Here is a 72089-nt window from a genome sequence, read left to right as displayed (position 1 = left end):
TGTGTTAACCCTTTGAATGCAGTTCTAGTAAAAAAAAAAATGCTGGTTGTATATAATATGCTGTAAATTATCTATTAGAGCAAAGTAGAAATGCTGGGTTTCATTCCACTTTACGTATGTGATGACTCCAAATCAAAACAGCAGAAAACGTTTTTGAAAGTTTTGAATGCAGGATTAGCATCTTTATCACTTAATACACTCAGACTAGTTGCTGTTGAAATTTGATTTTTATGGTGACAATCTCACTTTAAGAGTGGACGAAAGTCTTAGGTTTTTACCTTCTGGAGAAGTGACTGGGTCACGGAACGCGTGAGGGGGCACGGGCGGGCAGTGGTACCAGGGAAGTTGCAGGACTGGGTAAGACTAATGTTATATCTCTTTTCCATATGTTTGGCGGCTATATTCAGGTGATTATAGAAGGTGCATTGCAGTCATTATCTCTGCCTATACATTTGGTTACACCCGTGTTTGCAGTATAATTTGGCTATTGTGCCGGTACCTACTATTGCTTAAGGTTAACACTGACCTGCCTGTGCACTGTATAGTTTTAATTGTTTTTATGCTTACTGGGACACGTCCTTATTAAACTTTACTGAATTATTATATTTTGTTTTTGGTGGCTTGATAATAATTAAATATGGTTGCCTAGATGGACTCTTTCTTGCACTTAATAAGAGTTAACAGGTCCATGGCCTTTGCCCTCTTTGGGGGCATACTGCTCTAAATTTTTTGTTTAATATTAAAAATATCTGAACCGAGTTTGTATGTTTTCCCCATGTCAGCGTGGGTTTATTCCGGTGCTATATAAATACTAAATAATAATAATAATAGACTAGTTTAATACCTGACACCTACACTCGGATGGTGATTATTGGGAATTCTCATCATTTAAAATGATTACCGTAATTGCTTTTGCATCACAATTTCTCTATCTAATATTATAGAAGTCAAATTGAAGATACTGGACTCAAGCCAATTAGTCAAACACATTTTCTCTATATAGTCTTTATATTAATAGTAGAATAGGAGACAGACTCTGAAATGCCTGTGCGGCAAACTATGTATTCAAAAGTTATTAAAGAGATGGTGTCTGACAAATGCTTATAAATGCTTTATGACTTCATCACAAAAGATTCTTTAATTCCAATGCCATATTTAAGTCACTGCTTGAACCACTCAAATATCTGAAGCCAGGTGGGAAGCTCAAATCATGTTTGGTTTTAGTAACCACCTCTTCCAGTTATGCTGGCAATTCATCTGAAATCTGAGTATGCAAGTGACCAAATCTGAAAATCCCCAAACAGCTGCTTCAGCTTTGAGGTGTGCTGCCAGTCAGCAGTCCAGTCCACCAACAAAGCACAGTGAAACTTTATGGCCTGAATAGAAAGGTCAAAGCAATAAAATGCCTACAAGGATTAATGAACAAAAAACAGTAACACGCAGTTAGAGGAGCTGTAATGACATATAGTAGAATGCAAAACATTATTCAGGATACCCAATTTTGCATTAATTATCCTAGATTCAGCATGATAAACACTTCCTACATCTATGTATTATTATATTGATGTATATTGGTATGCAACCCCACCCTCCAAGTGATTCTTAACCTAGGCTATGATGTCACACAGCCTACTGCCACAGAGCACTCTGGGAGACTATGGGCTCGATTCACAAAGCGGTGATAACCCAGTTATCACGCCTAAAAGACTTTAGGCGTGATAACCATTGCACCACGCTGGTGAAAAGCCCCTTATCACGGCTAAACTAAGTTTAGGCGTGATAAGTTTAGGCATGATAAGTTTAGATAAGTTTAGATCGCGCGCAAAGTCCTGCGCGCAAAGCAGCGCCATTAAACTCTATGCGACGTTTTGCGCACACCAGACTTTGCTAGCGTAAAACTTTTGATCAGCTATGCACTGCGGTGCTAACCCAGTTGGTGCTATAGTTATCACGCCTAAACTTATCATGCCTAAACTTATCACGCCTAAACTTATCACACCTAAACTGAGTTTAGGTGTGATAAGGGGCTTTTCTCCAGCGTGCTAACTGTTAGCACCGCTTTGTGAATCAAGCCCTAAGTGTTGTTACTGCTCACTTCACAACAAACAACCATCCCACAGTGATGCACTTTGCCAGCAGTACATATGTCGCCATTTGTTTTCAATTGAAGAAGGTAAATCAGGGTAAGGAATGATGTTACAATAGGCAGATAATGAAGTTTTAAAAGTAATACTGTAAAAAATAAGCACCTTTACTTACACTTTAAGGGCTTGATTCACAAAGCGGTGCTAACCTACTTAGCACGTCTAAAGTCTTTAGACGTGCTAACCAGGGTGCTAAGTAGATTAGCACCAGATTTCTCAATCAGATCGCGTACAAAGTTTTGTGCGCAAAGTTTTGCGCGCGCAAAGTACTATGCGCGCGCTAAGTCCCATAGGCTTTAATTTCTCTATCTGGAGAACATGGCTAATTAAATTATATATTTAGGGTGCACTTGGATTAGTGATAGAAAACAGGACAAAGAGGGAACAAGACGTAACTCCAAAAAAGCAACTTCAGCAATATCCCGGGCCAAAAAACACAGGCTACCATCACACATGTACGCGAGAAAGGATGCTAATTTTAGAGGGGAAGGGGGCTCTGATGGGGGAAGGGGGGGGGGGGCATTTTCAGTATTTCCCATAGGCTCTATATTACCCAAGTATGCCCCTGCTGATTGCAAGCCACAACAGTTTGTATATAGTCCTAGGTTAAGAAGTCATAGATGATGTGTGGAGCTGGATAACATTATTTCTAGAGTTGCTTGTGTACAGCAGAGCTTGTGGAGAAGCAAGAAAGATTTGAAAGGTTCTGGTTTTCTGGTCACAATTGTGTCAAATGTTCTCTGATATACCAGAGAGAAGTGCAGTGTTGCTATAAGGGGGGAAGGAGGGACGACAATGCAGCATACGATGGAGTGGCTTCTGAGGGCAGGATAAGGAGAGGAACAATACCCTCGTTCATAACTGATGTGCTGGATCTTTAAATGATACATTGGGGCAGCTGTACACATGCTAGATCTCAGCCGAGATGACCCCGAATGGCTGCCTCTGCAGAGTTTAGTTCAGTGTATGTATGAGGCTTTATATTGCCATGGTCAGCGCCACGGAAAATGTCAGTGCCACGGAATATGTTGGCGCTTTATAAATCAATAATATTAATAGTAATATGGAAGTGCTTGCTCAGCCTCTGGTGACTTGGCAGTGATGATGACTGCATGAGTGATCCAAATTCCATTCAATAGTGAAACTGGCTCAGCTCAGAACCACCGGGGCTGCTTCAAACTTGTTAAAATAATTAAGTGTAATATATAGATAAAGGAATAAGTGTTTCTGTAGTGTTGCGGTTAGATGCTAGCTACTAGAACAATGGTTCAGGGAGTGAACAAACGCATACTAATGTGCCACCTAGTGTTAATCTGTGAGAGAAAGGACTAGTGTAAGCCTAGACGGAGCAATCCGGCGGCTCGATTAGCCGTCGGAGCGACTCTTCCGCATCCCTCGCGCGTGCCCGCCGTGTCCCCGCTTGTCCGCGCGTGCCTCGGATTCGATATCCGCTCGTCCCCGCCAGCGCCGCTTATCTTCCGCTCGATTCCCCGCTATTGTCCGCTCGCGGAGAACAAGCAGGGAATCGGCCACGCGAGATCGGACCTGTCGGATCTTATCAATTGAGCCGCATCAGTGGCTCGATTGATAAGACAAATCGGCACATGTAGACTGGGCTTAAGGCTTCATCCTTCAATATCTGGTGGTGAGGGAGAGGATGTGGAGCTGCTAAGACACAAAGGGCTGCGCTTGAACTAGTCAGTGCTAGCCTAGATACGAGGTTTTACAGTTGACTTCAAATGTGCTCAACTGGTTCTTTATATGTTACCAAATTGGTTTGGAAATGAGCAAGTTTCAAATGAAACTTGGTTCATCTTTTCTTAGCCATAATTTGTCAGTCAGTCTCCTGTGTTGTGGCAGTGGTCCACTCGAATACCTGTGAAATGGCTGTAGTCTATTAGTTACCTGTCAGATGAAGGGGTGGTTACTGTATTCAGAGAGTGGACCCAGGTTTAGACAGTGGCACTAATGCACAAATCAGTATTTCAATGTTACCGTGTGAGAGCTGGCACATTGCCTTCTTTGATATGACAGCAGTTTGCCAGCCACACAGCTTTCAAAGTCAGAAACAATTAAGTACCAAGTAATAACACACTATAGTAAGTCTCTGCGTATGTAGAAAGTTATAACAAAAAGTTGCCCTATATCTCTCAATAATCAGCAATCAAGGTGGTGTGTAACAGTGGTTTAATGTCTTTGAAAGAGTCCCTTTTATAAATGGCAGAAGTGTATCACACAGCTCTTTTCATTCTCTCTCCCCAAGTTGAAACACTCCCTCTTGTGGCTAATTTCATACACCTCCTTAGCCAGAGTGGCAAACCCCCTCCCCCTAGTGCCTAGGTTCTCAACGTGTGGTACGCATACCCCAGTTGGTACTTCTGATTATTCCAGGGGGTACTCGGGCTTGATTTACTTAACCAAATATAACAAATTTAGAGTTTTAGATAATGATAAAATCTTATTTAAACAACACCAAATTTGTATTTTAGCTAATTAAAAGCAATAGTAAATGCTTGGAAATTGTGTAGAACCAATTATGTACTACAATTTAAATATATATTTGTCAAGGGGTACTTGTGATAATGTTTACTATGCTAGGGGGTACTTGGTGAGTACAGGGTTTTAAAAGGAATACACACCGATAAAATGTTGAGAAACACTGCCCCCTAGTGCACTCACTCGCTGTGTCACCCTCACCCTTAGTGCTGGAACCCACTAGATTTTGTGAGCGTTTAGGGAGCGATTGAAACCACTAGCGATTTCCCTAAACGCTCAGCTAATGTTAATGAATGGGCAAATTTCCACTAGAGGGATTGCCAAAATCGCAAACAGAAGACATGCAGCATTTTTAGAGTTTAGCGATTAGCGTTTCTGCATTGTAAAGTATATAAACGCTGGCATAATCGCTCATCAAAACCTACACAGAGCGATTTTGCTAGCGTTTTTATATTACTGCACACTGTAACAAAATTAAAATGAATTGAAAGGCCCAATCAGAATTTAAAAAGCTAATTGCTAATCGCTACACAACCGCTGCCAAATTGAATACTTTTTAAAAGCGCTCATGAAATCACTTACAAACCGCTCATACAAAACGCTAGCAATTGCAATTATTGATAGCGTTTTGTAGTGTGTTCCAGCCCTTACACTGGTCACAAAGCGCTTGTGGTGCACACAAGGGAGGGTGTCCTGCTGGTTTTGCTGATGGGCTGTGCCATCTTAACCAGCCTGGCGGTATGGACGAGCTCAGCTCGTCCATTACCGCCGAAGGCTGCCGCTCAGGCCCTGCTGGGCCGATTATCATCAAATAAAAAGGTGCACACGCAGCCGGCACTTTGCCAGCCGCGTGTGCTACCTGATCGCCGCTGCAGCGCGTGCAGTGGCGAAAGAGGGTCCCCCCAGCCGCCCGAGCCCAGCGTAGCAGGACCAAACAGTTCCGGCCAGCGCTTAGGGCTGGATCGGAGTCGGCTGACGTCAGGACGTCGACTGACGTCCATGACGTCACTCCGCTCGTCGCCATGGCGACGAAGAAAGCAAAACAAGAAAGGCTGCTCATCGCGGCCTTTCTTGTTACTTCTGATCACCGGAGGCGATCAGAAGTACGCATCAGGAGCGCCCTCTAGTGGGCTTTCATGCAGCCAACTTTCAGTTGGCTGCATGCAATAGTTTCTTTTTAATAAAAAAAAAAACGTCCGGTCGCCAGCCTGGTGATCTTAATAGAACGCCAGGCTGGGTGTTATTAAGCAAAAGACGTATTCAGATAAAGGTGAAATCCCTGCTGAAAGTTTCAGAAATGTATTTTCCAAATGCATAGCTCCCAACTGTTCCTCTTTTGGAGGGACTGTCCCTCTTTGGGAGCCCTATCCCTCTTTCCTCCTCATTTGTCCCTCTTTCAGGACTTTGTCCCTCTTTCTATGTAAATATGTGTATTTCTCTACTAAAAAATGTGTTTGACTCTAAACTTTATTCCCATCCTTTAAATTGATATATTACTAATTTTAAAATGTTAATATGAAGGAAAATGAACCAGGATGGAAAGGACCAGTGTGGTTTGAATTATAAAACAACATATTTTTCTTATGAAATCTTTATGGTATGTGTGACTAGGTGTGTGACGGGGGCGTGATCAGGGTTGTGGAAGGGGCATGGCTTAAGTGTCCCTCTTTCTCATCTCAAAAAGTTGGAAGGTATGCAAATGAAACATGGCCAATCTCTGCTTAGCTATAATTTCTCAGTCAGACTCCTGTTCTGTGGCAGTGGTCACTCAATTTCCTGTGAAATGTAGTCTATTAGTTTCCTGTGACATGAAAGGGTGTCACAGGACTAAACTAAAAGCTGGGCCATGTGTAAATACCGCTGCATACTGTGAGGCAAGGATGGCGTGATCAATTTGGTCTGATCACATTTTGATATGAACATTAAAGAGAACCAGTGGTGAGTCATAACAGAACATAAAAAATTATTCAAACAGCAAAAAGGGATCAGCACTTCCAGATGTGTAAATAATACCAACATAGCTCTTTATTGAATCATATTAAAATGAGAGTAAAAATGAGGGGGCTGCTGTACAGGGACAGTCCTGCTGTTTCAGGCGATGACAGCCTTTCATCAGGCTGAGCAGGAGTACTCCTCAGCCTGATGAAAGGCTGTTATCACCTGAAACAGCAGGGCTGTCGCTGTACAGCAGCCCCCTCATTTTTACTCTCATTTTAATATGGTTCAATAAAGAGCTATGCTTTAGAGCTATAATTTACACATCTGGAGGTGCTGATCCCTTTTTGCTGTTTGGACTTCTTGTCTGAGAGGTACTGAAGGGCAGTCCGATCCTGGCACTCCACTGCCTTATTACATTACATGTGTCTGATCTCCTTCCATTTGCCATAACAAAATATTCAACATGAAAATAGAATCAAAATTACAAGTCGTTTGTGGTAAGATTTGACTTCAAAATGATTGTTTTAAACAACTGTTTTAAACATGGCCCGCCACACCTGTAGTCACGTTCCCGGAATCCCGGCACACCTCTTGTCATGACCCTGCCACACTTCTAATCATGACCTCGGCCCATTTCTAGTCATGACCCTGCCACACCTCTAGTCATGCTACTGCACGAGGGAACCACGAGGCAGAAGGGCAGCGAAATGTGACAGTCTTCCTTCCTCCTATGAGCAGTGCATCAATGGGCGCATGTGTGAATCTACTCAGTGCAGTGCTGAAAGTAGCAATTTGACAGGGGCGGGGAGCGAAAAGTGACACTAGACGATGGACACCCCCGGAGACAGCAGAGACACACCGCACATGATCTTTGTACCGGAGAGCAGCTATAAATGCATTCGGTGTGCAGAGCGACACAGGGGTGGGTTGGGACGGCTGCAAACAGACTTGGTGTCAATAGATCATTGTGGGGAATGGCGAGGACGGTAGCCCAGCAATTCCCATTGGGAGTCAGGGCATTGTTTGGCAGATTCACTGTTTGTGTGTTAACCCGCCCCTTCCATAGCTCCGCCCTAGGAACGGGCCTATTGTGCCTTCCCACAAATCCGGCCCTGGTAGCAGCTTCGAGGTCTGATACTGCTGCCTTCCTATTGCAGTGTGCCCTCCTCTTCCCCCACCTCGTATAACAAAGTCACGGAGAGAAGAGAGCTGCAAGACCACTCATCCCATCCGAAAACATCGCCCCTGTGTTGTGGGGGATGGGAGCAGGAACACTGTGCAGAGATCTAGCCTAATGCAGCCCAGTCCTCAGCTCCTCACTGTTCTGGAACTACCAAACACGGTACTCATCCCTTTGTCCCTTGTTTATTTGAAGTGTACAGTATTGTGAATGCAAAACATTTATTAGAGTGTGAACTGTATGCCCAGCTTATAATGTTGTGTTAATATATAGGGATCCATCTGAGTGATTGCTTTCTGATCAATGCTGTTTTGTGCTCAGTTTTAAAAAACAGAGAGCTATTTTAAGATTGTAAACTGGCAGTATTTTATCTTTACAGTACAGAGAAGTGCTGTGATTATTGTAAGTAGAAATGTTCTGTGCATCCACTACATTTATCAGCACTAAACTGTTCAAAAAGGCAAAAAATGGATCCACAATTATATTAGAAAATCTCTATAAGCATCCATATTCAATTACAATGGGCACAAAGAGCCAAAGTTGTCATGCTTCTTGCTGGGGATACACGGTACGTTTCTGTACCGTTGGCCTGATCAAGCCGCTCGACTCCCGCCCGCTCGATCCCCGCCGGCGGACAATGGCAGGGAATCAAGCGTTGAGTAGGAAGTGCCGGCGGGGACAAGCGGCAATCGATCCGCGTGGACGAGCGGCGGGGACGCGGCTGGGGTCGATCCGGCGGCTAATCGGCCGCCGGATCGACCCATGTATTCACAGCATAAGACCTTAAAATGTACCTGAGGTACAACCTGCAAGAAAAAAACCAAATACTTACCTAGGTCTCTGGATAGTGAAGAGTCTTCCTGTGCCTTCTTCATCCTCACCGTTGTTGTCGTGGCTGCACTCTCCACTGTGTACGACCAGGGCCATACTGTGCCTGCATAGGTACGGACACGCCTGCGAGGTAAGCTGGAACTGCTTGTCCACGAGCAACTCCTTGCTACTGAAAAGGTGCGGCCATACTCACGCAGGCAGTACAACCGTCCTCATGTAAGAAGAACGCTGCAGAGGGTCCTAGGCTGCAGGCGAGGACAAGGAGGACACACAAAGCCTCTGGAGGATGCCTAGGTAAGTATCTGTATTTTGCTGCAGCTTTCAACTCGGGTTCTCCTTAAAGAGACACTGTAAACTCAAAAAGTTCCCCTGGGGGTACTCACTTCGTGTGGGGGAAGTCTCAGGATCCTAATGAGGCTTCCCACGCTGTCCTCTCTCCCACGGGGGTCTCACTGAAGCCCTCCGAACAGTCGCCCGACAGACCTGACTGTTAGTTCAATATTTACCTTTGCAGGCTCCAGCGGGGGCGCTGTGGCAGCTTTCGGCTCTGTAGTAGACGGAAATACCCGATATCAGTCGGGTCCGCTCTACTGCGCAGGCGCCGGAGATTTGCGCCTGCGCAGTAGAGCAGACCCGACAGCGATCGGGTATTTCTGCCTATTTCGGAGCCGAAAGCCGCCACAGCGCCTGCGCAGGAGCCGGGAAGTTAAATATTTACATTGCCGCTGTTCGGAGGGCTTCAGTGAGACCCCCGTGGGAGAGAGGACAGCGTGGGAAGCCTCATTAGGATCCTGAGGCTTCCCCCTCCCGAGGTGAGTACCCCCCAGGGGAATTTTTGATGTTACAGATTTTCTTTAAGTAAGGACCGCTAGGTCTGAAACTTGTCAGCTCATGGTTTTGGCTCTTTATTCTATAATTGTATACATATGTCAATAAAGTGTGTGTGTGTGTGTGTGTACAGTGTGTGTACAGTGTGTGTGTGTGTATGTGTGTGTGTGTGTAGTGTGCGTGTGTGTGTGTGTACAGTGTGTGTACAGTGTGTGTGTGTATGTGTGTGTATGTGTGTGTATGTGTGTGTACAGTGTGTGTGTGTGTGTGTGCAGTGTGTGTGTGTGTGTGTGTGTGTGTGTGTGTGTGTGTGTGTGTGTACAGTGTGTGTGTGTGTGTGTACAGTGTGTGTACAGTGTGTGTACAGTGTGTGTGTGTATGTGTGTGTGTGTAGTGTGCGTGTGTGTGTGTGTACAGTGTGTGTACAGTGTGTGTGTGTGTATGTGTGTGTATGTGTGTGTATGTGTGTGTACATGTGTGTGTGTGCAGTGTGTGTGTGTGTGCAGTGTGTGTACAGTGTGTGTGTGTGTGTGTGTGTGTGTGTGTGTGTACAGTGTATGTGTGTGTGTGTGTGTGTGTGTGTGTACAGTGTATGTGTGTGTGTGTGTAGTGTGTGTGTGTGTGTGTGTGTGTGTGTGTGTGTGTGTGTGTGTGTGTGTGTGTGTGTGTGTGATCTGATTATAAAATCTTATCCTACCTCAGCTATACAAGACAAGGGCCTGGGCAATACATCCTATATGCTAGCTCCTATTACATAGATGTTGAACAGAATACTTATTTAAGTCATGATACTGTAAACTAGAACCACTAGGATTTTTTTTAACACACTAAAAGGAGCCTAAAACCACTTTACATAGATGTTGGTAAGATTGGGCAACATTGTACAGACTAGCTTTCTAACAGCATGTCTGTACAGTAGTCATTCTGAAACTGCCTGCACTGGCTTCACTATCATGGTGTGGACCACAAGCGATATTGCCATCTGAGGGGGCTGCACCCAGAGGACTAATGCAGCCTTGCTAGCCAACTCACCTGTCTTTCCAATACGTTCCTACTTGTACCTTAATGCATCTAACTTCCCCACAGCTGTGTTTCTGAACTGTGACCTTGCAGCGCTGGGTCAAATCCCACAGTGGGCACTATGCATGGAGTTTGTTCTCCCCATGCCTGCGTCCTCCAGGCGTACCAGTTTGCTCCCACATCCCAAAAACGGGTACATACAGATAATTTAATTGGTTTCCCCCTAAATTAGCCCTAGACTATGATGGCCATATGAGTGTGTAGGGATTAGATTATGAGCCCCTCTGAGTACTGTCAGTGACATGACTATGAACTCTGTAAAGCACTGCAGAAGATGTCAGTGTTATATCGAAACATAATAATAGTATGGTTGGACATTAGACTATGACTATGGTAGGATTAATAATCTAAACATTTGTATAGCGCTTTTCTCCTGTCTGACTTAAAGCGCTCAAGAGCTGCAGCCACTGGGACGCGCTCAAGAGGCCACCCTGCATGGAGTCTTGCCTTGAACTCCTTACGGAACCGGAACTGACCCTAGCCAGGGATCAAACCCTGTTCTCCCATGTCAAAGGCAGTGCCCTTAATCACTACACTATCCAGCCACTGTCAGTGACATTACTGTGTACTCTGTAAAGTGCTGAAGAAGATGTCAGTGCTATATAAATACATAATTATTAAGACAACTGCCTCCAAAAATACAGTATGATCCATCTTATACAGAATCCCTGTGTGAAATCTTGCTCACTGCTAAAAACTTTTTTTTAAAGTGTGTGTGTGTGAGTGTGAGGGGGGAGGGGGGGGGGGGCGGCTGCTGATAGTGGGCCTTGGGCGGTAAATGGTACAAATCCGGCCCTGATAAACACATGTATTTACACACACTTGTAAATCAGACAGACAAAAGAGGAATAAAGAGGGACAGGACTTGGCTAGGAAATGACTGGCACTGAAAAATGACATTTGTCAGCTAATGTATGTCACTGCTAATACATGAGTACGTTTCTGTAGCTTTATAAGGAATTCATGTAAGCTATATGGATGCATTTGTAAAACACTGAACGTGGTACTACTACACCACCTAGTGTGTCATTTCATAATAACACTAACTGAAAAGACCAGAAGAGTAGAACAGACACCACTGTACAGAAAGGCAAATAAGGTTACAGTTCTGTTTAATTTTCCTTTAATAAATACAGATAAATATAGGATTTGTAGAAAGTATATATCAACCCAACGTCAGATCAGGTTAATTAATAAGTTGTGCTGCTCTGTAAACGTTTTGATGTACAGGAATTATGACTGTCTAGGATAATCGGTGGCAGCTGATGTTAGCCCTTTTTTGTTGTTATGCTTACTTTTCTTGAAAAATTGCAATAAAGGTATTCTGTAAAATAATCACACACAGTCTTGTTTTATCCCTTAATGTAGACCTGAACTGAGAGGTATTTGCCATACTTATTTCCTTTTAAACGATACCAGTTTCCTGGCAGTCATGCTGATCTCTTTGGCTGCAGTAATGTCTGAATCCCACACCTGAAGCAGGTATGGGCTTAATTCAGTCAGACTTCAGTCAGAAACATCTGATTGACATTCTTGTTCAGGGTCTGTGGCTAAAAATATCAGAGGCAGAGGTTACGCAGGACAGCCAAGCAATGTGCATTGTTTAAAGGGAAATAAATATGGCAGCCTCCATATTCCTTTCAGTTCAGGTGTCCTTTAAAGCTAACCACTGAAATCAAGCCACAGATAAAAATGGGGATTCAGAGGAAGAATTTCTAAGTCTTCTTAGGAGTAGGGACATAAAACCATAGGGCTCGTCACCAGTTCCCATAGCTGAGGGCAGGGGTAGAATAGCATCAGGGCAAATATCTGTCACCATATTTAGCACCTTGAAAAATAGAAAGGCTGCAACTGCATTTGATTGGTCCACTTTCAGGCCCCTTTTACACTAGGGCACTTTTTCTGCGTTGCGTTACCCTTTTTGCACATAGGGTAACGCAACAGCAAAGAAAGTGTATGGAGCCCAGTACACTAACCACGTCGCATAGCTTTGCATTAAAGTCAATGCGCGACACAGAAATTTTTCGTTTGTTGATGGCAGTGGTGTGGTGAGCATATACGTGGAACAATGCAATTACCACAAGGAAGCTGGGAATCCCAGTGATATACTTCCTGTCCAGCGGGGGGTACATCACAGGGCGAGGGGAAGTGAAGGGTATGTGAGCGGCGTGCGGTATGAATCTGTGGGTGCACTCTGCTGCAGGGTCATATGAATTGAGTTTTTTGCGTTGCGGTGTGATGTGTGGGGACAGAGCATCGCACCGCAATGCTCTGGCCAGGGATAAAACCGTCCTCAAGCCGTAACAGTTAGCATAAAATGTGCTCCATCTCAGAATGATTAGCTTCCCATTGACCACCCCTACTGGAAGTGGAAAACCTCCCTTACTGTGATAGTGAAGAAAGAATGCCTACCTAGCTGCAGTACATTGCGAGTGGTGTCACGGCATTTTATAATAAGTTATGCTGATGAAAGCATCAAGCATGGCAGCCAGTGGTACCATATTACCTCAAATAAGCCAACTTTTTTTTACAACAAAATTTTGGGTGTAAATTGTGTATTGGGGGTGGTGGGGGAGTAGGCTTATCTGCGTGTAATAAACTATGTGCAACCCCCCCTGTGCAGAGTGCATGTTGGGAATGCGCCGGAAAACATAGCTACCTCTCCTCACTCCAGCTTGCATCTTAACTTCTCCCCAGCAGCTTCTGAAATAGTTGCTAGATCTCCAGGCTCATTGTGGTCACATGGAAGTGAGACTGGGGCTTTAGCAGGCAGTTCAGAAGCTGCTGGGAAGAAGTGGTGATGCAAGCGGAGAAGTAGCTATGTCTAAATTGGGACGTTCCATCATGCCCTCTGTTTACACTGGCACGCTCCAATGTGCACTCTGCACTAAGGGCTATGGCAGCACATTGGGGTACGGCTAATTGGCAGATAACAGCATTTGCCCCAGGGGTCTAGTCCTGGGAAAAGAGGTGAGTGGACTTACCCCAACCCCAGCTGCCCCACCCCCCGAAAAAAAAGAAGATAATGTGGGATGCGAAAGTTTGGGCAACCTTGTTAATCGTCATCATTTTCCAATAATGGGCCATATGCAATTCCCTTTTTCTCCTGAGTTTTCTACTCGGAGATAAGTTTTCATCTTCAATTTAAAATAACTTTCCAGCACTTTTCAACTAAAAAAGTACCAAAAAGAGGTTAAAAAGTACTATCAAGATTATTTTGAGTATTTTCTTGCTTGCTGACAGCTTAAAAGGCATTTTATTGACAAGTTTAAAAATTTCACCTAGGAGAAAACGTAGGTGAAAAATGTAATTGCATATGCCCCAATTAGTTCTAAAGGTTTTGGAATCAATAAAATGACAACAGTGCCCAATATATCTGGCACTGGCAAGCAGTCTAGAGGTCAATATCTGGCAGTGGCACAGGCAGACTAGAAACCAATTATCAGGCAATATATCTGGCAGACTAGAGATCAATATCAGGCAATATATCTGGCAGTGGCGCAGACGGACTAGAGGTCAATTATCAGGCAATATCTGGCACTGGCAGGCAGAATGGCAGACTAGACTGTCAGTGTCACTGACTAAAATGCAGCCAGCAACTTGCTACCAACAAGCACAGTAGGTGCTGAGCTCTGCTGTGCCTGAGAGGCGAAAAAGTACGAGTCCTGCTAAGGCGGACGGCGTCCACGCTCAAGAAAAAGTAAGTGGATGTCATCCACCCGCGTTCGCGTAGGACTCAACCCGATTTGCCCTATTTTAAGGACAGAAGTGGGGGGATGGACTTATCCACAGTGATATACAGTAATTTATTCACTGGTTATTGCTGCCTTACTGCATCAGAACCATAGACTAAGTCCGGTTTTATACCTGGCATGTGCATTAGCATTGCGATGCTCCGCCCCCATCATATCGCAACGCACAAATAGTCATTCATATGACTCTGCAGCAGAGTGCACTGACAGGGTCATATGCATAGCGCCACCCCCTTGCACGCCCTTGGCTGCCCGTCGCCCAGTGAAGTACTCTCTGCTGGGCAGGAAGTATGTCATTGGGATTCCCGGGTTTCCTTTTATATTTACGTAATGTCGCGCAGGCCCACCGCCAACTTGTTAAAGATGTATGTGTCGCCCATTGACTTGCATTACTACCGCCGCCACTGCATTGCCGCAGAAGTCCACTAATAACACGCTGTTGGCTTTGCGATAGCTCGGTGGCAAATCGGGCACTTCCGGGGCAATGCGATGGAGTAAATTTGCTAGGCCCCATAGACTTTTATTGTTGTTGTGTTACCCTGTGTGCAGAAAGGATAACGCAATGAAACAGGACTAGTGTTAAAGGGGCCTAAATAATATACAATTAAATTGTTGTCATTATGTTTGACAGGACTCTTTCACATTTTTGCACATAAGTAAAAGAATAAACTAAAATGTGTATAATACAGTAGCTTTTTCTTGGCAGGGCTGCACTTCACAGGTCAAAGCAGCCTCTCTTTGCCTAGGCAGCGATAAGCTGTGTGGGAACTGCACATCTCTATTCCCATATTTATTCTAGTGAACAACCATTTTGCTCTGTCACATCAGCAATCCCATTATTTTATTATTTTGCTGCCCATTGCATTTTCCATAAAACACTATCCTGATGTGCATGTTATCCTGGTAGCAATACATAAACATTTAGCTGTTTTTCTAGACTGGATGTCTGTGCAGAATTTTAGCTGAGAGTGGTAAAAAAAAAGAAAAGAAAAGAAAAAAAGCAAATATATTTAAAAATAATTTAATGACAATTGTTTAAGCGTAGAAGCATCACCTACAGAGCCAGGCGGGAGGGTGGCATAGACATGGTCAACCCAATTGTTTTCTTTAATCTGATTTTTATTAAACACAATCTTGGTAATATGTTTGCAGAGAACCCACCTGACTGGGTAGGCATCTTTCGGACCTGGTTTGGGACTTACCTCAAGAGTTGGGAAAGTGGTGGTTCAGTGAAGAGACTGGCATCACATCGTGACTATCTTCCGACCTATGTTGTTATGTGCTTGAGAAAATTAAGGCAGTGGGGATTGACTGTGGAGGATATCAAATCGGTTGAGAGGCGTGTCCTTACGATCCGGGTGGTAGACTCATACTTTCATGAGCCACTGTACCTGAGAGATTGCCCAAGCGTAAAATTGGAGGAGGGTTTGCGACTTCTTAATTCACCGCGGATTCCAAATAAATTGTGGGATATTGCTTGGCTCTCTTTTCATGGCAAGCTTTACGTTAGAAGTAATGTTAAGTGCTTGAAGGTGGAAGCACATGGATGTCCTCGTGAGGAGTGTGGTGGTGTTGAGGAATCCATGGACCACTTTCTACTTCATTGTCCTTTTAACGTTGAAGTGTATAAACAGGTGGGAGGAAGCCTAGGTATTCCCTTTCTGGAGCGTCTAAGTTACGCAGAGTGGGCGTATGGAGCATTCAGACACCACCAGGGTTTTGATTTATGCACCTTATACTTAGTCAGCTTAGTTGTTAGGCAGCACACATGGTTGGCACGGTGTCAGGTACCACTTAGGCATAAAACCATTCCTGTTCAGGTGGTGGTAGGCAATATTCTGGGTGAGGTATCTAGGATCCGGGACTTGGAGAGGCGTAGTTTGGGCAGAGGTGCCTGGGTTCTTGCGTGGCAGAACATCAGGCCTCCTTAGCCTATCTCCGTCTCTTATGGGTGAGCTTTCTGTTTCTTATCACCCTTTTCAGTTTTTTGGGGTTTTTTTTCATACCTTTTTTGATGATTGGCCGCAGACATAATTAGTGGAGTTATCCCTCCAACTAACTTATGGGTGTCTTTGTTTGTCCTGTGTTGATTTTGATATTTTTGTCTTTGTTTACCCCTCCTGCATAAATGGCAGAATGAGTGGTTGTTGTTTCTGGTGATTGTCACTTGTTGGGTGTAGGTGATGGATTCATGTTTCCTGTTGTCCTGTCTGGTTTTGAATGTAGATTGAATGAGTATTCTTCTGCTCAGGGAGTTTGTGATGTGGATAATTCATCAGCTTGTGTAAATAGTATTGTTGCTAATGCATTATGTATAAGATATACAATGTATATATCGATTAAGTATGCTTTGCTTTTGTGATCCTTGATCACGAATATCATTATTATTTATTGTATTGTATATTTTGTATATATTTTTTCAATAAAAATCAATAAACAAAGTGTATTATCTGAAACATACATATGAAAGTTGACCAGGGTGGGGTTTGGACAGATTCATCAAGACTGATTTATCAAGATGAAAACAGACAAAAAATATTTGCTCTGGGTAACTGCACTTCTTTTGCTTCATGTTTCTTTCCACGTGTCATGATTGAATCCCATTTATAAAATGCCTGTGAGTGCATACAAGCTCTTGGAAATGGCCTACAATAAGGGAAATATACATTTAATCTTTTACTGAGAAAGAGTAGGTCCACGCTTGTTTTAAAAACGTATTCGTGGCTCCGTTTTTTTGGCCTGGATCAAAAACGGACCCATGGATAGCAATGTTAAAAATAGCAGCCTTCTTTACTCAGTTTCAAAACAGATCCATCTGCGTTCAGGGGGATCCATTTTGAAAAACTGAACGAACGGTCCAGCTTTGCATGATTTTCGGATACACAGAGGGGTAGTGAAAATCAATAGTAAAACTGATCCCCCTCTACACAGGCAGCTTTGGACACAGAAACGGATCCCAGCCTGTGGGTGAGAAGGGGGCCGCCATGCTGGAGGGGGTAGTAGCCAGGAGAGGGTTGACAGCAGTTGCGGGGTCCCCCCTCACCTGGGTCCCCCGTCCCTGCTCCCCCTCCAGCTATTTGTGCAAAAGATGTTAAAATGTAATGTCAGCGAGTGGGGAAGCCCACCTTCTCTCCTTACTTCCTCTGCTCGCCGTGTCACTTCCTGCAATGCTGCCCTCCTAAGTATAGAGGGCGTCATTGCAGGAAGTCAAGCGGTGAGCGGTGGAACGCAAGGAGAGAAGGTAAGTGTCCCCGCTCGCTGCCGACATTACATTTTAACAAGTTTTGCGCAAATAGCTGGAGGGGAGCGGGGACAGGGGACCCAGGTGAGGGAGGGGGGAAACCCCCCTCCCAGCCGACTGCTGTCACCCCCATCCTGGCTGCTTCCCCCTCCAATTCGCCCCCCCCGGCATACTTTTCCACGTACTGGAAACGTATGCTGCAAACATATTCCAAAAGTTAAAAACGGAGGAAAAATAATTTACCAAAAGGGATCATCTGTAAACGGACAAGTGTGAACCTAGCCAAGGGCCAGCACACACTGGATTCATTGAAGTCTATCAATAGAGCACACCAGGTCTCGTTCATCCTTAACAAAACTGTGGCTTCAACTTCTGAACCTTCAGAAATGTGAATCCTATACCACATACATTACCAACACCCTACATTATTAGCCTATAATGACTATTAATAGCAAGGGAAGGTGTAACCTCAAAGATGGAAAAGTCTAGCGTTACTGCATCCACTTGGGAATAGAGGCTTTCTGAGCTTCTGTACGCAAATAATTGTTGCCTGTTTAAAATCTTTACAAACCATGACACATTACTAAGTTGCAGTAAAGTCTGTAGCCATTTCACAGTAGGCTTTGATATTCAATTTAGCAGACTGCCAGGTTCCTTCAGGCACTCTCCAGAAGCCCAGCAGTCTGCTGAAGAAGTCCAGAAGGCCCTGCAGGAAGGAGGTACAGTGTAGCCTGAGTCATGCCTCCCTTCCAGAAAGAGATGCAGAAAATTAAGGAATGCCACCATAATGCAGTGCCTTACCTCCAGCATGGACTTCAGAAAGACTTTCCCTGCCAGTGGTCAACTGCAACATTTTCTGAGCTGATGCATATATGGTTGTAGTTTGTATGCCAATTGAAGATGCAGCTGATTTACACTGGTTCTGTTTATATCTTCATCCAAATTGCAACCAAATTTACATCAACTTGGAACAATTTACATTTCATTTATCTAAAGGACTCTAAATGCAAATTAATGCTATCTCTATAACAATACTATTTAAGTACTGTTTATTGTTCGGGGGAATGAGCTGCAATTCTGTAGAAATCCTGAGATCTGCTTTAAAATAGATTGTAATTAAAATGTGTAATGCTGGGAATACACTATGAGTTTTTTCAGTAGATTTACTGTCCGTCTTATTTTTCTGAACTATTTCCAATCACTTCTATGAGAATATCCATAGGAAAAACAAAGTAAATCAGATCAGACCTGTCGGAAATTATATATTGAGCTATCAACTCATGGTGTATTTCCAGCATAACTAGCAAGTAAAAAGCTCAGTTTCTGGATGTCTGTGTAGGATTACTTTATATACCAAACCTACTTTATCTGAGATTTGTAAAAGGCTAAGGACAAAACGCGAACATATTTAAAAATAATTTAATGAAAATTGTTTAAGCAATAAACAAAAATTACTGTTTCGGGTTTGAGGGTAGCGAGCAGCAATTCTGTAAGAATCCTGAGAACTGCTATAAAGTAGATTGTAATTATAATGTATAACTCCGCAGCAAGTAAAAAAGTTCAGTTTCTGACCTGATAAAATACCGGTAGTTACATAGTTACTTGGGTTGAAAAAAGACACACGTCTATCGAGTTCAACCAGAAAATAAAATAAATTAGGGCAATTTAAATAAAATAAAAACATTGTATTGGATTTTTTATTAAAAGTGTAGATTTCACTTTCTGAGACAAAGTAATATTTAAAATTAAAGAAAAGAAAAGAAGAAACTTCTACATTGTCATTTTGTGCCCCAGAGTATGACTGAGCAGGGTGCAGAGGTCTATGAAGAAGCACTGTGTTTCTCACTCTCTCCTCCTTACACTTGACTCCTACTCAAAGGACCTATCACTGACACAGCTGATGAGGCAGAGAAAGTTTTTCAGAGAAAACATAACATGCTAATAGTTTATCTGTCAGCGCTGAACTTTTTTTTTAAAGGCTGGTACACACCATGCAATTTTTCCTTTAGATTCTATTTCAGATTGACAGAAAGATTGTATCAGAAAATAAATATATACAGCCTACTGATTGCCATCAACTGATTCCAAGCTCACATTCTCTTTCTTGGTAAGAAGCACATCGGACATATTGGAAATTATTGATCAATAATTCGTTTTGTGTGCACGTCCTTTTGATCCATTTTTGATCGCTATCCAATTGAAAATACGATCAGAAATTTTATTGAAATTTGAAAAAAAAAAAAAAATCACATACTTGTGTATGCTAGCAAACTACTTTATCCCATCAATGTCAGATCTAAATATTGATTTGGTCAGTAAAATAAGATCTAAGGTAATGGTATCGTATGGTGTGTACCAGCCTCAAAGGTTTGAACACACTTGCAATAATGTCTGTCACTCTTGATCATTTTGCATTACTTTTCCTGTACAAACATCAATGTGGCTGAGCCAGGATACATTAGCTGGATAACACCTATACTTGTATTAAAAAAATCATTATTTATGTTCTGTTTTGGCTTGGGCCTATGTACTCCATATAATTGAATGAAATATGTCAATGAATGTATATCTGTTTGATCTTATCATGTAACGGCAATATTTACTGTAATTAGTATAATTTCGAGGCTCAGATGCAGGTATCAGAAAAATATGTGTTAAAGTTGAGTTTGCATTAAAAGAGATCATTTTCAAAGTCATTGGCCTGGTGACTGTGTTTGTTGTAAGTGTTGTCGGACTCCACAGCACCCATTTCATCGAGCTCCTCATCTGCATCTCTGGGGCTTTGTGTGGCTCCACTTGTTATATTTTCCAGTGCAGTGGAATCTAAGGTTTCAGTTGGAGTTGCAGCCATAGCTTCTTCTCCATCATCAGGTGTGAATGCCCCTTCCCTTCTGAATTGAGACTGGCTTGGTAAGGCAGTCATTGGCCTTTCACGTAGTCTCTTCTTCAGTTCTTCCTCTTTTGTCTGCAATATTAAAGGATTACAACCAGTATCAGTCAAACAATTCACACACACAAACCAACATTATCTTATTTCCTTTCATTTACTCAATTAAAGCTTATATCCTGAGTGCTCATTTTGCAACCATAACACATTCAGTTCAAATTACAGTCACTGCAGCTTGAACTGCTTATAAAACAGAGGGCAGATCTCATCAGCAAATGGGTAATTAGTATGTACTGGGCATAGCCGGATCCTCTACAGGTTAAGGAGATGCTGCATGCAACACACCATCAGAATATTTTATGTATTTTTCAGCAGATCCCCATAAACTTTTCATGCCTATCCCTAATGTTTTCACTATCGGTAAGACTGGATTGCAAAATACTATGGATGGTGACTAGAGCCATAACAGGAAGTTGAGACACAGTATAATGGAAGCCAGTTTGTGGGAATGTTGAGTTATGTGTTGGTTGTGGAATCTTAGCACAGCATTTGATCTGAAGGGAGTGCTTATGTTATGCAGACTTGAGTGATCCTCCTGTTGGCAGATAATCAGCAGAGTGGGTAGAGTGTATAACACTGTCAAAGTAATCTACTAGTCAGATAGATGCAGGTTGTCCATCCTTTGGCTGCTATCAAGGAGTGTCTCCAGTTACAGAAAGCGATTATCTGCCAGGACATCTTGTATTTACTTTTCCTTTGCTTGTATGAAATTGCCAAACAAGTCTCTGCATGTTGCTTCTATGGCTGACTTCTGCTGTAGCACAAGCCTCAGGTACACCCTTACCCTACCCCCCTTCCTCCTTTCCCCTACCCCACCTGTCGCTTGTTGATGGTAAGTATTGGTTAAGCTGTGGCACCTCGAAGGACGTGCAGATCATGGCACTTGCTGTGCACTGCACGTCAGACAAGGGGCCACGGAGAAAGGAAGCATGAGCCGGCAGGGGCATGCGAGAAGGACGGCTAAAGGCACTTTGCCCACGGTCGTCCTTGTGCATCTCCCTCCCGGTAGATACTTAGCCCATGAACCCAGTTGGCAACAACTGAGGCAGGGGGGCCCTCTCATGCCTTCGGGAAATGAGAGACCCCAAGTGGTCCCCGAGCGTGTGGCGAGGGGATAAGGGTTCCACTCCTCTCCGAACCTCGGTTTGGGGGGAAGGGAACCCTTGGGTCCTTGTGTTACGGGGAAAGGGGACAGGAGATGAGGGAACATATCAATATAGTAAAGCATCACCTTTCCGATTGGAAAAGGGTCCTGAACCGCATTGTGACAACAAAATTGTGGAAAAAAGGTTCCTAAGGACACACCGGTGTATGCAAAATGAAAAATTCTTTATTAGCTAAACATGAAAACGAGACCACTATTGCATCAAACAGCGAAGCTAAAAAGCAACAGCGCTGTTGTCATTAAAACCAAGGCTCACCACCAACCATACTGACACACCTCCCCATACACACAAATCAGGCTTGGGGTACCCCGCATAGAGCACAAACTACAGTCCATCCGCAAAGGGCCAAGCATAGGAGGGAAGCAGCGTGGAAAAAGAGGCAATTGCTAAGCAAGCATGTCCAGCAACAAACGAACAGACGTGATTAAGTCTCATTCAAGGGAACCGGTATGCCTAATAACATTGCATTGACCACATGAGTGTTAATACTCACGACCTCCAACAGTCCGTCGGGAGCAATGCACTTCAGCTTCACCTGGCTATATTATGCTAGCCGCCCAGGCAGGCTGCAGATATTGTATTCCAGAGGGGCCCCCCGCCTTGAGATGTAGTCCGGCGTGTGATTTGAAGGCACTGGCAGTTTGAACTTCTCCTGCTGTGGAGCTGGTAATATACACTTGCATGCAGGCGTCTAGTGTGGGAGAAGGACCCAGAGGGCGCCGCATGCCTGGTTTTGTGGCAGTGTTATAAAGGCACTGTCATTTTTCCCGGGTATGCGGCTTTAAGCCCTAGCATTCAGGGCCCCTGCCGAAAGGCGGGAGCCAAGGAAGCACAAAAAAAAAAACAAAAAAAAACTTGTTGACCTAATTTAACATTATTCGTGTTAGAATTCACTTTACTTCCCTCCATCTCAACCCATTTATTCACAGTAATACAATAATACAAAGTACTGTATATTCTGGCATATAAGACTACCTTTTAACCCTTGACAATCTTCTTAAAAGTCTGGGGTCGTCTTATACGCCAGGTGTCACTGACGCCAGGTGATACGCCCTATCCTGTTACCACCTCTCAGATCTCGCTGCTGAAGACTGTAGTAAAGCGGCGCAGGCACACATGTGCGAGATATGAGAGGCAGAGAAGGCGGTAAGTAGGATACAAGGGTGGGCCAGAAGGGTGAAAGAGGCGTGTTTTATGGGCACAGTGTGATCAATTCTTCCATACCGCTCTGATAAACAGGTAGACAAGGAGAGCTGACCAATCCACTTAGGGGGAGGGAAAGTTGACCAATCCAACCAGTCTATTGCCTATATATTGTTATATACTGGGTACCACATACATAGCACCAGTATATAATGTTTTTTAATTTTTATTTGGTGTGCATTGGAAGAGGGGTAGTCTTATACAGCGAGTATATCCCAAACTCTATATTTTAACTGGAAAAATTTTTTTTGGGGGGGGGAGTCATCTTATACACCGGAATATATGGTAATACAGTATTACAAAGTGATGTGGTTGTAGAGAAAGTAGAGAGAACCAAGGAATATATCAGAAGGTATACTTCTCACTTGCCCTAACGTGTATTAATACTGTACACCCAGTTGTGCTCATAAGTTTACATACGCTGGTAGAATTTCTTTCACTCATGGTTAGGGGTTGGCTGAAGCCATTTATTGTAAAACTAATGTGTTTACATGTTTTAAAACACTACACAAAGTACCCAAATGACCCTGATCAAAAGTTTACAAAACCTGGTTATTTGACCTGATAACATGCACACAACTTAACACAAATTAATTTGAATGGCTATTAAAGGTAATCGCCATCACCTGTGATCTGTTCGCTTGAAATTATGTATAAAAGGTCAATGAGTTTATGGACTCCTGACATACCCTTGCATCTTTCAGATCTCTGGTGTTTTTTTGGATTCTAAGTCATGGGGAAAGCAAAAGAAAAGTCAAAAGATCGACAGGATTTTCCAGTTCCGTGGAAACGGTAGTTGAACTCTATAAAACAGGAAAAGCATATAAGAAAATATCCAGAGGATTAAGAATGCCAATCACCAGTGTTCAAACTCTAATTAAGAAGTAGAAAATTATGGGTTCTGTTGACCAAACCATGGTAGGGTAAACCAACTACAATTTTAGCCACAACTGCCATAAAAATACAGGACTCTGAAAAAATGTGGTGTGGAAGTTATAAGATACACAATAAGGAAGCACTTGAAGAAGGATGCGCTGCATCGTCAAGTTGCCAGAAGAAAGTCATTACTGTGCAAAAGCCAGAAAGTACTCCAATGACAATATGCCAAACAGCACAAAGACAAGCCTCAAACCTTCTGGCACAAAGTCATTTGGAGTGATGAGACTAAAATTGAACTTTTTGACCACAACTATAAACCCTACATTTGGAGAGGAGTCAACAAGGGCTATGATGGAAGGTACACCATTCAAACATGGTGGTTGATCGCTTATGTTTTGGGGATGTGTGAGCTACAAATGCACAGGAAATTTGGTCAGAATTGATGGCAATATGAATACAGCAAGTTATAAAAAAATAAAATTAGTAAAATGTTCACTCATCAGCCAGGAAGATGAGCATGGGACATACAGGGAGTGCAGAATTATTAGGCAAGTGGTATTTTTGAGGAGTAATTTTATTATTGAACAACAACCATGTTCTTAATGAACCCCAAAAACTCATTAATATCAAAGCTAAATATTTTTGAAAGTAGTTTTTAGTTTGTTTTTAGTTTTAGCTATTTTAGGGGGATATCTGTGTGTGTAGATGACTATTACTGTGCATAATTATTAGGCAACTTAACAAAAAACAAATATACACCCATTTCAATTATTTATTTTTACCAGTGAAACCTATATAACATCTCAACATTCACAAATATACATTTCTGACATTCAAAAACAAAACAAAAACAAATCTGTGACCAATATAGCCACCTTTCTTTGCAAAGGCCACTCAAAAGCCTGCCATCCATGGATTCTGTCAGTGTTTTGATCTGTTCACCATCAACATTGCGTGCAGCAGCAACCACAGCCTCCCAGACACTGTTCAGAGAGGTGTACTGTTTTCCCTCCTTGTAAATCTCACATTTTATGATGGACCACAGGTTCTCAATGTGGTTCAGATCAGGTGAGCAAGGAGGCCATGTCATTAGTTTTTCTTCTTTTATACCCTTTCTCGCCAGCCACGCTGTGGAGTACTTGGACGCGTGTGATGGAGCATTGTCCTGCATGAAAATCATGTTTTTCTTGAAGGATGCAGAGTTCTTCCTGTACCACTGCTTGAAGAAGGTGTCTTCCAGAAACTGGCAGTAGGACTGGGAGTTGAGCTTGACTCCATCCTCAACCCGAAAAGGCCTCACAAGCTCATCTTTGATGATACCAGCCCAAACCAGTACTCCACCTCCACCTTGCTGGCGTCTGAGTCGGACTGGAGCTCTCTGCCCTTTACCAATCCAGCCACGGGCCCATCCATCTGGCCCATCAAGACTCACTCTCATTTCATCAGTCCATAAAACCTTAGAAAAATCAGTCTTGAGATATTTCTTGGCCCAGTCTTGACGTTTCAGCTTGTGTTTCTTGTTCAGTGGTAGTCGTCTTTCAGCCTTTCTTACCTTGGCCATGTCTCTGAGTATTGCACACCTTGTGCTTTTGGGCACTCCAGCGATGTTGCAGCTCTGAAATATGGCCAAACTGGTGGCAAGTGGCATCTTGGCAGCTGCACGCTTGACTTTTCTCAGTTCATGGGCAGTTATTTTGCGCCTTGGTTTTTCCACGCGCTTCTTGCGACCCTGTTGACTATTTTGAATGAAACGCTTGATCGTTCGATGATCACGCTTCAGAAGCTTTGCAATTTTAAGAGTGCTGCATCCCTTTGCAAGATATCTCACTATTTTTGACTTTTGTGAGCCTGTCAAGTCCTTCTTTTGACCCATTTTGCCAAAAGAAAGGAAGTTGCCTAATTATGCACACCTGATATAGGGTGTTGATGTCATTAGACCACACCCCTTCTCATTACAGAGATGCACATCACCTAATATGCTTAATTGGTAGTAGGCGTTCGAGCCTATACAGCTTGGAGTAAGACAACATGCATAAAGAGGATGATGTGGTCAAAATACTCATTTGCCTAATAATTCTGCACTCCCTGTACATGGACATTTCAGTGTGACAATGATCCAAAATACAAGGTCAAGTCGTCCTGTCATTGGGTATAGCAAAATAAAGTGAAGGTTCTGTAGTGGCCATCTCAGTCTCCTGACCTATGTATCATTGAGCCAATATGGGGAGACCTCAAACGTGGAGTTCATGCAACAAAGCCAAAGAATTTCCTGTAAGGCTTTTTGCCAGGAAGAATGGGCAGCTTTACTGTCTGAGAAAATAAAAAATACTTTAGGTTGTCATTGATGTTAAAGTGGTCTAACACCCAGCATTTCAACTTTGCTTTAAAAGATTGCTTACAGCTTATAAACTATTATGCCAGATTTTTTTTTTAGCAGAAATTCACTGAATGGATTAAACATGACATTTTAGTGCTGCATTTAGCTAGAAATCCTCCTCCGTGCTTGCTTGTTTAGTTACAAATGTATCTATCTACAATGTAACAAACAAACACTGCTCTGAGAGAACAAAGAGGGCTTCCCCAGCAGGCTTTTCAAAGGTCTATTTGTATTCCAAATAAAGATACATTTGTAACTAAAAGATAAGAACGGATGCGGATTCCTAGTTGAATCCAACACTAAAGTGTCATGTTTAACCCATTCAGTGAATTTCTGCTTAAAAAAAATCTGGCATAATAGTTTGTAAGCTGTAAGCAATCTTTTAAAGCAAAGTTGTAATGCTGGGTGTTAAACCGTTTTAAAGGAGGCAATACACTGTATTAAGAACTGAGGTATGTAATATTTTGATCATGGTCATTTGGGTAGTTTGGTGATTATTATTTTAAAAAAAGTAAAAGTATTCGTTTTGGAGTCGCACTCACTTGGCAGGAGCCCGAAACAGTGGACTGTCCTGCCCTATAATTCTTTTTAAAACTTTTGTATGTCTTTATTCCAATAAAAAAAGATTAAGCTTTGAAGGTGGTGCGGACCATTCTCTTCATTTAAAAAAAGTCAACACAGTTGTTTGACAATAAATGGCTTTAGCCAGCCACTATGACTGAAAAAAAGTTTTTTGTGTTATCATTCATATTCTCTGAAAAATCCTAGTATGTACATTTATGAGCACAACAATACTTGAAGATGAGCCATGCAGCATGAATACAGGTCTTAAAATGGGGGTCAGAACATTGTTACCTTTCTTCTCTCTTCAGCAGCTTTCATTTTAGCTTCAATGTCCTCTTTCGTTAAATTTTTATTTTTCTTCTTTTTGGTTTTGAGCTTTTCCAGTTTTGCAGGAGGCCTTTTTAGAGGCTTCCCTGGTGTTTCCATCTAAAGGTATATAAGAGTGACTTAATTTAGTAATTAAACTGAACACTTGCACAACAAATGCTTGTTTCAATAGTAAAAATATAGATATTTAGCAGATTTGTTTTTATTAGAGGAAACCTGCAAAAAGTAGCTCAAACGTAATAATCAATTTTTTACAGACAAATTGTTCTCTGCACTGCCTTGTCTGTCTCAGAGGCCCTTGCTTTGCTAATTGTAACGATTGGTGTCAGCACACAGAGAGAATCTGATTATTGATGATCTGCAGAATCATCAATAATACAGATGTATACTCGATTATGGATGATCTGCAGAATCACCAATAATACAAGTATGACTAACCTCTGGACACCTAATAAGTGTAAGTGTTTGGTGTAACTGTAGGATATCTCCCGGGAGACACAGATAGCTCGGCCAGGAACCCCCTGAGGGGCAGGTGGTCCTCGGCTGTGCAGGAACTATCCTCTCGAGAGAGGAAATAGAGAGAACCTGACCACCCGTGATACTTGGTGATCAGATGTTGACTGTACTGCAGCCAGGGGCTCCAAGGAGCAGAGGCCACTGGCTGTGAGCAGGCCGGACTCTCTGAGGAGCAGGAGTCCTAATAGCTAACTGACACTTGGTGCAGTAATGTCACAGCTAGTACAGACAGACTGAGCACTCAAGGGATGAGTGACAGCCTGGAGGGTCGGGCAGGCCAGGTCGGCAACACACGAGCAGATAAGGTACAGAGACAGAAGGCTGATTCGGTAACCGGGTACAGGCAGGGTTTGGCAACAGGTAGGCAGATATGCAGTGGTACCAAATCAGTAAGCAAGAGAGAGGTCGACAGAGCAAATAGTCATAACAGAAATAGAACAAAGCCCTAGCCTGGGGTGTGAGGTCCTTGGTCTCGACACCCGGGAACTAGTCTAGAGTATAACACAGTAATGACACAGTATTCCTAAGCTTGGGTGTGAGGTCCTTGGTCACAACACCCCGGAACTGGTCTAAAGTATAACACAGCAATGACACATTATTCCTAAGCTTGGGTGTGAGGTCCTTGGTCACAACACCCTGGAACTGGTCTAAAGTATAACACAGCAATGACACAGTATTCCTAAGCTTGGGTGTGAGGTCCTTGGTCACAACACCCTGGAACTGGTCTAAAGTATAACACAAGCATAATCTGGCTAAATGTGAATTCCCAGGTCCTCCTGATTCTAACACACTGTGGGATCTGACTGGTCTGAGTGCTCACGCGTAAGTATTCGCAACGGCAGACAACCAGCAACTGACAGGCAAGATGTATATATAGTGCAGCGCTCCTCAGCGCCGCCCAGCACCACTCAGCCAAGCACCCACTGCGCTGGGATCAGCTGATCGTCCTGATCAGCTGATCCCTCTCCTACTGGCATAAAGGTCCTGCCTCCCAGCGCACGCGCGCTTAGCTCTCCATCTGTGTGCACTAGAAGGCTCAGACAAACCAGACGCATGCTGCTGTGCGGAAACCGCCGGTCTGAACGCGGAGACAGCCGTCCCGCTGCCAGACCGCGCGGCGGTGTCTCCGCAATCCATTACATTAATACTAGCATTAATAACACTTCAGTTATTAGTAATAGCTTATTAGCTAAATCGTTCATGATCAAAAACCATGCTCGATGCTCTCATGTGGTTTCCTAATTCTGATTGCACTTTTTGATGCTTTCCTCAGCAACACAATAGTATAGCCTTACTTACACAAAAGCACATACTGATTTTCCTAGTCTTCAGTCTTTATGATTTGTAGATAAGTTGCTGCTCCTCTTTGCCAAGCTCTCCACTCGCTGTCAATTAACCAAAGGATTTTCTACAAACTTTTAACTTACAAAGTTCTCTATAATCTTTCTCCCTTGTACATCTCCTTACTAGTCTTGCCCAAGTAAAATCGCTGCATCCCCATGGCAGATGAATGATTTATTACAGAGGAATCGACCTGCAAATTTCTACGACTTCGCAGGTCACAGATTCTGCTGTCCTCGAGAGGCAGAGCTCTCTTCGCAATCAATTTCCACTGGTCTCCGCCCCCTCCCACCCCTCCCAGTGAAAGAAGACTGAGAGGGGCGGTGAGAGGCGGCAATCAGCAGAGATTTACTGCGGAGGAGGCAGAGCTACAACGTAAAGCTCTGCCTCTTCAAGGAAGTAAAGCCCTGCAAGCCCGGGAGCTTTGCAGGGCTATTCCTCTGTAATAAATTAGTCATCTGCCATGGGGATGCTGCGATTCTACTTGGGCAATCCTGCTGAAGAGGATTATATAACAAAAGCAGGTAAAAAATGAGACTTCAGAGTCTCTTCAAGGGACAACTGTAGGGAAAGGTATGTGGAGGCTGCCATATTTTTTCCTTTTAAGCAATACCAGTTGCCTGGCAGTCCTGCTGATCCTTTGCCTTTAATATTTTTAACCATAGACCCCGAACAAGCATGTAGCATATCAGGTGTTTCTGACATTATTGTCAGATCTGACAAGATTAGCTGCATGCTTGTGTCTGGGGTGATGCAGACACTACTGCAGCCATATAGATCAGCAGGTCTGCCAGGCAACTGGCATTGTTTAACAGGAAATAAATATGGCAGCCTCCATATTCTTCTTCCTTCAGTCCTTTAACACAAACAAGGAAGCTAGGAAGCGTGCATGTTGTGGCAGTTTTAAACAATGGATCTCTGCTATTTTACTATAATCATTTATGTCTAATATATTTGCATTAGAGATCAAGAACTATGAACAATTACTGCTGTACAAATGTAATCTGTTTACATCTTGCTCATATTACTTAATGAATTATGTGACACTTGAGATTTCCAAGAGCCTTTTGTTTTTCTTTTGCTGTTTCACCCTAACCTAGTTTCACAAGACTAGCTACAGTTAGTTATATAAAGATTCCTCCTACATAGGGAACACATCCCGGAGCTGTGCTGCTGTTTATTGATTAGACACCAAAGCAGTAAGGAACATTAAATGACCAAGATCGATAAAAATTGTAAAATTTAAAATACAGAAAAACACACGAATAAAAAGTACATTTCTCCCTGAGTAAAATGTGTTATGAATTACTTTTCTCCTATGTTGCTGTCACTTACAGTAGGTAGTAGAAATCTGACAGAAGGGACAGGTTTTGGAGTAGCCCATCTGCTCATGGGGGATTCTTGGGGGACCATGGCTACTCAATTTGTGTGTTTAGGGGCATTTTAAACTCTGGTATTTGGGTAACCCAGCTGCTTCATTCTTGTATCTAGGAACAACACATTTGTGTTAAAACAGTAATGCAGCCTGCAGATAAAAGCTAAGCTGCTGGCATTATTGAATTGTAGTCTCCCATTTCTTGTTGGACTGAGATCTTCTAACTTTCCTGAGCACTTTTAACCAATAAACAGAGAGCAGGTGAAAATGAGTGGGCAAAGAGTAATTGGTCTACCTGGGAACCTGTATGGTCTTAACCCATATCTGGTGCTCAAACTAATTAGCTGTAATGGTGATGGGAAAGGTTAATGTTAGAAGTGGAGAGATGGAGGTTAGTGTTAGGATAGGAGAGTGTTAAGAGTCAAGAGGGAAAGGTTAGGCCTGGAGTGGGAGATTAATGTTAGGTGTTAAAATGGGGGAAAGTTAGTGTTTGAATAGAGTACAGCGAGGGTCAAGAATTCCCGGAAAAATATCCTGCGCCCCCAAAAAACACAGAGGACAATAAGAAATGTACACGAGAAAGGATGCTGTTTTTAGCGGGTGGGGGCACAATTTCAGTGTTTGTCATAGGCGCCATATTACCCAGATACACCACTGTCTCCTTATGCATGCAAGTACAGTTATCGGTTTTCCTCCCAAAGTACGTAAAAAAAATACCTTAGCTCCAAGAGTTTCCATGTAGAGAAGCATAGTGATATGAAGGAGAAGAGCCTTGTCTGTAGGGCTCTCTGCAGCACCAGTTTGGAGAATGTTGCAGGCAAGTTTGTAAGGTCTTATTGTCACTATACACACTGCTGTACTTGGTAACCTTATATTATATGGATGCCAAAAGCGTCTAATGCATTTCAACAGCCCCATTCATATCACATGCAATGTTAAACATGCACTATTGAAAGACAGTGCAGGAATGATTTTCATGTGTTGTAACATACCATTCTCTGCAGTAAATTGGCTCTGTGTTATATTGCACACCAGCCTAGGCCACCAATGCTTTGCCAGTATGATGTAGTTACGCATGGCTACCAAATTCCTTTAACCACTTAGTGCACCAGGTGCAGTATAATCACGTCCTGGGAAACTTCATTTGAAGTCCCAGGGCCGCGAAAGTTAACCAATGGGAATCTGAAATAATGACTGAGGACATCTTGTGGCCAAATAGTAAAACTACATCACAACACATTTTATTTAATAAAAATACCTACACTTACATCTAAAATAAACTATTTCCCTCCCACACTCCCCCATAGTACTCAAACATTATATATATATATATATATATATATATATATATATGTGAAATTTACATTAAGAAATACATAAATAGTTGCCTTAGGGACTGAACTTTTTAATAATTCTGTCAAGAGGGTATATTACTGTTATTTTTCAATTTGCGGACTTATAAATAGTGATGGATAGAAAACTGAAAAAATGCACCTTTATTTCTAGATAAAATATTGGCGCCATACATTGTACTAGGGAAAAATTTTACACATTGCAATAACCGGGACAAATGGGCAAATAAAATGTGTGGGTTTTATCCACAGTAGAACGTTTTATTTTAACACTATAATGGCCAAAAACTGAGAAATAATTAATTTTTTCCATTTTTTTTCTTATTATTCCAATTAAAATGTGTTTAGAATAAAATAATTCTTCACATAATGTACCTCCCAAAGAAAGCCTAATTGATGGCGAAAAAAAAAAGATATAGATCATGTCGTTGTATTTAGTTGTGATTAAGTTATTGGAGGAGTGCTGACAGGTGAAAATTGCTCTGGTCATAAAGGGGAAAAAACCCTCAGTGGTCAAGTGGTTAAACTCAAATCATTTCAGGTTCACTTTAAAGAGAAATTCAGAAATAAAACAGGCCTCTGTACTCACCATGACATCATACGCTTCCCCATTCCTAACAACCTTGCTCTGGCCCTGTATAATCCCTTGAGACATAAGCTCTTCCAGGATATCTGAGGAAGTTTGTCTCTCTCTGATCTCTGATTGTCTGTTCAGTACAGGTAACTCTACAACACAGATCACAACATAAATTAGGCATAAATGAAATACATTCAGTATAAAAAGCAAGCGTACCAATTAAAATTTGTTAACATAATGATCCCAAATAATTGCCATAGCTTGTCTGTAAACAGGCAACTGCTGGCCTGCCAGTACAATACTGCAAGAAAAGCTTAGGATATTTATGGGTTTTTATAGATTGTCCCTGGAATGTTAGCAACAACATGAATTACTTTAACAGGGAGGCTAACCTTTTGTTTTAACACAGTACAAGAGGATTAAGGTGCGTATAAACATACAATTACTGCATCTGTATGTATCAGGATCAGGGTCGAGTTCTGTACAGGCTAGTGACACGTTATACACGTGACACGACATATAGAAGACAGGTCCGGGTACTTATACAAGCTTTTTTTTTTTTTTTAAAGAGTTAAAATTGTGCTACATTTTGAGTCCAGATTAGATTCTTCTTGTATAACAAAAGGAATTGTTGGCTGCACTTGTATGGCATTAGTATATCTCCTGTTGTCTTTAGAGGTCTAAGGTCATTTAAAGGAAGTTAAATGTTGGTGTGCTGCTAGGATACTGAAGTCCATGTTGTGTCTAATTACATCTTTTACTATACAAACATGAATAATAGAAAAAATGCACATTGTGTTGTTTGGCTGTCATTCTTTAATGTACCTGGGTGACCACATAGTTATGTAGTTGTCACACATTACAGAGCCTTCAGTCTTTTCAGAGGCAGATATACTGGCTAGACTACCTTTAGTTGTCTCAGGAACCAGTGGGGTGGGATAGATGAAGGGTTTCCTTTTTACTATCTGAGATCCTCTGCAAAAATATCAGATTCAAAATATCTTATCTGGTCACAAACCTCAACAAGCATATGAGTCCTTAGCAGCTTATGGTGGCACAAAGGACCAGACAATGGCACTGGGAATGTCAGTAAGACCCTAGTCAGATGGCACCATGAATTATGCATGGATTTGGCACAGTTTGAGTATGAACACTCAGTAAGCATTCTATTTGCAAAAACCTATCAAATGCTTTATTTCACAATTCTGTTTTTGTCAGCATTACATGCATTTCCCCCATAGATTACCTAAACCTCAACCGATACCCATTTAATCACCTCCTCAGCAACCATAACCTGTTAAATCTAACCTTCCCTTTCTAACTGTCCACTCACTCTAACTCTCCTAATTGTTGTCTAATGTGGGCAGCATAGTGGTTAGCACTCTTGCCTTGCAGAGCTGGGTCCCCGGTTCGAATCCCAGCCTAACTCATGTTATTCTTTAAAGCTGGTTACAAAATGGCAAACTAATGTTTTATTGATTATTAGGGGGAAACTGAATCAGGAAATGTTAAGGGCGCGGGATCCCTTACCATAGGCACCTATTATAAAAGCAGCGATTTGTGGCAAAGAAGGGAAATTCGGGGGCACGGTGGCGGCCCCTATCGGGCTCCGAAACTTCCCTTCCCTCTGCTGCAAATGATGCCTCAGTGCCCACTAATGGGTGCCTCTGGGTAGTAAAATGTACCTTCTTTGACGCCATCTGCGACTTTTATATTGGGTGCGATTTGCAGTAAAGAAGGTACATTTCGAAGCCAGGCCTGCTATGCATTGCCACAATTTGAATAAACGCATGACTATCAGACACCGTTTATTAACAATTTAAGCTGCACGGACACAAGTCTCATGTCCGTGGCTGGTGCTGCTGCAGCCGCAAAGATGTGAGACTCACGTTCATGCAGTTTGCGGGGCTGCTCGCGCTATCGTGATAGTCCCGGCGACAGGAGTGATTGGTGGCAGGGGACAGTAGTCCCCTGAGCCAATCCGTATTTGTCCGGCGAGAATGATCACTGTTTTTGTTCAAAAACAGTGATCATTCTCAAATGGTGCCGCCACGCTCCCTCCCGCTTGCCTGTTCCTGCCGCTGATCATTAGATTAATGAATGGGAACTTTTCTCCCATTCATCTCCCATCTAGGTCCCCATGATCACCAGCATCAATGAGATACCTGTGTCACTTCCGAAGTAACGCAACCACGCATTACTTCCTATTCGTGTACTTATTGTATGCAATAGAAAATAATGCGTGAGGACATCTTGTGGCCAAATGGTAAAATTAAACCTACAGACATTAGTAATATATTCTTTCGACATACATTTTAAAAAAATGTGTTCCCTATTAAATGATGTGCTTAAAATTAGTGATGGATGTAAAACAGAAAAAATTACGTTTATTTCCTAATAAAATATTGTCACCATACATTGTACTAGGGATATAATTTAAACATTGCAATAATCAGGCCAAATGGGCAAATAAAATGTGTAGCTTTTATCTACAGTTTTACATTTTATTTTAAAACTATAATGACCGAAAACTGAGAAATAATTATTTTTTTTCAATTTTTTTCTTATTATTCCCATTAACATGCATTTAGAATAAAATAATACTTAGCACAATGTACCACCCAAAGAAAGTCTAATTGGTGGTGAACAAAACAAGGTATAGATAATTTTGTTGTGAAAAGTAGTGATAAAATTAATGGGGCATGAAAGGGAAAGCACTGAAATGTGAAAATTCCTCTCGCCCATAAGGTGAAAACAACCCTGAAGTGGTTAAAAGTGTTGTTGCTGTTCACTACATTCATCTTTTCTAAACAATCCAGCTTAAAACTTTGTTGACATGTAACTATACCATGGTGGAGTCTGCAGCTCTGCTGAGTTTGTCTGCAAAATCCCTCCTCAACCCCTTGTTTCTGATGAGTCATGCTGTCTGCTTTCTGTGCAGTTCTCTGCTCTTCTAAAGCGTCCTACACATGTACAAGGACTGTCCTTTGCAGGTAACAGAACTCGATCCCTCAGGTGACACTTCAGGGCCAAGTTCTGTACAGATACTTCACTAGCTAGGGATGGATTTCTGATGCTATGGAAGGGAAGGAGGGCTGACCGTGTGCAAGTTGAAGTGATATGAAACAGGTGGGGTGAGTAGGAGAACAATGGAACTCTCACCAAGGCATTAGGCTAGCACACGCTAGATTCTTGGCAAAGGTGATTCCAACAGACCACCACAGCAGAGAACAATCTAGCATGTGTAGAAGACTTGAGTCCTGGGGCAGCATGGTGGTGTAGTGGTTAGCGCTCTTGCCTTGCAATGCTGGGTGCCCGGTTCTAAACCCAGTAAGGTCAGCATCTGCAAGGAGTTTGTATGTTCTCCCTGTGTCTGTGTGGGTTTTCTTCAGGTACTCCAGTTTCCTCCCCCCCCCCCAAAACAAATACAGATAAGTTAATTGGCTTTCCCTTAACCACTTGAGGGCCGCGGGCTTTACCCCCTTTAAGGACCAGACCCTTTTTTTCCATCCAGACCACTGCAGCTTTCACGGTTTATTGCTCGCTCATACAACCTACCACTTAAATGAATTTTGGCTCCTTTTCTTGTCACTAATAAAGCTTTCTTTTGGTGCTATTTGATTGCTGCTGCAATTTTTACTTTTTATTATATTCATCAAAAAAGACATGAATTTTGGCAAAAAACTGATTTTTTTAACTTTCTGTGCTGACATTTTTCAAATAAAGTAAAATTTCTGTATACATGCAGCACGAAAAATGTGGACAAACATGTTTTTGATAAAAAAAAAAACCCATTCAGCCTATATTTATTGGTTTGGGTAAAAGTTATAGCGTTTACAAACTATGGTGCAAAAAGTGAATTTTTCCATTTTGTAGCATCTATGACTTTTCTGACCACCTGTCATGTTTCATGAGGGGCTAGAATTCCAGGATAGTATAAATACCCCCCAAATGACCCCATTTTGGAAAGAAGACATCCCAAAGTATTCACTGAGAGGCATAGTGAGTTCATAGAAGATATTATTTTTTGTCACAAGTTAGCGGAAAATGACAGTTTGTGACAAGAAAAAAAAAAAAGTTTCCATTTCTAACTTGTGACCAAAAAAAAAAATTAAATCTGCCACGGACTCACCATGCCCCTCTCTGAATACCTTGAAGTGTCTACTTTCCAAAATTTAGTCATTTGTGGGGTGTGTTTACTGTCCTGGCATTTTGGGGGGTGCTAATTTGTAAGCACCCCTGTAAAGCCTAAAGGTGCTCATTGGACTTTGGGCCCCTTAGCGCAGTTAGGCTGCAAAAAAGTGCCATACATGTGGTATTGCCGTACTCAGGAGAAGTAGTATAATGTGTTTTGGGGTGTATTTTTACATATACCCATGCTGGGTGGGAGAAAGATCTCTGTAAATGACAATTGCTTGATTTTTTTTTACACACAATTGTCCATTTACAGAGATATTTCTCCCACTCAGCATGGGTATGTGTAAAAATACACCCCAAAACACAATATACTACTTCTCCTGAGTACGGCGATACCACATGTGTGGCACTTTTTTGCACCCTAACTGCGCTAAGGGGTTCAAAGTCCAATAAGTACCTTTAGGATTTCACAGGTCATTTTTGTTTCAAGACTACTCCTCACGGTTTAGGGCCCCTAAAATGCCAGGGCAGTATAGGAACCCCACTAATGACCCCATTTTAGAAAGAAGACACCCCAAGGTATTCCGTTAGGAGTATGGAGAGTTCATAGAAGATTTTATTTTTTGTCGCATCCTCATATGCGTTTACACTGTGAGTGTGTCCTGCACAAGCGCAGTAAGAGGTTCTCTCTTACTGCAGCTGCTCAGGACACGCTCGACGACATAAATGCATACGAGTATGTGCACGGCCAGGGCCGTGCAGGCGCAATGGACCACCGACCGATCAGTTGGCAGAATCGAAACTAAGCCATGGCGGGGGAACGGAGGATCAGTTCGGCACGCCACGGGCACAGGACAGCTGCGGGGGGCTGGTCAAAGCCCCAGGTAAGTGAAACTTTTTATTTTTTTCCAGGTAAGGTTCACTTTAAAGTCAATTGAAACTATTAATTGGACAGAACATTTTTATCAATCGGGAGTGGGGCAGGAGTCCTCTTAGTCGATAGGTTTCCTTTAATGCTATTGTGACCTGAGATCACTCAAGTCTCAGGATTTATACTTACCTGGGGCTTCCTCCAGCCCCATTGAGGCCGTTTGGTCGCTTTCTGACTCCCAGGACCGCTCTGCTCCCCGCTGGAAGGCCCAGTACACTGGCAGAGTCGCACATGCTTGGCCACTGTCTCCAGGGGCACGGTGAAGTGCAACTCTGCCATTGTACCAGGCTGTCCAGCGGGGGACTGGAGCAGCCTGGGGAGACGACGAAGGACCAAACAGCCTCAAAGGGGGCTGGAGGAAACCCCAGGTAATTATAAATCCTGAGACTTGATTCATCTCAGATACATTTTAAGTTTTCAATGCTCTTAAACCACCTGGGACCCCTACCCCCTTAAGCTACACTCCAATGGGGTGCAAGTAGCCCCCCAAGTGCCCTCACTGCCAGGGAGACCACCACCCTCTAAAATACAAAACACTAAGAGGAGAATAGAGACTGGCTGCACGCACCGACCCACGTAATTGCATTATTATGTGAAACTGAAGTCTCTCTCCAGGACAGGTGAGAGTCAGTTCAGCCCTTTCTAGATCTGGTACTGGACGTGTAGGTACACTTCCTTTGCCTTTAGATTGCTGATAGGCTTATCCTGCAGATCATTTAAATAACCTAAACCAGGTGCTGTCTGGGAGTGAGTACATGCCATTCTTTGAGGTCTTATCGTCAGTGGCGTAACAATAGGCCCTGCAGCCCCTGCACCCTGGGGCCCGCTCGGGGCCGTTTTTTGGGGGCTGAAGGGGTGGCAACATGAGGGGAAAGCCTTGGCTACAGTCGGCGGGGAGAGGGGAAGTTCCCCCCTCTCCCTCACCTCGGGGCTCCCCCTCTGCGCTCCCCTCCAGCTAGTTACAGTGTGCGGGCTGCGGGCAGATGCATACCTTCTTCCGTGCGTTCCATCGCAGACTTCTCGCTCTGGCGGCTGACGTCACTTCCGGTAGTGACGTCCTTTCCGGAAGTGTCGTCAGCCGCTAGAGCGAGAAGTCTGCGATGGAACGCACGGAAGAAGGTATGTATCTGCCCGCCTCTGCCCGCTGTCCGCACACTGTAACTAGCTAGAGGGGAGCGCAGAGGGGAGAGCCCTGAGGTGAGGGAGAGGGGGGGAACTTCCCCTCTCCCCGCCGACTGTGGCCAAGGCTTTCCCCTGATGCTGCCACCCCTCCAGACCCCACAAAACGGCCACGAGTGGGCGCCAGGGAAGCGGGGGGGGGGGCCCGCTCTAAAATTCTGCAGGGGGGCCCGGTGGGGCCTAGTTACGCCCCTGCTTATCGACCTTACAATCAATCACATAGTTGCTACAGCTGAATAATATATTGTTGTACTTACCATTATTTAAAACATTTGCTCTTCTAGGAGATGCTCCTGTCACTATTCCTGGCAGATTGTTGCCAGTTCCCTCATCATCAATACCCAAGCCACTATCCAAAGTCCCTTTTGATAGTGCTGATCCATCTCTGATATTGGTGCCAACTGTTCTTGGAGAGTTAAGTTCATTCTGTGAATACAATGGCATATATATAGGTCAGAAAGACAACAATTTTTATTTATTTATTGTATTTATAAAGCGCCAACATTAGTTTAGGGTAGAGACAATATTTAGGGGTGACATACTGCAAATGCATAGCATGGGTGCACAGTAATGGAGGTGCATTATCAGGTAGGACACAAAAGGAGGAGGACCCTGCCCAAAGGCTTACAATCTAGAGGGAGAGGTAAGGACACAAAAGGTAGAGGAGTTCAGCTGTGGGTTTAGAGAACTTGTGAGGGGTATGTAGGAACCTGAGTTAATGGGCTTATTCACAACTAAAGGTACACACACACACACACACAAATCCTGTCGCCCGCAGGAATCGGGATTCAATCACTTGGGTGAGAGTTCGGGGACAGGTGCTGTACAGACACATCGCAAGCCTTCAGGCTATGGAGGGAGGTGGAAGGAAAACACATGGTGCAAGAGGGAGCGGCTACAAGCAGGAGGTGTGAGGAGGGGACCAAGAGGCTCGGCCTGCACTCAGCCAAGACAACTCAGCACTCCAGATATCTTGCCAACACATCAGAGCTGCTGCTGAACACACACTAGATTTTCAGCAAAGGTGTGCCCTGACGTAGCATGTGTATGAGGCTTAAAGAGGTACTCCTGTGAAAATAATGCAATAAAAATGGGCTTCATTTTTACAATAATTATGTATAAATGATTAGTCAGTGTTTGCCCGTTGTAAAATCTTTCCTCTCCCTGATTTACATTCAGACATTTATTACATGGTGACATTTTTACTGTTGGCAGGTGATGTCACTGGAAGGAGATGCTGCTTGCATTTTTGGTAGTTGGAAACAGCTGTTATTTCCCACAATGCAACAAGGCTTCCACAGTGTGATGTCAGTACCTCAGTGTTGTGAGGAGCTGACATCACACTGTTGGAGGAGTTTCACCACAATATCAGCCATACAGAACCTCCTGATGATCCGTTTGTGAAAAGGAAAAGATTTCTCATGGGAAAGGGGTATCAGCTACTGATTAGGATGAAGTTTAATTCTTGGTTACGGTTACTCTTTAAGTCTTGGTGTTATTTATGGGAACTCTGCACTGCCTATGCTAAATTAGAACACATAATTCTTCTTGCAAATCAACATGCAATGAGTGAAGTACCTAAACAAAAGCATTACTACAATTAAACAAAGACACTCTCCCTTACCCTGTGCGTACAACTCTACATGGAAATGTACAGTAACTGTCATGCAACCTGAGGACACGGAGGAAAATAGATCCCTTTCCCAGTGTGGCTGTTACCACTACAGCAGGCGTTTAATTGTTTGTTTTTTTTCACCAGCACAGCCATGCTTACAGATGTGGAGAAAGAAGGAAAAAGGTGTGCTGGATACACACTATGCAACTTCCCGCCCAATCAGACAGGATTGAAGCGACTATTTCTCACGTCCAATATGCTCATGATTGATAACCGGATCGATTTTGTGAAGTAATGATCGTAAAATCAATGCTGTTATCTATTGGGAGCAGTTTGGACATGTACACCCTACACAACCTCCTGTCCAAACATTTTACTCAGTCTTATATTAGAACAATGACACATAGCTGATTCAAGAAAGGTGAAGTCAAACTAAACGGAAAGGTCTTGTTTCACAATTCTAAAGGCTGTTCATTATATGTGAAATGGTGACAGGGCTACTGTAGAGAGGAAGTTGTATAAACAAGGCATTCCTCATTGGTAAATATTCGTATAACATCACCCCTTTTCTGATATAACCCTATAGTGGCCCATACATTGGTCGATTTCTGCCACCAATCGACGGCCGATTCGACCGCTTGATCAAATCGGATAGAAATCGATGTAGCATGAAGCATGATCGATCAGCTGATCGATTTCCGACTGATTTCAATCGATTTGCTCAATCTGTCCGGATGGAAAATCTAGGTCGATCTGCTGTTGCATTGGATCAAATGCTGCAATAATGCATTTCAATCGATTTTTAATAGATTATTGGAAATCTGTTCCTTGTGTGTGGCACACATCAGATAGATTCCTGTCAGATTCGACCGGACAGGCATGTGGCAGGAATCTGATGTTCGAATCTGCTGCAAATATATAAGTGTATGGCCACCTTATATCCTGACAACCAAGCTAACCTTCTCCTACCCTATCAATGAACCCCCTAATCAATGCCTATCCCTATCTGATAACTCTGATATTCACCTTCTGACATCCATTAATCTTCAGGGCCAGGCCCAGGACCAATAGTAGCTGCATGCAAATAATTCACCATCCAAACAATGCAATACATAATAAAGTTGAGAGCAGGACACCCAGTGTTATGGTTTATGTGATATGAATGCATCTACTCTGTACTACTCAAAAGTACCCCCAATTAGGGATGCTCACCGCATTCCGCAGAATTCATTTTTCCGCGATTCCGGACGGAATTTGGTGGTTCCGTTCCGTCCCATTGGAACGGAATTGCCATAGCGCTATAGCGGAAATTCCGTGGAACGATGCGTAATTCCGGTGGAATGCGGATTTTTGTACGCCAATCATAAGGAAGCCCCTAGAAGAAGCTTAAAGTGAGAACAACAGGATTTCTTCATGAAAATAGGAATTTCTGCACCAATTACAGTCTTAAAGAGACTCCGTAACAAAAATTGCATCCTGTTTTTTATCATCCTACAAGTTCCAAAAGCTATTCTAATGTGTTCTGGCTTACTGCAGCACTTTGTACTATCACAGTCTCTGTAATAAATCAATGTATCTTTCCCTTGTCAGACTTGTCAGCCTGTGTCTGGAAGGCTGCCAAGTTCTTCAGTGTTGTGGTTCTGCTATGCACTCCCCCCTCAGGGGGGAAAGAAACACACAAATGATCTCTTGAGATTCAAAAGGAAGGCTGTATACAGCCTGCTTGTGTATGGATGTATTTTCTATGTGTGGACATACTGTACATCAACCTACTTCCTGTTTTGGTGGCCATTTTGTTTGTTTATAAACAAACTTTTTAAAACTGTTTTTAACCACTTTTAGTGCGGCGGGGAGCGGCGAAATTGTGACAGAGGGTAATAGGAGATGTCCCTTAACGCACTGGTATGTTTACTTTTGTGAGATTTTAACAATACAGATTCTCTTTAAAGAAAACCAATCAATCCTATGTTAGCAACCAGCTCCCTAGCTATCTCACCTATTGTAACCATTTTGTATAGGTCCCATAGCTTTTGCGACACCTCCTGCAGCGCCAAAACCACTGCCATGGGACCACCGCCAGGTCCCAAAGCTTACAAGACACCTCCTGCGGTGCCAAAACCACCGCCATGGGACCAGCGCCAGGTCCCAAAGCTTACGCGACACCTCCTGCGGCACCTCCTGGGACCACCGCCAGGTCCCAAAGCTTACGCGACACCTCCTGTGGTGTTAACCCAGTTGGTGCTATAGTTATCACGCCTAAACTTATCACGCCTAAACTGAGTTTAGGCGTGATAAAGGGCTTTTCACCAGCATGCTAACTGTTAGCACCGCTTTGTGAATCAAGCTCAATGTGTAGGCAAACTTTCACACTACATGGAAGTGGTAAAATTGACCAATACAGATTGGATGTGTGTACTTAGCTTGAAGCTATGGTTGTTAAAACACTACAAAGCTAGGACAAACTACAGAGGCAAAGCTGGAATACATTTGGGGACTATAAACCTGGAAAAGATTTTGAGGATGCTGGGACTGGGTAACAAGGCAGTGTCACTAGAAAGAGAGGAAGAATGAGTTTGTTTGTTCTCCTCGTGTTTGTATGGGTTTTCTCCCACGTCCTAAGAACATACAGAAAAGTTAATTGGCTAGTTGAGCGAGCTGAGGGGGCTCCCCCTCACCTCCCCCTTTTTTTTGGGGGGGGGGGGGTGGGGGAGGCCTCCGCTATAACTTCTCAATTGGCGGCTGCTGGGCCCTCTCGAACTAGCACATTTAGGCATATCTTTTTTCTTGACCGAACTTCTTTTCCTTATTGTCTTCTTTCTTTTCTACTTCTGAATGTCTCTGTCTATTTGATTGTCTTGTGCTTACCTAAGATTATTAGCATCCTGGAGGATGCAAGGTTACTAAGGTACACAGCCGGATACTTGATACGGTTTAATATATCTATGGTGGGGGTCTCAGGTGTATGATCCCTACGGGCCCTGAGCCCCCCTACCCTATCACATCTATTGCCCCTCGGTGTGCTGGGGGGGGGGGAGGCTGGAGAGCACGTGGGGGCAGCCACGTGTACATTATGATAAATTAATGCCATAAGAAATATCCTCTTGGAGGAATGTACTGCCATTCATGATATCCTTATATCCTGTTGTGATTATTAACCATTGCTGGTGACACTGGCCGTCACCGGCTGCATAATTTTTTATTTTTTCTCTCACTGTTTAAAATAGGATATGGAATGTTTTGTAAGACACTTGTCTTTTTTCTGTTCCTGTTTGTTTTTTCTGTAATGTGAAAAACTTCTAAAATAAAGAATCTTTAAAAAAGAAAAGTTAATTGGCTTCCACCAAAACTGGCCCTATAAACAGCAACAAGACTATGTACTCTGTAAAGTGCTGCGGAACATGGCAGCACTATATATAGCGCTTATACACAGACAATCCCCTACCTAAAAATGACTCGTTACAATGTTTCAGGCAGGGGTCACACTTGTCTATCAGTTTTCTACACTTTGCAGAAAACTGAAAGACAAGTGTGACCCCTGCCTTACAGCAGCTAATGTAATTTATAGAGAAAACTGACAAATTGCGCAAGATGCCAGTTTTTTTTTCTGCGTGCGAAATCTGCATTAAAGTGTGGCCTTGCTTATTGATTAACATGAGTTCTCAGTTGAAGTCAGTTTTTCTGTGCAGAAAATGCGTACGAAAGCCGATAAGTGTGACCCCTGCCAAAGAGATACAAAGTTTTCTTCATGTACAATAGATACAATTCTGTTTTTTTATTACATATTTTTGTTGTGAAATGTTACATATTCTACAAACTGTTTAAGTAGTTTAAAACACTTTAAAAGCACATTCAAAACAACAACAAAACACAGTTTATGTCATATGTCCAAATCCAGAGTTGTCCGACAGTAAATCATTTATTCCTGCGCTTCCTCTTACAAAATCAATCTCAGATTTCTTAATCAATAAAACTTACAGTAGGCTAAAAAAAAAAAGCAAGAAAACAGCTCAATGAACACAGACATTGGGCTTGATTCAGTAAACCAGGATAACTCAGATCACGGCCGTTTTATGCGCATTTGCGCGATTGCAAGCGATTGTGAATTTGCGTGTGCAATCGTGAAGTTTCACGCAAAACAATATACTTTTTGCGCAAAAATTTGCAATTGCTTGCGCAAATTCGCGATCGCGTACAAACATGAAAACGTCTGTGATATGAGTTATCACGGTTTGGTGAATCAAGCCCATTGTGTCTGTGTTCATTTAGGTGTTTTTTAAAGCATATTGTATGTTTTGATGATTGAATCTGAGATTGATTTTAGGAGCAGGAGTTGTTTGTTTGTACCTGATTTGTTAGTTATTGTGAGTTCTCACAATATTCTCCTTGTTGCATTAAATATTTAGGTGTTGGAGAATTAGTGCTACAAACCATTTATTCATTCATCCACATTTCACCATGTTAACACAGGACCCCACTTATAAACAAATTCATCCTACAATCTCCTAGAAAAAGCGGAACCTGTTTATAAGCAGGGGACTATATATATAGATATATTTATTTCATATGTAGAGAATAGGGAAAGGAGCCCCTCGAAAGATGCAGACGTTTACTCAGACTGCCGGTGTAATGTATCAATGTTTTAGCAATGATTTCCCAGGTGCATTTCTTTGCTGCCAGACACCATACTGATGCAGCTACTCCACTAGAAGCAGACGTAATGTGCACTTGTATGCCCAGGATCACAGGTCTCCCTCCCATTCCCCAGGAAAGCAAGGAACAACATTGTAGAGGCAGCACATACTCTGACCTTGGCTATCGGCTTGCCTTGCTCTCCCCAGCCGCTCTTCCTCCCATCAGAGGGCTGCACCACTCGCACTTTGGAGCTCTGGCATCCCATGACAATGTGCTGCAGAAGAGGAATGTGTGCCGCCCGCCAAACTCCGCATTCCTTTATAGCACCGAATGGTTGCTGTGGACTCTGAAGTATCCATAGCAGGTTGCTACAATAAGCGACGTCACTAGACAAATCCTCTTTCCCCTGTCTGTGCCACTCACCAAGGTGTGCGCGCTTGAGCACTACAGTGCATGTGAATTGAAATGCCCAAGCCACCTACTCAGAGATTTCCTCTGACTCCGCCCAACGCGTCTCTCCAGCACAGCACAGAAAGCTATAGCCTGAGAGGCAAACCTCTCCTTTTTTATTTTTACTGCAGCTGTGAACTAGATGCAGAACTGTCTGCGGCCAGCAGTGCAGGCAGCTAAATATTTTCATTGCCATTCCATTCATTAACCCCCTTCCCAGTGTGTAATAAGGCATATAACTTTTCCATACCTTCTTGGTGTGCTTGTAAAAGCCAAAAGGACCGTTAGGGCTCGTTCACACTAGGGACGTTTTCGGACTTTTTTCAAGCGCATTGCACAAAAAGCATTTGTGCAATGAATCTCTATGAGAAGGTTCATATCAGTGCAGTTTGTGCACTGTGTGTTCAGCAAAACGGTGCCTGTACTAATTTTCGGGCATTTTTGCTATAATGTAAGGTATAGGAAGAGTGCTAAAAGCTCACAAAACGCTTTATGCAGCGATTGCATTCACGTTTTTTAGAATAAATACATTGGCCTCAATTCACCCGTGGTTACCCACCTATTTATTTCATGGGAGGTAATTTACCTCCTGTGATATCTCCAAATAGCAATTCTCCAGAAGTATAGGGTGAAATATCAACAGAGAGAAATCCATGCGATAAATGTGCGATCAATAGGCGATAGTTAGTCGTTATTTTTTCTCAAAATCAAAATTCACCAGAGAAAAAGGGGGTGTGGTCATTCATTATGTTTTCATCTATTTATCTCCTGCATGTACCTGGAGGTATCTGGTTTTTCTTACAGCTGCTGCAGCTCACTCTGCAGCCAGTTTACTAGCACCACACAGTAACAGCTTATACTGTACATATTTCAGGCACCAGAGAGCAGCCCATTTACACTATTTAGCATATTAGGCAATATTAAGCATTTACAATACTAAGTGGACGGGTGAAACGAAGGAGGAATCTGGATACATTTTTCATTGGGAGTGAGGCCTCTTGCACACTGCACACGATTCCGATTCAGATTCCGCTTTTTAATCAGTTTTTACATCCGATTCAGATTCCGATTTGCAGTGTGCAAGGAGAAAACTGCAAATCAGAATCTGAATCGGATGTAAAAACTGATTAAAAAGCGGAATCTGAATCGGAATCGCATGCAGTGTGCAAGAGGCCTAAGTGTGAAAATGTATCCAAATACCTCCTCCGTTTCACCCATTAACTTAATATTGTAAATGCTTAAAGAGAATCTGTATTGTTAAAATCACACAAAAGTAAACATACCAGTGCGTTAGGGGACATCTCCTATTCCCCTCTGTCACAATTTCGCCGCTCCCCGCCACATTAAAAGTGGTTAAAAACAGTTTTAAAAAGTTTGTTTATAAACAAACAAAATGGCCACCAAAACAGGAAGTAGGTTGATGTACAGTATGTCCACACATAGAAAATACATCCATACACAAGCAGGCTGTATACAGCATTCCTTTTGAATCTCAAGAGATCATTTGTGTGTTTCTTTCCCCCCTGAGGGGGGAGTGCATAGCAGAACCACAACACTGAAGAACTTGGCAGCCTTCCAGACACAGGCTGACAAGTCTGACAAGGGAAAGATACATTGATTTATTACAGAGACTGTGATAGTACAAAGTGCTGCAGTAAGCCAGAACACATTAGAATAGCTTTTGGAACTTGTAGGATGATAAAAAACAGGATGCAATTTTTGTTACGGAGTCTCTTTAATATTGCTTAATATGCAGAATGGAGGGAGGGATTTGTAATGGAAGGAGAGGGTCAAAAAACAGGGAGGGAAACCCTCTGCAGTCACGTGCTGGTAATAACCTCCTCCTCCTACCCACAATCCTTTACTTCCAGCATCCAGAGAGGCAAATTATCGCATGCAAATCACTAACACCGCATAACTATCGACTGTTTATCGCACGGTTTTCGCATCCATATCGCTCCATTATCGCACCATTATCGCCTGCTACCGAACACTCCTCTCTCTATCCTCTCACAGTGGTGAATTGCAAACAAAGTGTTAAAATACCGCATGACATAAAATACCGACCTTTTATCTCTTACTAACTCTTCTCTGGTGAATTGAGGCCATTGTGTTTATTCTTTTCTGGTTCAAAGAGTTCACTTCCTGACTTGAGTCAGGGAGTGAATCTCAAAACCGCTTTGGCAATAATGTTGTTGAAAACATCAGCACTCCCACGTGCAATGGGAGCATGAGCATTCCTGCGCCTCTCTCTGCCTGCAGTTATCGCTACTACATTTGGTTAATCACGTCAGCACGACCTCGAACAGACCTGCTGGGTGGCCTGCCCCTGGGACGGCCCCTGCCTCTGCCTCTACCTGTTTTGTCCATATCGGGGAAGGGGGGGGGATGAAGTGAAAGGTATGCACTGACTTGACTAATACAATGTGCAGTCACACAGGTGAAGTGAACGGTAGCAGTGACTGGTATTACAATACAATGTGCAGCTGTCACACAGGTGCAGTTAACAGGTATGCACGGACGGGTATACTAAACAGTGTGCGGTTACACAGGTGCAGTGAACAGGTATGCAGGGACTGGTATTACAATACAATGTGCAGCTGTCACACAGGTACAGTTAACGGGTATGCACGGACTGGTATACTAAACAGCGTGTGGTCACACAGGTGCAGTGAACAGGTATGCAGGGACTGGTATTACAATACAGTGTGCAGCTGTCACACAGGTGCAGTTAACAGGTATGCACGGACTGGTATACTAAACAGCGTGCGGTCACACAAGTGCAGTGAACAAGTATGCAGGGATTGGTATTACAAATGTGCACCTGTCACACACAGGTACCGTGAACAGGTGCAATGATTAGTGGTATATTACACTGCTTGCGCTCACGTAGGTGCACTGAACAGGTTACAGGTATGCACTGCAGTGATTGGAATTACAAATGTGCACCTGTCACACACACACACACACACACACACACAGGTACCGTGAACAGGTGCAATGACTGGTGGTATTAACATTGCGTGTACTCACGTAGGTAGGTAGGTAGGTAGGTGCACTGAACAGTGAACAGGTGCAGTGATTGGGATTACAAATGTGCAGCTGCCTGTCACACACACACAAAGGTACCCTGAACAGGTGCAATGACTGGTGGTATTAACAATGCGTGCGCTCACATAGGTATAGGTACACTGAACAGGTGCAGTGATTGGGATTACAAATGTGCAGCTTCCTGTCACACACACACACACACACACACACACAGGTACCCTGAACAGTTGCAATGATTGGTGGTATTAACAAAACATGCACTCACGTAGGTTTAGGTAGGTAGGTGCACTGAACAGTGAACAGGTGCAGTGAATTTGGGATTACATATGTGCAGCTGCCTGTCACACACACAGGTACTCACTGAATGTGCTGGGCCTGGCAGTGGCACAGTAGGACTTACCAAGGCTGTCTATGCAACACAAGTGTCTGTGGAACACACACAAAAAAAAATAGATCACAAGAACAAGATTAGCTCTCAAAAGAGCTGTTGAGGGGTGCTTTTTTAGCAATAAGAATCAGCAAGGAGCAAGCTAACAAGCCTACAAGAGCCTAACTAAGCTTTCCCTATAGCTCTCTCTGCAGCAGCAGCAGCAGCAGCTCTCCCTTCTCTAATTACTGCAGGCACACTAGTGAGTCCAATGCCTGACGCTGCCTGCATTTTATAAGGGGGGTGGGACTCCAGGAGGGAGTGTAGCCTGATTGGCTACAATGTGCCTGCTGACTGTGATGTAGAGGGTCAAAGTTGACCCTAATGATGCACTATGGGGGCGAATCAAACTTCCGGAAAAGTTTGCGGTTTTCCGCGTTTGCGAAACCCTGGAAGTTCGCCGGTTCCCGTTTGCCGGCAAACAGTTTGGGCCATCTCTACTTGTCACTTATTTAATTTCATATATATGATCTGTTTTTGAGCATACTAATCTACTCCCTATTGGATCTTTACACTTTCTCGAACACTTGCACTGGTTATTCACAGGGATAAATCACTTTAGTCCGACCCGGGTCATTTGCTCAAACTTGGGGTTCATGTTCTTGAACCTCAGTTTGCAGCGCAGGTTATTTCTCATAGATCAGAGGTAGTGTTGGGCGAACAGTGTTCGCCACTGTTCGGGTTCTGCAGAACATCACCCTGTTCGGGTGATGTTCGAGTTCGGCCGAACACCTAGTGGTGTTCGGCCAAACTGTTCGGGTTCGCCCGAACTGCTGAATGCCCGGCCGAATACGGCCCCCCTATGGGATCGCAGGCATAAGGGGGGAGCATGCCCCGATCGCGGGGGGGGCGGAAATTCCCCCCACCCCCTCTGCTAGCGCTCCCCCCTCTGCCCGCTTCCCCATACAAAAGTTTGACGAAAGTAAAATAGTACCGGTGGTGGTGGCTGGCTGCTGCAGTGGCTGGCTGGCACTATGAAGTGACTGAGGAGGAGGAGTCGGAGTAGGACGCGTTGAGGGAGGCCGGGCAGAGGGCGGTTCAGCGGTAGTACCCTTGTGGTACTTCCGCCCTTTCTCTGACCTCACGTCCTCTGCGTGATGACGCATACGAGGGTACGCGTGACGCGTACCCTCGTATGCAGAGGACGTGAGATCAGAGAAAGGGCGGAAGTACCACAAGGGTACTACCGCTGAACCGCCCGCTGCCCGGCCTCCCTCAACGCGTCCTACTCCGACTCCTCCTCCTCAGTCACTTCATAGTGCCAGCCAGCCACTGCAGCAGCCAGCCACCACCACCGGTACTATTTTACTTTCGTCAAACTTTTGTATGAGGAAGCGGGCAGAGGGGGGAGCGCTAGCGGAGGGGGTGGGGGGAATTTCCGACCCCCCCCCCGCGATCGGGGCATGCTCCCCCCTTATGCCTGCGACCCCATAGGGCCCCCAAAAGTGGGATGTTCGGGGAGTTCGGGGTTCGGCCCGAACATGCCGAACATCGCGGCCATGTTCGCCGAACGTTCCCGAACCCGAACATCCAGGTGTTCGCCCAACACTAATCAGAGGCGAGGTTATTATTTATGGCATTATCCTGTGTCTGTATAGGTGTTTTCTAGTGGTTTTTACCTCTTTTTAGATGTTTTTATGAAATGGATTTTTCTATTGTTCAATAAAAGCTTATATCTTTGTATACATAATTGTTGGTGCAGTATTTATGTACAGGTTCTTTCCTCTTTGGTTGTACAAAACTGGGAGGGGAAAAAAACAGCGCACAAAAAACGCAAAACGCTTGCATTTGCGATTTTAGGTGTGAATGAGGCCTTAACTTCTCTATAACTGCCCCACACCAATGGGCTTGGCCGCAGCAGCAGCCCCAGGACCGCCTAATGCCAATTGACGTCAAGTCCTGGGGCTGCATGCTGCAAGAGATCGCACACAGGCTGCGCACGCATCTCCTGCTTGTCAGGGGTCGGAGCTCCGCCCCGCTTACAGTCTCCGAGCAGCAATTGCCGCTCGGGAGACTGTTAGACATCGTAACCGCCGTCTTTACTGCTAGTACAGCACTGCGATCAGCAGCAGCGCTGTACTGGGGACAGCCATGTGACATGCTTACTGCTACCACTAGCTGTTGCTAGACACGTCCACTCGGCTGTCGAGTGCTCAGCGCGCAATCCGAGTTTTCGTATTCGGGTCAGCATTGCGCTTTAGGCCGAATATGGGAACGCCACGCACACACACACACACAGTACAGTTGTACAGTAACACGGCACAATCAGGCACTGACTTGTAATGCAAGTTACAATGTAGTGCAGCAAAACCACTAACAGTCATTCCGAACGATACTGTTAGCCACTCTGCTGTCGAGCGCAAAAGTGCCCCATACACATAATGCAATTACAATCTCATACGGTAGTGTTGCTCAAACGTACAATCAGGCAGGGACTTATACACAGTTACACTTCAGTCTCTTCTAGGCTATGAGTGTTAGTTTAGTACAGCAGTAGTCAAACTTATTAAATAACGATTTAATATTCCAGGAAAAAAAATGGAACAATGCAGAAAATAATATATACAAAAGCTGAACAAAAAAATAAAGTAAAAAGTTATAAAGTAAAAGTAAAAGTTACAAGGATACACAACAAGACAAGTTGCAAATAACGTTACCGCGTAGGTTAGAACATGGTTGGCGGAAGAACGCCGTTCCGATTCGCTCGGGATCCCTCTAGCTATGCGCTACCTCCAAGAGAAGATCATTTTTAGGCATCTGGCCCTGCTTTTTATACTGTGAGATACGCCTGGAGGCTGCAACTTCCTTGGGGGGGGGAGGAACTAGTTTTAATTAACTTTTCAGACATAATGTAATTTCCAGAGATCTAACTTCCACATGTAAGGGTGCATTTTCGCACACACACAACAAAAGACTTTCCTACTACAGGTTACAGGTGACAACACATTGGTGACAGTATTTCCTAGCATATCAAAGGTAAGGATCTGACTGGCTATTGACTAATTAGCCATCTCCTTGCCAGAGGCTAGCAAATCCATTTAGCATTCTCTGCTCTTAAGTGTTTCCTAATTAGAAGCAGACAATGATAGAGTTAATTTACATGTACATACAGAAACTCCATGAAGCCAGCTGCTAGCCTGGCATACCTACATCTCTGACCTAATACACAGCAGATAGAAAAATGAAAATATACTCTTGTATTATCCCAACATCATAACTAGCTGCTATATTCCTGACAAAGAGAGCGATCGGCTCTCATAGGCAGAAGCCTATGACTGAGGAGGGGTGATCAGACCCCACCAACAGAGAGCTCTGTTGGTGGGGGGAAAGGGGGGGGATCACTCGTGTGCTGTGTTATGCGGCCCTGCAGCTTGGCCTTAAAGCTGCAGTGGCCAATTACAGAAAAAACAGCGTGGTCTTTAGGGGGGTTTAGCACTGTGGTCCTGAAGCGGTTAAACAATGCTCTGAGGCTGCATCAGGAAACCAATTTTCATGCTGTTAGTAAACTCACTAATCACTATAATATAATAATTATCACTGTGTATTCTTATGTCACTGATACCACCTGCTATGTGGCCACTCATGGATATATTTTAATGCAATCATTTGAACTCATCATTTTAGTGATTTGTTTAAAAGGAATTCTCTGATCAAGTAATTTCAGGTTTCTCAAAAAACAATAAAATGATTGCATCTATTAGGCCAGTTATCTGCTGCTACTTAAAATTTGTTACTATCTATGCACATGAAGCATCAAATTTGGCTGCTGTAGGAATAACATTAATGTCAGCCATGTTATATGGTAGAAAAGACATGATTGCTGAACCTTCGATCAGCTTTGGAATTTGTCAAATCAAAATTCACACTCAATTCTTGTTAAAGAGAATCTGTATTGTTAAAATCGCTCAAAAGTAAACATACCAGTGCGTTAGGGGACATCTCCTATTACCCTCTGTCACAATTTCGCCGCTCCTCGCCGCATTAAAAGTGGTTAAAAACAGTTTTAAAAAGTTTGTTTGTAAACAAACAAAATGGCCACCAAAACAGGAAGTAGGTTGATGTACAGTATGTCCACACATAGAAAATACATCCATACATAAGCAGGCTGTATACAGCATTCCTTTTGAATCTCAAGAGATCATTTGTGTGTTTCTTTCCCCCATGCACTGAAGTTTCAGGCTGCTCTTTTCTTCTTGCAAACAGCTTTGCCCTTGTTTGTAATTCCTCAGTATGTGAAAGCCCAGCCAGCTCAGAGGACGATTTATCCAGCTGATTAGAGCAGCTTCTCTCTTCTCTCTTATCTAAATAACACACAGGCAGTGTGCAGAGAGGGGCCAGAAAGGGTGAGTTCATAGCAGAACCACAACACTGAAGAACTTGGCAGCCTTCCAGACACAGGCCGACAAGTCTGACAGGGGAAAGATACATTGATTTATTACAGAGACTGTCATAGTAGAAAGTGCTGCAGTAAGCCAGAACACATTAGAATAGCTTTTGGAACATGTAGGATGATAAAAAACAGGATGCAATTTTTGTTACGGAGTCTCTTTAAAGTCAGTTTGAGAATTTTCACTGAGATTAGAACATTTTGAGATTTGTAAGGTGGACAATGTCCTCTTTCTGCTAATTTAGCCAATTTTATAGCATAGTGGTGTGGGAATTACGCACAACCTTATGGCCAAAGTCTTGGAGTTTTGCAGGTTGCATTAGAACTTTTCTGGTGATTGGCACCACCTTTTCCAATAATCAAGTCTGCACAATTTTTAATAGAATTTATCTTGTACGAATAAGGGCCCCTTCATCAGGCAAGACAATATCCTGTCTGTAACAGGAATTTTCTAGCTCACCAGCACTTGCATACACAGCATGCTTTATTCCACTGGCAAAAGCAAAAGCAAAAGCAAATGCTGCCTGGGTGAATTTCTCTTGCTGGTGTGAATATTTTCCTAAACTGAGTCCTAATTCTGCTAACCTAATTGCTGTAATCCTCATTCTGTAATTTTTTCCATATACCTAATTTTTGACAGAGAAATAAGTGTCAACCAATTTAATAACTAGCCATGTCAGAATTACTGATGCGTCTTCTAACTCAGCGTTTTGTTAGATTGTCTGCCACTTATTCCACTGTCGCAAATATCGCTACCCTTGACAAGGGATCAAGAACAGTTCTAAAGGGTCTTCAGATGTCTTTTTGGAATAGAAGTTTCCTTTTTCAAATTTGCATTTGGATTGTAAGATAGACTGTAATAATTGTAATAGACTTTTGTAATTTTGTTATTTAATCATATGGCGAGGGGCATTCTTACGAATGATGTGTGGATTGTGGCCGGCCACTGATTGGATGAAAGTTATATTTAAACCTACTGATTGCTCCCAGTCATTGCCCATGATAAGAATAGCTGTGGCTAGTTGCTGGGTGCGCATTCACATTGTTGTATTATTGGATCTCTACCCTTGGCTTGTATTTGACCATTCTTGTTTGCTGTTATTAACTCTTGCTTTGATTCCTGGATACTCTTGCCTGCTCCCTGGACCAACCTCTGCCTGTTAACTGTATACCCTTGTCTGCCAACTGGACTGACCTCTGCCTGTTTACTGGACACTCTTGTCTTCTGCCTGGACCGACCTCTGCCTGTTAAATAGATACTCTTGCATACTACCTGGACCGACCATTGCTTGTTACTGGACACTCTAGTATACTTGAACTAATCCTTGCCTGTTACTTGAATAACCTTGCATGTGGACCTTGCATGAACTCTCTCCTATATTGCCTGGATCCTTCACTGCCTGTTTCTGATACATTTGACATTACTGACAATCAACCCTGAGGTCCTCATCCTCCTGAACAGGGCCGGCGCTACCATAGAGGCAAAGGGGGCAACTGCCCTGGGGCCTCGACCTCTGCTGAGGCCCCCACAGCGCAAACCCTGCTACATTCTGCCTGCTCCCCCGCCATTACCCCTCTGCTCCCCGGGGCCCTGCAAGTATAATAGCAGCCATAATTATATATTACTCCCGGCGGGTGAGCAGACGGGCAGCGGTTGCACTCTGAGACACGCTGTTTCCCTCCCATTCTATGACCCGGCGCGTCATGTGGATACACGCGCCGGGTCATAGAGTGGGAGGGAGACAGTGTGTCTCAGAGTGCAGCCGCTGCCCATCCGCTCACCTGCCGGGACTAATAGGTAGTTATGGCTGCTATCATACTTGCAGGGCCCCAGGGAGCAGTGGGGTAATGGGGGGGGGGGGGGAGGTGGTGAATGTGAGTTGATCCGCTGGGTGGTTATCAGTGTCTTGCCTAGTCGTTTGCGTATGTGTCCAATTCTCATTCTTCCTCAGTCTGTATTTTAAATTAGCTCAATTAATTTTTTATGTCTTTGTTGTTTTCCCTCCTGAATTCTGCCGCTTGATATAGATGTGAAGATCACAATATTTTGGCAAAAAGAAAATGGCCATTTTCACTCATTACTAATGAGGAACACTTAGTAATATTTTCATCATTTATTTCTTTTATATTATCTACTTTCTGTAAATATTAATGCACCATCTATGTCTATTTACTTTTCATAAACATTGTAAAAATAATTCAGCTATTTCTGCTTGCTCTGAGGTTTTGAGAAATAAGTGAAATCTGCCTCTGTATCACTACCGTGAAATCTTCTTTGTTTGCAACCCTATGTTATTTTCATGGAAAATAGAAGTGGGTATTGCAGAACTGTTGTGTGGGTTGTTTCCTCTGAAAAACTCTGAGGCAGGTATATGTGTTTGTGTGTGTGTGGGCAAGGGATCAGAGGGTTGTTGATGTTGCTAATGACACCCCTCTCCAGTAGCTGGCAGTTAAGTTGCTGTCCTGAATGCTAAAAATCAATGTTCATGGTAAGGGCCTGTACACACTGAAAATCACCAAGTGCAATCACAAACCCGGTGCGATGCAAACTCTACTTGCGATTTTTGTCCATTTGCGTATGTGAATGCAATTTTTTGCAAGCACATCGCGATGTGATTTTGCTTTGGCTATCTTTCCCTGGTTTCCTGATTGTTTACCTAAAAAAGTAATGAAAATAGTATGCATTGTGTTTTTTCATGCCTTTTTTATCCACTTTACCACCAGCTGTGTGTGTATCTACGCTCCTTTTATCACCCTTTCCCCACCAGGAGCATAGATACACGCACCCCCCACCGCTACCACTCGCTCAGCCACGCGCTCCCACGCTCGTGCACGCCGCCGCCCGCTTGCCCTGAGATCAATGAACGGGAAAAAATGTTCCCGTTCATTGATCTAAGCCCCCCAACAACGATCGGCTGCTTCTATGAGAATCATTGTGAAACAGATAAAGTTTCCCAGCCTCATTACACTTCCTGTAAGTGTACTTCCTACGCTTACAGGACGCATTCACAAAAAATTACTGTGGCCATCTTGTGGCCAAAGAGTAAAACTACAGCCAAAAACATTTTTCATATATAAATACATTCTTTTGCATTATAAATTAACTCATTAACTCACACACTCACCAATTTATTTATTTTTGTAATAAAAAGAAAAAAATTACAATAAAAAAATACATAAATAGTAACCTTTGGGACTGAACTCTTTAAATATTTATGTCAAGAGGGTACAACACTGTTACTTTATAAACTATGGGTTTGTAATTAGGGATGGACGCAAAACTGAAAAAAATGCACCTTTATTTCCAAATAAAATATTGGCGCCAAACATTGTGATAGGGACATAATTTAAACAGCGTAATAGCCAGGACAAATGGGCAAATATGTTTCATGGATTTTAATTACAGTAGCATGCATTATTTAAAAACTATAATGGCCGAAAACGGAAAAATAATGATTTTTTTCCCACATTTTTTCCTAATTCCCCATTAAAACACATTTAGAATAAAATAATTCTTGGAATAATGTCCCACCTAAAGAAAGCCTAATTGGTGGCGCAAAAAATATAGTTCATTTCATTGCAATAAGTAATGATAAAGTTATAGACGAATGAATGGAAGGAGCGCTGAAAGGTGAAAATTGATCTGGTGCTCAAGGGGTAAAGCCCCTGAGTGGTGAAGTGGTTAAAGCACATGCGATTTTAAAAATGTAGCACAACACATCCAGTGTGTACAGGCCCTGAGGCTATGCCTCAATCCTGTCTTAACTTATATTAATTTGTTTTGCCCAAAGAACTGCTTTAAACTTGCACGTTTTCTTCAGGGAGAATTTTATTTCCCTCATAAAATGAATTCTGAAGAGTTTGATGTGGAAGAAGCAGCTGATGGCAGCTGCTGGCAAAAAGTAGTTATAGCTAATTAGTCTATGCATATTTAGTGTATGCAGAAATAGATATACATATGCAAATGTATAAATAGCATCAAGTGCAGTAAGCGGATATGTTCTTGGCTACTTCAAGCTTCTAGGAAAGCTAAAAAAAAGTTCAGGGATGGGAGGAGTTTGGTATGGCGCCAAACCAAACAGTCCTACAACATGCTCTGTTTAGCGTGCCATCCAGAGCTATGAGCTAAACAAGGAAGCATCCCTTCCTGGCTGGGGCAGTGGTATTAACAGCAGCTGAGAGACCTAACAAACATGTTGCATGAACTACTGGCAAGGCCAGCAAACCTGTGTACATCTAATCAGAAAAAGGAGAGCAGTAACTGAGAACATGAAAGGAACATTGCTAAATATGACATTTAATTGCGGCTAGTAAGTTCACGTTATTTTTATATTGTTACAAAATATCAATACACAAGCAGTGTAACATCTGAAGGCTGCAAAAGAGAGCCAGTCAATATCAGATGAGGGAGATGTGAAATGCAGGAGACATAACAATATCAGAGTATTGTATAATGTAATGGAAAAATATAGCTCAAACCAGCTGGTAGCAGTAACCAATAAAGGGAAGAAAGAGAGTGGGAATTGATATCGCTAATGTATTTGTAAATAATGACTAACAATCTAGACAAGATTTAAAGGGACTTTTCTGTGTCTAAATTTTCATAAAAATAATAAAAATGATGTCTTCTCAATCACCAGCCAGCTATGATTTTCAGGATGTGACATTTAAAGTATGATGCCTAGTATCTGTGATGAGGCGAAGTGATCAATGCGGTGAAACCGCTGTCGGGTGATCAGCACCCCAGACCGGGGATCCAGATGGATCTTAATGTAGGGCCCTGCACATAACATACACAGATTGCAAGTATAACAACAGTATTGTCTGAACTGCATGGATTTTATTGCTCTGCACAGCATGCTCGCAAACTTTTGGAGATGCACATGATGTTGCTTGGAAAAACTGTTTATAATGGGGATTTCCAGAATTCATCCCTTCCTGTCACAGGAAGATCCTAAAATGCTTATATATGCTTTAATAATATCCAGGGTCAGACTGGGCCGCCAGAGAGACAGGGACATTCCCGGTGGGCCCCCTTGTGCTTTAAAAATGGTGCCGATGCCATGGCATCGGCATTGTTCTTTTATAGGCCCCCGCTGCTTGGGCTTTCCGGTCCCTGCTGCTGCCTGGCCGCTTATGAATCAGACCTCAGATCAGCGGTGAATGGAGAGATGCAGAGCAGGGCGCACATTACCCTTGGATGGGAACACTTCAAATGCGAAAGTAAGCTCATTAGTCACTTCTGCATTTGAAGAATTCTCATCTCGGCCGGGTAGCGTTCGCCCTGCTCTGCCTCTTTCCAGCTGCTGATCTGAGGTCTGTAGCACGGCAACCAGCCCTCCCAGCAAAGCCCCCAGCCCAGCAAAGTTCCCAGCACTCAGCAAAGCCCCCAGCCTATCAAAGCTCCCAGCACTCAGCAAAGCCCTCAGCCCAGCAAAGCTCCCAGCACTCAGCAAAGCCTCCAGCACTCAGCAAAGCCCCCAGCCTAGCAAAGCTCACAGCACTCAGCGAAGCCCTCAGCCTAGCAAAGCTCTCAGTGCTCAGCAAAGCTCCCAGCCCAACAAAGCCACCAGCCTAGCAAAGCTCCCAGCACTTAGCAAAGCCCCCGGCCTAACAAAGCTCCCAGCACTCAGCAAAGCCCCCAGTCTAGCAAAACTCCCAGCAAAACCCCTAGCCTAGCAAAGCTCCCAGCACTCAGCAAAGCCCTCGGCTTAGCAAAGCTCCCAGTGCTCAGCAAAGCTCCCAGCCCAACAAAGGCACCAGCCTAGCAAAGCTCCCAGCACTCAGCAAATCCCCCAGCCAAGCAAAGCTCCCAGTGCTCAGCAAAGCTCCCAGCCCAACAAAACCACCAGCCTAGGAAAGCTCTCAGCACTCAACAAAGCCCCCAGTGTAGCAAAACTCCCAGCAAAACCCCCAGCCTAGCAAAGCTCCCAGCAATCACCAAAACTCCCAGCACTCAGCAAAGATCCCAGCACTCAGCAAAGCCCCTGGCCTATCAAAGCTCCCAGCCCAGCAAAGCCTCCAGCCCAGCACCCAGCAAATCGCCCAGCCAAGCCCCCAGCCCAACAAAAGACCCAGCAAAGCCCCCAGCCCAGCACCCAGCATATTGGCCAGCAAAGCCCCCAGCCCAGCAAAGCTCCCACCAAAGCCCCTAGCCCAGCAAAGCTCCCACCAAAAACCTCAGCTGACTATTGTTTACCTTTACAGAGGGTGTATCAGAATGTGCGGCCTGTGAGCCAGCGGCAGCGTCAACAGCGGGGAACAAGCACCGAGACCCGGAAGCGACGGATTCTGCCCAGGTCTCGGCGGAATCCACAACAGCCAAAGGTGAATTCCTTATACGACCTAATAATTAATTAATGTTTTCTGGGGAACATGGCTACTTAATTTATGTATGCAGGGTCCACTTGACTACTTAATTATTGTATCTTGACGTGCCTGGCTATTTAATTTGTTCATTGTAAGGCACCTGGCTACCTAATTATTTTATCTGGAGGTTTGTAACTACTTAGTAATGTTATTTAGCAACATTTGTCTACTTCAAGAATTATCATGAGGCATGTAACTACAAAAAAAAATTTATCCAAAGTTTTTCTGGGCAGACCCATTGTCTGTGATGACACAGCTACTTATTTAATGTACATTTGGGTCTGCCCATGACCCATCATGACCACACCCATTTTTTTGCTGCAGCGCCACATATAGTCAGCTCCCATGCCAGTGAATCCAGCACCTGTGTAGCCCCGCTGCCGCCCACACAAAAACATTTCTGGAGCAGCCCCTGCATAGTCATGTCATAGACTGTCCTTAGAAAAGCTCACAATCTATTCCCTATCAGTCATAGTCTAATGTCATACCAAATATTATGTATTTATATAACACTGACATCTGCGCAAAATTTACAAAATACATGTGTATATGAGCTCCAAATTGTGGGGTGTGTGGGTTGTAGGCTGAAACTTCCCTGGTGGGCCCTTAGTGTCCCAGTCCGACCCTGATCATATCCCATCTTGACTACTGTAACACCCTACTTTGCAGTCTACTACAAAACAGACTGGCATCTCTTCAGTACCTACTGAACTCTGCTGCCTGTTTCATCCACCTCTCCTCCCACTCCTCTGAGGCAGCTCCTCAATGCCAATCTCTCCATTGGCTATCAATTACCCAAATGATCCAGTTAAAACTCCTCACTCTATCATACAAAGCTCTACATAAGTTGTAACCTCTATACATTTCCTCATGAATCTCCAGATACCAACCTACCTGGAACCATTGCTCCACCCATGAGACCCTCTTATCCTGTAACCTGGTGACCTCCTCTCACTCCTGCATCCAGGACTTCTCTTGAGCCTCACTTCTCCTTTGGAACTCTCTCTCACAGCCTGTCAGTCATGGTCTGAGCCTGGAAACCTTTCAAACGTACTCTCAAAACACATCTTTTCAGACAAGCCTATAATTTGTTATAGGTAGCATTGGAGGCTCATTGCTTCACCTGCTAGCACCTTTGTCTCCTCCCCTAGTGTTTCCACCCAACTACCATCTAGACTGTATACTTGCATGGGGAGGGACCTTCTCCTAGTGCTTCCTATTCTGCTGTAATTTATCATATGAACATGTACCAGTATTGGTGATGTCTCAAACCACACACCAAACTATGTGTGTATTTGTACTTGCTGGATGTCCTGATTATACATATAGTTTTGAACTTCTCATGTATCTGTGCTCCCCACTATATACATAAAAAATAGTAATTGGTATCTAGGTCACAATTGGAGCAAACTGTTCTTGAACAATGACACCAAAGGAAGAGAGTCATTCTGTCCATTAATAGGAACTCAAAGAGACCTATGGAAGCTGCCATATTTGTTTCCTTTTAAACAAAATCAATTGCCTGGCAGCCCTGCTGCTCTGTTTGGTCAGTAGGGTCTAAATCACACACCTGAAAAAAGCATGCAGCTAATGATGTCAGATCATAGACATCTAATCTGCATGCTTGTTCAGGGTCTGTGGCTTCTAATATTAGAAGCAGAAGATCAGAAGGACAGCCAGGCAATGCGCATTATTTAAAAGGAAATAAACATGTCAGCCTCCTCATCCCTCTCACCTCCTTTAATATGCATGCACTAATAACAGAGGTTCTAACTCTCTCCCATGTTACCAAACCATTTCTTTGCTATCTGAGTCCCAGTTATTTTTTGCCAACAGACATGAAACACACCCACACACAACAACAAAAAATAATAATAGTGATAATCACAAAATGGAAACTTTGCTGGGGGCTAACCAGATTTGATAGTTGCCATGTAATTCCCTCTGCAACTCTCTTGCTCTTCTGGAATAAAAAAAGAACAAAAAACCTTTCAGCTGAAATTCATCTTTGATTTTTTTTTTTTCATTTGAAGATCTACTGAAACGGATACTTTAGCTTTGAGTGAAGCCTTCCAGACCAAATACTGATTGGCTTCATACATTGCTCAGGGACATGAGGCGTAAGATCTCCTTGCTGGACATTTCTGGCTCTTTCTACTTCATCCTTCCCACAGTGAAGGACAATAAATGAAGTTTCCTCTATTTTTAGTTAGAAGCCTCGGGCAGAAAAAGCTCTGGTTTACATAATCAGGAAAGTTTAGATTTGCAAGCTTTTTCTTGACGGGGGAACATTTTTCTCCACATACAGGAATATATGATCTGCCAACATGCTGTCAGGTGAGCATTTGTAAAACACATTGCAGGCTGCATTTCAGCACACATTTGTACAGAAAGCTGTGCTATGAATTTATCTTGTGAAGCTTCATGGACTTGTTACAGAATGTTCAGTACCTGCAGGCGAAGCTGTGCATCAGAGGATTAGTGACTCCATCTACTCCCTGTTAAGTTCAGAAACTTTTTTTTCCTATTTGAAATATTGTTTTATGGCAAACATAGAATGTTAATGACTATAGCGGTTTACAATTTTTAGTAAAATCAGCAATAATATGAGGAAGAGAGGAGTCAATGCATTGAGTGAACATTACAGCAGTACTTTGGTCTGGCCAGGAGATGGTGCAATCTGAAAACAAGACATCACCCATCCATGATCTGTATTTTATTTACATTTACAGGGGAAAGAAAGCAAATCTGTTTTTAGCTAGCATATCCCATTGGAATCAGTTGGCAGCAGGCAGAGAAAATGTCTCAACTTGTATTGCTGAACAAGGGCGAATTGTATGCCTCCTTGGAATGGATACACAATGGATTTCATTTAAATAAAAGGAGAAAAAAAAGGGGCAGTTAAAGTGAACCAGAGACGAAGCACCCTTGTGTATTTTACCATAGAAATCAGTGGGAACATTAGAGAAAACACTTACCATGCTCTCTGCTTCATCCTCACTGCTAAAAGTGTCTGTTATCTAGCTGAGATAAGAATCCCGGACTGAGCATTGAGTCTGGCTTTGCTATAATGACTCAGCTATAATGATTCCTGAGCAAAGCCAGCAGGGGGCAGGCTTGGACTTGAAGACAGCAAAGAACACAGTCTCAGCTATAATTATTCTGTAGCAAAGCCAGACCGACTGCTTAGTCGGGATTCTTATCTTAGAGGTGATAACAGGCAAATTAAACAGAGAACAATGTAACAAAGAGCAGATTAGGTGTTTACTGTCATGTTCCCACTGATTTATAAGGTAAAATACATGAGGTTGCTTCATCTCTGGTTCACTTTAAATGCATGTCCTGACAGCACCCAATTACAATGCAGCTCTCAATAGATTGATTCCAGCAGCGCATTCCCATACTGTGCAGTGTGTAGCACTGTTTGTAGCCTGGCAAAATGTTGTGCCACAAATTGCAACTCAATGGCGTCAATTCACCAGAGGTTACCAACCTATTTATCTCTTGGGAGGTAATTTACCTCCTGTGATATCTCCAAATAGCAATTCTCCAGAAGTATAGGGGAAAATATCGACAGAGAGAAATGCAAGAGATAAATGTGAGATAAGTATGAGATAAATAAGTGATAGTTAGTAGTTAGTTTTTCTCCAAATCACAATTCACCAGGGAAGAAAGGGGGTGTGGCCATTCGTTATTTTTTCATCTCTTTATCCCCTGAATGAACCTGGAGATATCGTGGTTTTCACACAGCAGCTGCTGCTGTGGAAGATGGAGCCTTTTGAGCTTACTCTGTTAGGCCTGGTGCACACCAAAAACCGCTAGCAGATCCGCAAAATGCTAGCAGATTTTGAAACGCTTTTTCTTATTTTTCTGTAGCGTTTCAGCTAGCATTTTGCGGTTTTGTGAAGCATTTTTGGTGTAGTAGATTTCATGTATTGTTACAGTAAAGCTGTTACTGAACAGCTACTGTAACAAAAACCGCCTGGCAAACCGCTCTGAAGTGCCGTTTTTCAGAGCGGTTTGCGTTTTTCCTATTCTTAACATTGAGGCAGAAACGCCTCCGCAATCCAAAATCTGCAGCAGCCCGGGAGTATGCGTTTCTGCAAAACGCCTGCCGCTCTGGTGTGCACCAGCCCATTGAAATACATTACCCAAGCGTATCCGCAGCCGCAAGCGGATCGCAAAACGCAGCCGAACCGCTCTGGTGTGCACTAGGCCTTAGAGCTTGCTTCTATTATGAGGAGACGAAGGCGCAGGAGGAGGGTCTGTTTAATCGCCCCTCGTATTTTTCGTGAGAGAACAGTTCTTGATAATTTTACTGAGACAGAGGTGGTGAAGAAGTTCAGACTCACTCGTGATATGATTTATGATATGATCCGGCAGTAAAAGGCGGGAATACTCTGGTCAGGTAGTGGTAAAACTCTGCCTCCTACCCACAATGCTTCACTTTCAAGCTTACAGAGAGGAAAAGTATCCCATGTAAATCATTAATACCGATTACCTAACTCTCTGCTTTCTCACACTTTCCTCATGCATATCTCTCCATTATCCCCTGCTATCAAACACTTTTCTCTCTGTCCTCTGACACTTGTGAATTGACTACAGAGTGTTAAAATACCTCATGAGATAAACTACCTATCTTTTTTCTCTTAGTAAATCCTCTCTGGTGAATTGACGCCAATGTGTATTGTGTACAGATTTTTTCAACTGTTATAGCATTGAGCCGAAACATCACAATGCAACAATATTCTTATCCCAGTGTATTGCAGTGCAGTGTCACACATCCAGGGCTGGGACAAGGTTATCTAGTACAGGAGGCCAGTTTCCAAAGTGCACCCACCTTTCTGAATTGTGCCCACCCCAGTGTAGGAAGCAAATATGTACCCAGTACCCAAGTAGGTTGGGTATGGCTGTGTAAAGTGTTATCACTTATAATGTAGACAGCACAGAAAAGGGTGAGTGGCCAGCTTTTATGTATGTGGAGAAGGGAAATTCATCAGTGGTGATGGAGGTTGTTAAAGTGGACCTAACCACAGAACTTCCTCTCCGCTCTAAAAGATAAGCAACAGCCAGGGCCACCATCAGAAATTTTAGGGCCCCTCACACATCATCAGGCCTGGGCCCCACTCCCTGGGTCCACCCACTGGTTGCTGTGCCCACCCACTAGCCACCCCACCCCCGTGTCCGTGCGCAAAGTGCGCTGCAGTGAAAAATGTGCATGGCTCCGACACTGAAGAAAGCGGCATGCACAGCATGATATGGCAAAAAGTGGGCGTGGCCATGACATGTTGTGGGTGGAGCCAAATATTAGCAAAATATAGGTAGGAGCTTGGAGATAGGAACTTGTAGGTCCGTTCTCTTTTGTCCCTCTCTTTTCTTCCTGTGCCTCTTTTGTCCCCCTGTGTCTCACCTCAGTTTGTGCCTCTTTTGTGTCCCTCTGTGTGACCTCATGTTCCCATCTCATCTCTTTTCTCCCTGTGCCTCTTTTGTCCGCCTCTGTTCCCCCTGTGCCTCTTTTATCCCCCTGTGTTACCTCTTGTCCCCTTCTGTCTCAGCTTGTCCCCCTGCCCTAGCCAGGTAAAGGTGCCCCGAGTATAGGTATCCAGGCACAGGTGGTGCCCCAGTATAGGTAGCCTGGTGTAGATGCCCCCAGTATAGGTAGCCTGGTATAGCTGGTGCCCCAGTATAGGCCAGCAAGATACAGGTGCCCCCAGTATAGGTATTTAACTATAGGTGGTGCCCCGGTATATGTAGCCTGGTATAGTTGCCCCCAGTATAGGTAGCCTGGTATGGGTGGTGCACCAGTATAGGTAAGCCAGGTACAGGTGCCCCCAGTATAGGTAGCAAGCTATAGGCACCCCAGTATAAGTAGCCAAGTATAGGTGGTGCCCCAGGATGGTTAGCCAGGTACAGGTGGTGCCCCAATATAGGTAACCAAGTATAGGTGGTGCCCCAGTATAGGTAGCCAGGTATAGGTGGTAACCCAGTGTAGGTAGCTAGGTATAGGTAGTACCAGCCCCAGTATAGGTAGCCAGGTATAGGTGGTGGCCCAGTATAGGTAGCCTGTAGCTAGATATAGGTTGTGCCGCAGTATAGAAAGTCCGCTGTAGCAGGCTTACTCATCTGCTCCCCACGTTCAAGCACTGATGTCACTCTTCTCTCAGTGCTGGAACACGGTGTGCTGGTTAGTGAGCCAAAGGCCCGCAGCCAGCACATGCAGCCCTTCCAGCGCTTTGAGAGGGCCCAGGGCCCCCAGAAGCCCTGAGCCCCTCACTGCAGTGTCAGTTGTCCCCCCCCCCCCCCCCCCGATGGCTGCCCTGACAACAGCATAATAACCTTTTATGAAAAAAGATGGGAGCAGAGAAGGGGTTAATCTCCTGTGTTTGTATATTAGCCTGTCTGAACAACACAATCTCCTCACAGATCAGGCAGAGCTGACAGCTAAAATTACAGTGGCTCATTATTTGCAGATCAGAAAGAATTAGGCTGTTATTTCAAAAAAACACATAGGGTGGGTTTCTCTGTATTTTCCTTCTCTCCTGTGGAAGAGTTTAGGTTCGCTTTAACTTACGCGCTATAACTGTCTGTGGTGCGGCAGCAACACAAAAAGGGTGAGCAGCTGTGATATCTGAGTAGCAGCTGCGAAGTGAAGAAATACATTTGATTGTATTAAGGCAAATGTTATGCACAACATTGGATTTTTGAGCATAAGGGGTCTTTTTCATTTTTTATGATTCTCTTTGACATATTGAGGAATATTGCATGGACCAGAAAAAGTATCAGCACTGAGAGAAGACATGTGTGAGAGCAATTTTTCAAAGGATACAACCCAAATTAGTAGCACTCAGTTTAGTGTTCAAATGTTGCAGCATCCAATCGCTGCAAGACTCTTTGATCACATAACACCTTAAAAATAGAAATAAAAACAGATATAGTGCAGGCTGAACAACTGACTAAAAAACTCCAACTGTGTATGTCGTCTTAGCTAGAGATGTAGCGAACGGTTCGCCGGCGAACGGTTCCAGGCGAACTTAGGGGGTTCACGGTCGCCTGCACCAGGCAAACTTTTGCGGAAGTTCGATTCGCCCCATAATGCACTATGAGGGTCAACTTTGACCCTCTGCATCACAGTCAGCAGGCACATTGTAGCCATTCAGGCTACACTAAGCCCTGGAGCCCCCCCCCCCCTCCTTATATAAGGCAGGGTCCGGCGGCCATTAGCCTCACTCGTGTGCCTGCTAGAGAGAGGAAAGAGACAGCTGCGTCAGACTTTTTCTCCTAGGGACAGATTAGTTAGGTTCTAGGCTGCTTTGCTTGCTCCTGAATGATTATTATTGCTTTTAAAACACCCAGCAACCAGGGGCGTAGCAATAGGGGATGCAGAGGTAGCGACCGCATCGGGGCCCTTGGGCCAGAGGGGCCCTCCCTCAACTGCAGAATCAGCTCTCTATTGGTCCTGTGCTGATAATAATCACTTCTGTAGATACTTTGAATAGTGGTAATCATTAACAAACTGTTTTCCATCCCCTTCTTGCACCTCTGACACTGTAGTTGCCATTGGTCGCTGTATCACTTGTTATGTATAGAGTGCTTGGGGGGCCCCATGTAAAACTTGCATCGGGGCCCAGAGCTCCTTAGCTACGCCACTGCCAGCAACAGCTCTTTTCAGAGCTCAACCTGTACATTTTTTTTTCTGTGTGTCAAACTGACACTTTTGTTGCATGCACAGCCTTGCTAATTGATATTGTGTGTGCCACTGCCAGCAGCCCAGCACATTCAGTGACTACCTGTGTGTGTGACAGGGAGCTGCACATTGTACTACCCAGTACTGCATATACCCCTGTACCTGTTGTGTTTACTTAACCCACCTCATCACTGCATATACCTAGCTTTGTGTTGAGTGAACCCAGCTCACTGCATCTAACTACCCAGTACCTGTTGTGTTTACTTAACCCACCTCATCACTGCATATACCTAGCGTTGTGTTGAGTGAACCCAGCTCACTGCATCTAACTACCTGTTGTGTTGAGTGAGAACCCACCTCACTGCATCTTAAGTACCTTTACTGTTCAGTGAACCCAGCTCACTGCATCTAACTACCCAGTACCTGTTGTGTGTACCTAACCCACCTCATCACTGCATATACCTAGCGTTGTGTTGAGTGAACCCAGCTCACTGCATCTAACTACCTGTTGTGTTGAGTGAGAACCCACCTGGCCACCTCACTGCATCTAACTACCTGTTGTGTTGAGTGAGAACCCACCTGGCCACCTCACTGCATCTAACTACCTGTTGTGTTGAGTAAGAACCCACCTCACTGCATCTTAAGTACCTTTACTGTGCAGTGAACCCAGCTCACTGCATCTAACTACCCAGTACCTGTTGTGTTTACTTAACCCACCTCATCACTGCATATACATAGCGTTGTGTTGAGTGAACCCAGCTCACTGCATCTAACTACCTGTTGTGTTGAGTGAGAACCCACCTGGCCACCTCACTGCATCTAACTACCTGTTGTGTTGAGTGAGAACCCACCTCACTGCATATAGCTAGCATACCCCCGAGTTTGACAAAATGGACAAACCAGGTAGAGGAAGAGGTAGAGGCAGACCCAGAGGAAGGCCACTAGGCACCGGCAGGTCTGTGGCTGTGCAAGGTGGTGTTGCTGTGATTTCGTGAGGACCTGCCCCAAAATACAGTGCTCAGAAGAAGGCACGTGCCATCACTTCCCAAAATCGTGAGGAGGTGATTGAGTATTTAACACAGAACACCTCATCTCCCGCAGCCACCAGCGCTACAACAAGCACCACATCCGCTGCATTTGACACTTCGCAGGAGTTATTTGGTGGTGGTGGTGATTCCCAGCCACTACTGCAACAACAACAAGAAGGCGCAGGTACACCACCTCATACGTCTGAGTTAGGTGGCGATAGTATGGACGTAACGTGTGTGGATGGGGATGATGGTGGACCACCTGAAGTTGGTGCACTTGAGGAGGTGTCTGAGGAAAGCGCAGGTGGCCAGGAGGATTATGATGACGATTATACGGATACCACATATGTTCCCGGTAGAGGAGATGACCAGGGGGACAGTTCAGAGGAGGAGTCAGAGAGGAGTAGGAGGAGACGACTCCATGATAAAAGCAGAGGGAGCTCGTCCTCAGAAACAGCTGGGGGCAGTGTCCGGCGCCATGTATCACCAGCTATGGCCAGCCAGACAGCCAACATGCCCTTCAACGTCAGCTGCTGATGCCACCCTAGCGCCATCACCCCAGGGGGGTTCAGCGGTTTGGAAATTTTTTAACGTGTGATCGGAGCAAAGCCATCTGTTGTCTCTGCCAGCAAAAATTGAGCCGTGGAAAGGCCAACTGTCACGTAGGGACAAGTGCTTTACGAAGGCACCTGGAGAGAAGGCACAAACAGCTATGGCAAGAACACCTGAGAAAAAGCAGCACCCCTCAAAAGACAAGCCGCGGAGAACAACCGCGGCAGCCGTCACAGGGGGCTTCTGCTGCTCCACGTTCCCATGGTATTGTTCGTGGCTGGGGGAAGGAAGAATGGATACACTTTTAAACAATTTAAAAATACAACCATCTAAACTTTCAAACAATTTAAAAATACAACCATCTAAACTTTCAAACAATTTAAAAATACAACCATCTAAACTTTCAAACAATTTAAAAATACAACCATCTATCATTTTCAAAAAATTTAAAAAAAAGGGCAAAAAAACTTGCCCTCCGTAACACATTCTTGGCAAATGCTTTCGACTTGGTTTGTCTTCCGCTGGCTCAAGGGTCCATCTGACCACAGATGCCTGGTCTGCAAAGCACGGTCAGGGAAGCTACAGCATGGGTCTAAGCAGGCTCCCACTTCGGGCCGGAATCCAACCTTCATTCCCCGCGGTGACAATGGCAGACTTGCCCTCCATAACGGATTCCCGTTAAAGGATTTAAAGTTAATTCATTTCAAATACACAGCAGGGCCTCGAAAGTCCGCCTCCTGTATTGTTATTTTTGGTCACTACCTCGGGGCGGGCGTGCATGCCTGCCTGCTGCTCTCCTTGGATGTGTAGTGGTAGCCGTTTCTCAGGCTCCACACTGGATTCCATCCCTCATTCCCCGGCCATTACCCGGGGTCACAAATGGCAGACTTGCCCGCCTCCATATGATTCTCGTGAAAGGAATGTGGTGTCATCTTTGCCCGCCATAACTGGTTCTCGTTAAAGGATTTAAAGTACATTCATTTCAAATACACAGCAGGGCCTCGAAAGTCCTCCTCCTGTATTGTTATTTTTGGTCACTACCTCGGGGCGGGCGGGCGTGCATGCCTGCCCGCTGCCCTCCTTGGATGTGTAGTGGTAGCCGTTGCTCAGGCTCCACACCGGATTCAAACCCCTCATTCCCCGGCCATTACCCGGGTTCACAATGGCAGACTTGCCCGCCTCCACAGGATTCTCATTGTAGCGGTACTGAACAAGTACACAGCAAGTAGAAAATGTAATTTAAAAACAAAACGTAAGCTTTTTAACAATGCCATGGAAAGTTGAGAAGGAAGTCACAAATTACCAGACATCACTGAGTGAGGAAGAGCAATCTTGCCATGTTGCGCAGTAGTCCAGCATGGCCGTCACTACACAAACAGCTGTTTGCGGTGCGTTACACAGTGAGTTTGGTGTGTCAGTGTGAAGCAGCACTCTAATTACACTCCCTGATTGATGTATACACATGCAAGATGTTTGAAAGCACGTTAGGCCTGCAATTTAGCATTCAATGTGATTTCTGCCCTTAAAACGCTGCTTTGCGTCACATCCATATTTTTCCCCGGGACTTTTGGCATGTATCCCACTCCGCCATGCCCCCCTCCAGGTGTTAGACCCCTTGAAACATCTTTTCCATCACTTTTGTGGCCAGCATAATTTTTTCTATTTTTCAAAGTTCGCCTCCCCATTGAAGTCTATTGCGGTTCGCGAAGTTTTCCGCGAACCGAACCTTCCGCGGAAGTTCGCGAACCCGGTTCGCGAACCGAAAATCGGAAGTTCGCGACATCTCTAGTCTTAGCATGCCCCTACTAAATACCCCAGAATGTGGGAGACACCTTCACCAGGTCACACCCCCTTCCTTCTCCTGCACACCAGAAACTCTCTTAAGCTGTGTACACATGCCTGATCTTTACAAAAAAGGGTCTTCAGACCCGCCCCCGAGCTGGCCGTTCTGCTGACAGTGTCCCGGTGTGTACAGTCTGTCGGCTGGTTTTGATAAGGCTGGTTTTGACCGATCTGAATCAGTCAAAACCAGCCTTATCAGCCTGCCGACAGACTGTGCACACCGGCAAAACGGCCGCTCGGGGGGCGGATCTGATGACCCGTCGTTTCTAAAGATCAGGCATGTGTACACAGCTTTATACGCAGTAGTCTGTAATCTGCCGTTCCCCTTTTAACCTCCAGAATCGACATCCAAATACACCTCTTCAGTCACAGTAACATCAAACTGTCTCTTACATATAAGTATATAGGGGTTGCTGTCTCCCTCTTTGAATCATCCGAGCTCTAGCCTCCTTGTACACCTCACTTTGAAGATTGCAATACTTATATGGAATAGGTGTAAGTAAAGAGCACACGTCAATATCATTTTAAATACTGGCTTTTGGCCTAGCCCCTTATAAACAGAGGTATCTTCAGATTTACTGAATCTAAATTGTTTAATGATATTATAGGTATGTACAGTAGATTATGAAATCCTTACAGTTTTGCAATTGTACATCGAGGGCGTAACTACATTTAATAGGGCCCCCCAGCAAAAATGATAGCATGGTGCCCCCTTGGTCCCCAAACCCTATGCAGGTCATGTGATTAGGAGCCAGTGAATGGCATAAGAGAGTGTTCTGCTGTAAAGAAGCCTCTGGAAGCAGGAAAAAAATACACATGCTCCTGCACACGGTTTTCTTGAGTGAATGGGCAAGTTTCTTTGCTAATTGGTTGCACTTCCGATTAAGGAGAGGTAGAGGGAGGGGCTCCCAAAGTCTCTGCCCCCCCCCCCCCTGCAAAGTCGGGGGTTGCAGGGGTGATTGCTACTCCCATGGCGCAGATTATCGTATATCGCCCCCTTTTTACTTCTATTAGACCTAGCATTTCTAGAATGCTCTTTTTATGCCTGTTCATGTTATTGACCTGATGCCAGTAAACCTAATTAGTTCTTCTGTTTCCATATTACCAACTGTTTCACTCTTTTGCTCCACCTGTCAAATTTGTTGAACAATGCTGCTGGCGCTAAATTTTAAATCAGCATATATTTTTCAGAAAACAACAAAATCTAATATTTTTAACATTTCATAAGCTTTTTTCTGTACTTTTTTTGATTAAATATAGGGTTTAAATTATTTGCCAATCATCACATTCTGCTTTTATTGTCATTTTGCACAGGATCCCAACGTGCTTGGAAATGTGGATCCTGATTTGGTGAGGATTGTATTTCTGTTTGTTAAAGTGGAGTTGCACTTTATGTGAAAGTATGGAACAGCATGAAATCTGTGATTAACATAACAGTATGTTTCAGTTTTCCTATTCACTGTAGCATAGCAGGCAGGGAATACAGCAAGCTATTGTGGTTGATTTGTGTATAATGTTCTTTACATTCCAGTATTTCTGGCGCCAGAGGCAAGCAGATTAAAATAACATGCAGAGAGATTGTTCAATATACATGTTCCTAATCACAGCAAATGAGAAAGGACAAGAAGCTCTAAAAATACATTTTTAAATGTGCAAAAGGACCATGGATGACTACATGAGGCCCAAGTCCA

At 43.7% G+C, this 72089-nt stretch overlaps 1 protein-coding gene across 1 annotated transcript; it reads right to left on the bottom strand.

The window, feature by feature from the left end:
* Positions 1-18893: 18893 nt before the first annotated feature.
* Positions 18894-45030, bottom strand: STMND1 (stathmin domain containing 1). The gene is made up of 5 exons (XM_068234648.1): positions 44784-45030; positions 38619-38787; positions 32127-32263; positions 26918-27052; positions 18894-20455 (listed from the first exon to the last, which is right to left on the bottom strand). Exons 1-5 carry the CDS (start codon positions 44871-44873, stop codon positions 20162-20164), a joined length of 825 nt encoding a protein of 274 aa, XP_068090749.1. The 5' UTR covers positions 44874-45030; the 3' UTR covers positions 18894-20161.
* Positions 45031-72089: the final 27059 nt, after the last annotated feature.

Source organism: Hyperolius riggenbachi, chromosome 5 (genome assembly GCF_040937935.1).
Source record: "Hyperolius riggenbachi isolate aHypRig1 chromosome 5, aHypRig1.pri, whole genome shotgun sequence".
Taxonomy (NCBI): domain Eukaryota; kingdom Metazoa; phylum Chordata; class Amphibia; order Anura; family Hyperoliidae; genus Hyperolius; species Hyperolius riggenbachi.
This window is presented reverse-complemented; position numbering and strand designations above follow the sequence as displayed.

Coding starts and splice junctions, on each gene's coding strand:
- STMND1 (XM_068234648.1), bottom strand. CDS start 44,873: ATGGGATGCCAGAGCTCCAAAGTGCGAGTGGTGCAGCCCTCTGATGGG. Junction 32,264..38,618: donor AGCAAATGTTTTAAATAATG/GTAAGTACAACA, acceptor TCTGTGTTGTAG/AGTTACCTGTACTGAACAGA. Junction 20,456..26,917: donor CTGCTGAAGAGAGAAGAAAG/GTAACAATGTTC, acceptor TTAATATTGCAG/ACAAAAGAGGAAGAACTGAA.